Raw genomic sequence first — 72,089 nt, 5'->3', positions numbered from 1 at the left:
GAGGGAGCGAGACAAGCTATTTTTTACTTTCAAAAACCAAGAAGAAAAATACATTACAATGATATATTTTACTTTATAAAGACTGAATGCTAAGGCTACCAAGCTTGCTAGTACAAAGAGATACAACTTCAATTAGCACTGACGTGTGAAGTGAGAGGTGTCAAAGCCCTTGAGCCCAACAATGGCAGGAGAGTCGCACAGTCTACCCCAACCAAATGGAGAGGCCTTAGAAGCACCCCCCCCCCCCCCCCCCCCGCTGTTCAGAGGTCATTAAAATACAGTACCCTCTGAATGTAAAGAATGATAAGACACGAAGAGTACAAAATGAAGCTCCTTATGGGAAATCAGGAGACACTTTTTGCAGACTTTTATTAAAATGGGAACATAAGCAACCTTATGGGGGGGGGGTGTTAGCGATGGGTGGAAACTCAGGATACTAGACAACGAGGACTCTGAGTCATCTAATATAAATCTCTATAAATCTGGAACAGTATTGGTACAGGGCAACACCAAACAGTTCCAGTTGGACTTTCACCTAATCAAATAAATAGCTCAGCAGGAGATGCTCTCCCTTGAGAAAGATACCCCCACCCCGAGCGGGTCAGACCAGACCTCTTCATTAAATAACCCCACAGAGCAACCCCAAGCGGAAAGTCAACTTCCCAGCACAGAGTACTACTCCCTCATTGAAATTAAGGATAAATTCACCCAGCTGGAGGTAAGGCAGGTGGAGCTGGAACAGCAGGTGAACACACTCCAGTCAGCACAGACCCAGACACAACAACACCCCCTTAACTAGACCTGGAGAGCTGGAGGTAGAGAGAGACATATCTGCACTCTGGACTGTGGTGAGACAACATCAACAGGAGAAAGAGCTGGAGCTGGAGAAGAACAGAGCACTAGAGGAGAGGATCAGAGTGCAGGAGGAGAAGGTGAGAATGATGACAGGTGACAGAGAACAACCCATTAGGGAGCTGGTCAACACCGCAGAGAAGCCAGCAGAACAGCCCACCTCAGATCCTGGCCAAAGTCCCGACACCGCAGCAGAACAGTACACCTTAGACCCTGACCATAGCCTCGACATCACAGCCAGACAAACAAATGAAGAACCCCAAGCCCTCTGAGCACCCCCCCTGTCAGCCACCCTGATAGCCCTCATGATGACCCCACCACACCCACTGAGGACATACACAAGCCACACATTGTACTTCTTATGGACTCAAACGGGAAATACATACAAGAAAATAAACTTTTTCCCAAACTCTGGTGTCCAAACCCAGCGCGCCCTAGACCTTCTGTCTGAGGACCAATTAGGATCACCCAGCCACATAATAATACACACAGGCACAAATGACCTGAGAACACATCAGGAAAGGGTGGCCACAGCACTCAAGGGAGTGATAGAAAAAGCTTCTTCAACTTTCCCCAACGCACCAGTGTATCAACCCTGCTACCATATGACCAGGTCCACCTATACAAGGCAGCAGTGCCCACCTTCGCCCGGACCCTAAAGGATATCGCCCTCAACCGCAGACCCAACACCTCACACAGGAAAATACCCCCCCCCCTCAGATCAGGCCTATGCCCCTCCTACCCACCCCATGCCCCCCACTCCCGCAAAGAGGGCCTCAACATGAAAGTCACACATACGCCCAGGCCGTGAGCAGGCAAACAAGCCCAACCCCCACTCTTACACTAGCCCAAGCAAATGGCATGTACCAGATGCTCAGCAGGCTCTGCTCACAATTACTGGCCTGAAGCCAAACCACACGACCAACAACATTAGACACTTTATGGAACACAAAGCCTTCACTATTTCATCCTGGAATATCCAAGACCATCTGCCTTTGGCTTAAAGAGCAGGAGCCTGGACTTCACCAAAGAAATCGGAAATACAGACATTGTCATCCTACAAGAAACATGGTATAGAGGAGACGGACCCACTGGTTGCCCTCTAGGTTACAGAGAGCTGGTAGTCCCATCCACCAAACTACCAGGTGTGAAACAGGGAAGGGACTCAGGGGGTATGCTAATTTGATATAGAGCAGACCTAACTCATTCTATTAAATGAATCAAAACAGGAACATTTTACATTTAGCTAGAAAGTCAAATGGAAATTATCTCAACAGAGAAGAATGTCCTCCTGTGTGATACCTATATCTCCCCACTAGAATCCCCATACTTTAATGAAGACAGCTTCTCCATCCTGGAGGGGGAAATCAATCATTTCCAGACCCAGGGACATGTACTAGTCTGTGGCGACCTAAATGCCAGAACTGGACAAGAACCTGACACCCTCAGCACACAGGGGGACAAACACCTACCTGGAGGTGACAGAATTCCCTCCCCCATATGCCACCCTAGGCACAACTACGACAACATACCCAACAGAAACGGGTCACAACTCCTGCAGCTCTGTCGCAAACTGGGTATGTACATAGTCAATGGTAGGCTTCGAGGGGACTCCTATGGTAGGTACACCTATAGCTCATCTCTTGGCAGTAGTACTGTAGACTACTTTATCACTGACCTCAACCCATAGTCTCTCAGAGCGTTCACAGTCAGCCCACTGACACCCCTATCAGACCACAGCAAAATCACAGTCTACTTGAACAGAACAATACTCAATCATGAGGCATCAAAGCCAAAGGAACTGAATAATATTAAGAAATGCTATAGATGGAAGGAAAGTAGTGTCGAAACCTACCAAAAAACAATTAGGCAACAACAAATTCAAACCTATCTAGACAACTTCCTGGACAAAACGTTCCACTGTAATAGTGAAGGTGTAAACTTGGCAGTAGAAAACCTAAACAGTATATTTGATCTCTCAGCTTCCCTATCAAATCTAAAAATCTCTAACAGAAAACTGAAGCAAAGTAACAACAGTGACAAATGGATTGATGAAGAATGCAAAAACCTAAGAAAGAAATTGAGAAATCTATCCAACCATAAAAATAGAGACCCAGAAAACCTGAGCCTACGCCTTCACTATGGTGAATCATTAAAACAATACAGAAATACACCATGGAAAAATAAGGAAAAGCATGTCAGAAATCAGCTCAACGTAATTGAAGAATCCATAGACTATAACCACTTCTGGGAAAATTGTAAAACACTAAACAAACAACAACACGAAGAGCAATCTATCCAAAACGGAGATGTATGGGTAAACCACTTCTCCAATCTTTTTGGCCCTATAACAAAGAACAAACAGCAAAAAAATATACATGATTAAATGCAAATCTTAGAATTAACTATTAAAGACTACCAGAACCCACTGGATTCTCAATTACATTGAATGAACTACAGGACAAAATACAAACCCTCCAACCCAAAAAGGCCTGTGGTGTTGATGGTATCCTCAATGAAATGATAAAATATACAGACCACAAATTCCAATTGGCTATACTTAAACTCTTTAACATCATCCTTAGCTCTGAAATATTCCCCAATATTTGGAACCAAGGACTGATCACCCCAATCCACAAAAGTGGAGACAAATTTGACGCCAGTAACTACCGTGGGATATGCGTCAACAGCAACCATGGGAAAATACTCTGGATTATAATTAACAGCAGACTCTTACATTTCCTCAGTGAAAACAATGTACTGAGCAAATGTCAAATTGGCTTTTTACCAAATTACCGTACGACAGACCACGTATTCACCCTGCACACCCTAATTGACAAACAAACAAACCAAAACAAAGGCAGGTCTTTGTATGTGGACAACTACAAATATCTAGGTGTCTGGTTAGACTGTAAACTCAACTTCCAGACTCACATAAAGAATCTCCAATCCAAAGTTAAATCTAGAATCGGCTTCCTATTTCGCAACAAAGCCTCCTTCACTCATGCTGCCAAACATGCCCTCGTAAAACTGACTATCCTACCGATCCTTGACTTCGGCGATGTCATTTACAAAATAGCCTCCAACACTCTACTCAGCAAATTGGATGTAGTCTATCACAGTGCCATCCGTTTTGTCTCCAAAGCCCCATACACTACCCACCACTGTGACCTGTACGCTCTTGTTGGCTGGTCCTCACTACATGTTCGTCGTCAAACCCACTGGCTCCAGGCCATCTATAAATCACTGCTAGGCAAATCCCCGCCTTATCTTAGCTCATTGGTCACCATAGCAGCACCCACCCGTAGTCTGCGCTCCAGCAGGTATATCTCTCTGGTCATTCCCAAAGCCAACACCTCCTTTGGCCGCCATTCCTTCCAGTTCTCTGCTGCCAATGACTGGAACGAATTGCAAAAATCTCTGAAGCTGGAGACTCTTATCTCCCTCAATAACTTTAAGCATCAGTTGTCAGAGCACCTTACCGATCACTGCACCTGTACACAGCCCATCTGAAATTAGCCCACCCAACTACCTCATCCCTATATTGTTATTTATTTTGCTCTTTTGCACCCCAGTATCTCTATTTGCACATAATCTCTTGCACATCTAGAATTCCAGTGTTAATACTATTGTAATTATTCTGCACTATAGCCTATTTATTGCCTTACCTCCATAACTTGCTACATTTGCACACACTGTATATATATTTTCTGTTGTATTTCTGACTTTATGTTTTTTTTTACCCCATATGTAACTCTGTGTTGTTTTTATTGCACTACTTTGCTTTATCTTGGCCAGGTCGCAGTTGTAAATGAGAACCTGTTCTCAACTGGCTTACCTGGTTAAATAAAGGTGAAATAAATAAAAAAAAATAAAAAAAAAGGTCTTCTCATGCTTTGTTGATTTCAAAAAAGCTTTTGACTCAATTTTGCATGTGGGTCTGCTATACAAATTGATGGAAAGTGGGGTTGGGGGAAAAACATACGACATTATAAAATCCATGTACACAAACAACAAGTGTGCGGTTAAAATTGGCAAAAAACACACATATCTCTTTCCACAGGGCCGTGGGGTGAGACAGGGATGCAGTTTAAGCCCCACCCTCTTCAACATATATATCAACGAATTGGCGAGGGCACTAGAACAGTCTGCAGCACCCGGCCTCACCCTACTAGAATCTGAAGTCAAATGTCTATTGTTTGCTGATGATCTGGTGCTTCTGTCACCAACCAAGGAGGGCCTACAGCAGCACCTAGATCTTCTGCACAGATTCTGTCAGACCTTTGCCCTGAAAGTAAATCTCAGTAAGACAAAAATAATGGTGTTCCAAAAAAGGTCCAGTTGCCAGGACCACAAATACAAATTCCATCTAGACACCGTTGCCCTAGAGCACACAAAAAACTATACACACCTCGGCCTAAACATCAGCACCACAGGTAACTTCCACAAAGCTGTGAACGATCTGAGAGACAAGGCAAGAAGGGCCTTCTATAACATCAAAAGGAACATAACATTTGACATACCAATTAGGATCTGGCTAAAAATACTTTAATCAGTTATAGAACCCATTGCCCTTTATGGTTGTGAGGTCTGGGATCCGCTCACCAACCAAGAATTCACAAAATGGGACAAACACCAAATTGAGACTCTGCATGCAGAATTCTGCAAAAATATCCTCAGTGTACAACGAAAAACACAAAATAATGCATGCAGAGCAGAATTAGGCCGATACCCGCTAATTATCCAAATCCAGAAAAGAGCTGTTAAATTCTATAACCACTTAAAAGGAAGCGATTCCCAAACCTTCCATAACAAAGCCATCACCTACAGAGAGATTAACTTGGAGAAGAGTCCCCTAAGTAAGCTGGTCCTGGGGCTCTGTTCACAAACACAAACGGACCCCACAGAGCCCCAGGACAACAACAACACAATTAGACCCAACCAAATCATGAGAAAACTAAAAGAGAATTACTTGACACATTGGAAAGAATTAACAAAAAAACAGAGCAAACTAGAATGCTATTTGGCTCTAAACAGAGAGTACACAGTGGCAGAATACCTGACCACTGTGACTGACCCAAACTTAAGGAAAGCTTTGACTTTTACAGACTCAGTGAGCCTTGCTATTGAGAAAGGCCGCCGTAGGCAGACCTGGCTCTCAAGAGAAGACAGGCTATGTGCACACTGCCCACAAAATGAGGTGGAAACTGAGCTGCACTTCCTAACCTCATGCCAAATGTATGACCATATTAGAGACACATATTTCCCTCAGATTGCAGACATCCACAAAGAATTCGAAAACAAACCCAATTTTGATAAACTCCCTTATCTACTGGGTGAAATACCACAGTGTGCCATCACAGCAGCAAGCTTTGTGACCTGTTGCCACAAGAAAAGGGCAACCAGTGAAGAACAAACACCATTGTAAATACAACCCATATTTATGTTTATTTATTTTCCCATTTGCTATTTGCACGTTGTTACAACACTGTATATATTGTGGCGTACAGCAGGTCAGCCACCAGGGGGAGACAGACCAATATCGTGACACCACAAGAGCTGCCAGATGATGGTGGGTGCAGTACCAGAGCTGCCGGTACCTATCCTAGTGGGACTGGATTGTCCGCTGTTCACGGCCCTATGGGGGCACGAGTTGAAAAAAAAGATACGAGCCGGCCAAAGAAGAGAGCGGGGACGACCCCTCGCCTGTGCGGCCAGGACGCCACCGGTTAACCAACCCGACTCTACGGGTCCAGAGTCGGAGTCGGAGGGGGAACCGGAACCCGAATCCCCTGGGGAACCACTGGAGGAGGAGCCCAGCCTTCCCCTTCTCGATTTCGAGGGGACAATTCGGGACGGCCCAGGGGGAGGATCCGAATTTGAAAGCTGCCGCAGCCCAAGTGATAGCGGTGGATGGACAGCTACTTCCGGGGGTGAGTGACTGCCAATACCCCCATTTCCAAATTAAGAATAACCTTTTGTATCAGATGTCGCGCCAACAGGGGTAACTTCGAGAGGTATTGTTGCTGCCCCGACGGTACGTAGGAACCGTTCTTCAGCTGGCCCACACCCACCTGTTGGGGGCGCACTTGGGAATGGTGAAGACCCAGGAACGGGTCGCCGCCCGGTTCCACTGGCCCGGGATGAGGAGGGCCGTGGAAGACTACTGTCGCAGCTGCCCAGAGTGTCAACTCACTGCCCCGAAAGCACACTTCCGAAACCCTCTGGTCCCCCTGCCGATCATCGGGGTGCCCTTCGAACGCATCGCCATGGACATAGTGGAACCCTTGGTAAAGACTGCACGAGGACACAGGTACATCTTTGGTAATAGTAGACTATGCCACCCGATATCCTGAGGCCATTCCCCTACGGGGGGGGCGGTATCCAAGGGAATCGCCCTGGAGCTGTTCCACCTCTTTAGCCGGGTGGGCATCCCGAACGAGATCCTGACAGACAAAGGTACAGAGTTTATGTCCCGCGAGAGTTGTGTGCCCTCATGCAGATCAAGCAGATCCTGACCTCCGTTTTTCACCCGCAGACGGATGGGCTCGTCGAGTGCTTTAACAAAACGCTCAAACAGATGCTGCAGAAGGTCATCGAGCAGCACGGGAAGAACTGGGACCAGCTGCTGCCCCACCTAATGTTCTCAATCCGAGAAGTACCCCAATCCTCCACTGGGTTTTCCCCGTTTGAACTCCTCTACGGGAGGAGGCCACGTGGCCTACTGGACCTCGCCAAGGAGGTGTGGGAAGCCCAACCGACTCCCTTACGCAGCGTGCTAGAGCACATGGAGACGATGCGGGAGCGGATGACAGCCATATGGCCAGTCGTGAGGGAACATATGGAGAAGGCCCAACGCGCCCAAGCCCAGGTCTACAATCGGGGAGCCCAGCCCCGAGAATTCCAGGTGGGAGACAGGGTGTTGGTGTTGATCCCCACATCCGAAAGTAAGTTCCTGGCAACATGGCATGGACCATACGAGGTGGTCGAGAAACTGGGACCTGTCAACTACCGCGTACGGCAACCGGGGAGACGGAAACCTCTACAGATTTACCACGTGAACCTGTTGAAGAAGTGGCACGAGAGGACAGCCTTGGCCGTGTTATGGTCGGAACCCAGGACGCCAACGGTACCAGTGGTGGTCCCGAGCAGTGAGGACCTCGACCCGGCCCAGAAGCAAGAGCTCCGGGAGCTTGTCGATCGGAACACGGCGGTGTTCTCCGAGAAGCCGGGCCGCACGACCCTCATTGAACACCACATCCTTACCCGGCCCGGGAAAACGGTAAGAAAGAGGCCGTATCGAATTCCGGAGGCCCGACGGAAGGCCGTGAAACAAGAAGTGGAGGCTATGCTGAGGATGGGGGTCGTTGAAGAGTCAAACAGTGCATGGTGCAGCCCCATCGTGTTGGTGCCCAAACCGGACGATAGCCTCCGCTTCTGTAATAATTTCTGGGGTGTGAACGACATAAGCGTATTCAATGCCTACCCCATGCCGAGGGTGGACGAGCTAATCGACCGATTGGGAAAGGCCCGGTATATCAGCACCCTTGACCTGACCAAAGGATATTGGTAGGTACCATTGGCAGCCTCCTCCCAGGAGAAGACGGCGTTCTCGACACCAGACGGTCTGTACCAGTACCGGGTGCTCCCATTCGGTCTCTACGGAGCCCCGCCCACATTCCAGCGACTGATGAACAGAGTGCTTCGACCCCACCAGCAGTACGCAGCGGCCTATCTGGAGGAGGAGCACCTGACGCGCCTCCAGGCGGTGCTGGACGCGCTCAGACAAGCCGGGTTGACCGCAAACCCCAAGAAATGCAAGCTAGTGTTCGAGGAAGTGGAGTACCTGGGGTATTTGATCAGACGTGGGAACGTCAAGCCCCAGGAGAGGAAGGTTCACGCGGTACGTGACTGGCCCGTTCCACGCACCAAGACACAGGTCAAGTCCTTCCTGGGACTGGCAGGATACTATAGCCGGGTTTATCCCCAACTTTGCGGCTATAGCTTCCCCCCTTACAGATCTAACCAGGGCCCGCCTCCCGAAAACAGTGAAATGGACGGACGAGACAGAAGCGGCGTTCAGCCGTCTGAAGGAAGCGCTGTGCTCCCATCCGATTCTCGTAACGCCCGATTTCCAGGTGCCGATGGTGGTCCAGACGGATGCATGTGATACGGGACTAGGGACCGTTCTGTCCCAGATACACAATGGGGAGGAGCACCCTATCATGTACATCAGACGAAAGCTGATACCAAAAATACTCAATTGTTGAGAAAGAGTGTCTGGCGGTGAAGTGGGCGCTAGACACTCTCAAGTATTACCTGCTAGGTACCCACTTCACCCTGGTCACGGACCATGCTCCCCTGGTCTGGATGGCCAGGGGAAAAGACACAAACGATCGGGTCACCAGGTGGTTCTTGTCCCTTCAACGCTTCTCTTTTTCTGTTGTGCACAGGTCAGGGGCGAAGCATGGAAACGCGGATGCCCTATCGAGAAGGGAGACAGACGTTGCACTGATGACCGGGGGGGGCGTACAGCAGGTCAGCCACCAGGGGGAGACTCGTCGAGGCCAGGTAACAGATTGAGTATACATCACGAGGTGTTGGCTCCATTTGCTGGACGTGCCAGGTCTCGACGGGCTCCCCGGACAGGACTAATTGGGGCTGATTGGGAGCTGGTGAGTAATTAAGGGCGGATTGCTCACCAGCTGTGCAAGGCCCATAAAGCTGCCAGAAGGGAAGCACATGGGGGAAGTAAGGTAACCCCTGTGTAGTTGGAGACGGTATCCTGGAGAGGGTCTCATGGGGAGACCTTTTCTTTTGATTATTGTATTAATAAACATCCTTGAAACCGAGCGAATTATCCTCTGTCCGTGTCTGATCTGTGTAAACGTCTTGACCCAACCCCCTGATCTGCCACAATATACATAATACGACATTTGAAATGTCTTTATTCTTTTGGAACTTCTGAGTGTAATGTTTACTGTTAATATTTATTGTTTATTTCACTTTTGTTTACTATCTACTTCACTTGCTTTGGCAATGTTAACATACGTTTCCCATGCCAATAAAGCCCTTAAATTGAATTGAATTGAATTGAGAGAGAGAGAGAGAGAGAGAGACAGAGAGAGACAGAGAGAGAATGAGAGCTAGAGAGGGAGAGAGAGAGAGAGAGACAGAGAAAAAGAGAAAGAATCAGAGAGAGAGAGAGAGAGAGAGCGAGAGAGAAAGAAAGAGAGCGAGACAGAGAGAGAGACAGAGAGAGAGAGACAGAAAGAGAATGAGTGAAAGACAGAGAGAGAGAGAGTGAGAGAGAGAGAGAGAAAGAGAGCGAGAGAGAGAGAGAGAGAGAGAGAGAGAGAGAGAGAGAGAGAGAGAGAGAGAGGGAGCGAGACAGAGAGAGACAGAAAGAATGAGAGAGAGAGAGAGACAGAGACAGAGAGAGAGAGAGATAATGAGAGAGAGAGAGAGAGTGAGGGAGCGAGACAGAGAGAGAGACAGAGAGAGAGACAGAGACAGAGAGAGAAGCATACATAACGTCTCCTTCAGTTAGTTGATGTATCGTTTTTCCTGGTCTCCTTATTAATTGTCAGCTGTTTCAGAGCCAATGTCTCTATATCATTCAGCAGCTCAGAGTCAATCACTCTGTTTTCCACACACACACACACACACACACACACACACACACACACTTCATTCAGCAGCTCAGAGTCAATCACTCTGTTTTCCACATGCACACACACACACACACACTTCATTCAGCAGCTCAGAGTCAATCACTCTGTTTTTCCTGACCTGTCCTATTACCATATAAGTAATGTAAGGTCAATAGCACTAGTTTCTAAGAGTGTGTGTGTGTTCTGCCTCGTATCTAAGACCTGAGTGTTTATCCAGAGAAGATGATTAGTCGTACAGTAATAAACGCTGGCAGAGTGATGGGCGCACACACACACACACACAGTCTCGCCTCCAGCCATATTAGGACAAAGTGCCTTTAAAGATGCAAAGTGAAGGTTTTGTTGGGTTTGGCAGAGTGTGGATGTCAGAGAGGAGAGATTCATGGTGTTTAATATGCAGCGCAACAGATGAGTGAAAAACCAGACACACACATATCCCCACACACACACACAAACAAAAGTTATGCCCTCATTCACCGGTTGGCTGCTTGGTCGTCAGGCTCTATCGTTGCTAAGAGAGGAGCGAGTTAGGTCACAGAAGAAACTGTCTAAGGCCATTCATACATACACCTGAGACAAACACACACAGACACACACGCTGTGACACACACACAAACGTACAGTGTAGGTGAGAGACAGCAGTTAAAGTGGAATCCCATCAGAATACACTGAGCCCCAACATCATTAACACTGGATATAATACCTTAGCACTTTAACTGAGATACAGGGGGATGAGAGATAGACAGGAAGAGCAGGAGGGAGAGAGAGAGGAAGAGAAGGAGAGAGAGAGAGAGGAAGAGTAGGAGAGAGAGAGGAAGAGTAGGAGAGAGGAAGTGTAGGAGGGGGAGAGAGAGAGAGAGAGAGAGAGAGAGAGAGAGAGAGAGAGAGAGAGAGAGAGAGAGAGAGAGAGAGAGAGAGAGAGGAAGAGTAGGAGAGAGAGAGGAAGAGCAGGAGGGTGAGAGAGAGGAAGAGTAGGAGGAGAGAGAGGAAGAGTAGGAGAGAGGAAGAGTAGGAGAGAGAGAGGAAGAGTGGGAGAGAGAGAGGAAGAGTAGGAGAGAGAGAGAGGAAGAGTAGGAGAGAGAGAGGAAGAGTAGAAGAGAGAGAGAGAGGAAGAGTAGGAGAGCGAGAGAGGAAGAGTAGAAGAGAGAGAGGAAGAGTAGAAGAGAGAGAGGAAGAGTAGAATAGAGAGAGAGGAAGAGTAGGAGAGAGGAAGAGTAGGAGGGAGAGAGGAAGAGTAGAAGAGAGAGAGGGAGAGTAGGAGGGAGAGAGGAAGATGCTATCAGTTTAATTCAGAACCTCCTCCTGACTCAGTTAAGCTATGAAGACCAAACGCTCTCACAGTCTCACGTCAGAATTAGACATTCATCCATGTTTCTCAAACATACAATTTCTAAGTTGTTCCAAACGTCAAATTTCAAAGTGTTTAAGGTTAGGTTTATGCATTAACTCCAAAATCTTAAGGTTAGGCATTAATTCTGAATGGTTAAGGTTTTGGGATATGCAACCTTTGGAATCAGAGGCAGATGCTTAGGCCCATCCACCATCCCCGTCCATTACACACTAGCAAAACCCAAACCTACTTGAAGGTAACAGCGCTCACTGTTGCCCCTGGTGGCCGGTTTCCATGATGTATCCTGACATCCTCAGTCATGGATGGACGTCAAATACTGACTTGTATCATGGGTGACTTGACTGATGAATTCAATTCAATTTCAATTTCAATTTCAATTTAAGGGCTTTATTGGCATGGGAAACTTATTTTAACATTGCCGAAGCAAGTGAAGTAGATAGTAAACAAAAGTGAAATAAACAATAAATATTATATTAACAGTAAACATTACACTCAGAAGTTCCAAAAGAATAAAGACATTTCAAATGTCATATTATGTATATATACAGTGTTGTAACAATGTGCAAATAGTTAAACTACAAATGGGAAAATAAATAAACATAAATATGGGTTGAATTTACAATGGTGTTTGTTCTTCACTGGTTGCCCTTTTCTTGTGGCAAAAGGTCACAAATCTTGCTGCTGTGATGGCACACTGTGGTTTTTCACCCAGTAGATAAGGGAGTTTATCAAAATTGGGTTTGTTTTCGAATTCTTTGTGGATCTCTGTAATCTGAGGGAAATATGTGTCTCTAATATGGTCATACATTTGGCAGGAGGTTAGGAAGTGCAGCTCAGTTTCCACCTCATTTTGTGGGAAGTGTGCACATAGCCTGTCTTCTCTTGAGAGCCAGGTCTGCCTACGGCGGCCTTTCTCAATAGCAAGGCTCACTGAGTCTGTACATAGTCAAAGCTTTCCTTAAGTTTGGTTCAGTCACAGTGGTCAGGTATTCTGCCACTGTGTACTCTCTGTTTAGAGCCAAATAGCATCTAGTTTGCTCTGTTTTTTTGTTAATTCTTTCCAATGTGTCAAGTAATTCTCTTTTTGTTTTCTCATGATTTGGTTGGGTCTAATTGTGTTGTTTTTGTTGTCCTGGGGCTCTGTGGGGTATGTTTGTGTTTGTGAACAGAGCCCCAGGACCAGCTTACTTAGGGGACTCTTCTCCAAGTTCATCTCTTTGTAGGTGATGGCTTTGTTATGGAAGGTTTGGGAATCACTTCCTTTTAAGTGGTTATAGAATTTAACGGCTCTTTTCTGGCTTTTGATCGTTAGCGGGTATCGGCCTAATTCTGCTCTGCATGCATTATTTTGTGTTTTTCGTTGTACACTGAGGATATTTTTGCAGAATTCTGCATGCAGAGTCTCAATTTGGTGTTTGTCCCATTTTGTGAATTCTTGGTTGGTGAGCGGACCCCAGACCTCACAACCATAAAGGGCAATGGGTTCTATAACTGATTCAAGTATTTTTAGCCAGATCCTAATTGGTATGTCAAATGTTATTTTCCTTTTGATGGAATATAATAATAATAATATAATATGCCATTTAGCAGACGCTTTTATCCAAAGCGACTTACAGTCATGTGTGCATACATTTTTACGTATGGGTGGTCCCGGGGATCGAACCCACTACCCTGGCGTTACAAGCGCCATGCTCTACCAATTGAGCTACAGAAGGCCCTTCTTGCCTTGTCTCTCAGATCGTTCACAGCTTTGTGGAAGTTACCTGTGGTGCTGATGTTTAGGCTGAGGTATGTATAGTTTTTTGTGTGCTCTAGGGCAACGGTGTCTAGATGGAATTTGTATTTGTGGTCCTGGCAACTGGACCTTTTTTGGAACACCATTATTTTTGTCTTACTGAGATTTACTGTCAGGGCAAAGGTCTGACAGAATCTGTGCAGAAGATCTAGGTGCTGCTGTAGGCCCTCCTTGGTTGGTGACAGAAGCACCAGATCATCAGCAAACAGTAGATATTTGACTTCATATTCTAGTAGGGTGAGGCTGGGTGCTGCAGACTGTTCTAGTGCCCTCGCCAATTCGTTGATATATATGTTGAAGAGGGTTGGGCTTAAACTGCATCCCTGTCTCACACCACAGCCCTGTGGAAAGAAATGTGTGTGTTTTTTGCCAATTTTAACCGCACACTTGTTGTTTGTGTACATGGATTTTATAATGTCGTATGTTTTTCCCCCAACCCCACTTTCCATCAATTTGTATAGCAGACCCTCATGCCAAATTGAATCAAAAGCTTTTTTGAAATCAACAAAGCATGAGAAGACTTTGCCTTTGCCTTTGTTTTGGTTGGTTTGTTTGTCAATTAGGGTGTGCAGGGTGAATACGTGGTCTGTCATATGGTAATTTGGTAAAAAACCAATTTGACATTTGCTCAGTTCATTGTTTTCACTGAGGAAATGAACCAGTTCCCAAGGTTGCTGTTGACGAATATCCCACGGTAGTTACTGGGGTCAAATTTGTCTTCACTTTTGTGGATTGGGGTGATCAGTCCTTGGTTCCAAATATTGGGGAATATTTCAGAGCTAAGGATGATGTTAAAGAGTTTAAGTATAGCCAATTGGAATTTGTGGTCTGTATATTTTATCATTTCATTGAGGATACCATCAACACCACAGGCCTTTTTGGGTTGGAGGGTTTGTATTTTGTCCTGTAGTTCTTTCAATGTAATTGGAGAATCCAGTGGGTTCTGGTAGTCTTTAAAAGTTGATTCTAAGATTTGCATTTGATCATGTATATTTTTTTGCTGTTTGTTCTTTGTTTTAGGGCCAAAAAGATTGCAGAAGTGGTTTACCCATACATCTCCATTTTGGATAGATAGCTCTTCGTGTTGTTGTTTGTTTAGTGTTTTCCAATTTTCCCAGAAGTGGTTAGAGTCTATGGATTCTTCAATTACATTGAGCTGATTTCTGACATGCTATTCCTTATTTTTCCGTGGTGTATTTCTGTATTGTTTTAGAGATTCACCATAGTGAAGGCGTGGCTCAGGTTTTCTGTGTCTCTATGTTTTTGGTTGGATAGGTTTCTCAATGTCTTTCTTAGGTTTTTGCATTCTTCATCAAACCATTTGTCACTGTTGTTACTTTTCTTCAGTTTTCTGTTAGAGATCTCTAGATTTGATAGGGAAGCTGTTTAGGTTTTTCTACTGCCAAGTTTACACCTTCACTATTACTGTGGAACGTTTTGTCCAGGAAGTTGTCTAAAAGGGATTTAATTTGTTTTTGCCTAATTGTTTTTTGGTAGGTTTCGACACTACTTTCCTTCCATCTATAGCATTTATTAATATGATTAAGTTCCTTTGGCTTTGATATCTCATGATTGAGTATTGCTCTATTCAAGTAGACTGTGATTTTGCTGTGGTCTGATAGGGGTGTCAGTGGGCTGACTGTGAACGCTCTGAGAGACTCTGGGTTGAGGTCAGTGACAAAGTAATCTACAGTACTACTGCCAAGAGATGAGCTATAGGTGTACCTACCATAGGAGTCCCCTCGAAGCCTACCATTGACTATGTACATACCCAGTGTGCGACAGAGATGCAGGAGTTGTGACCCCTTTTTGTTGGATATGTTGTCGTAGTTGTGCCTAGGGGGGCATATGGGGGAGGGAATGCTGTCACCTCCAGGTAGGTGTTTGTCCCCCTGTGTGCTGAGGGTGGGACAAACACCTCTCTCTCTCTCTCCCTCCCTCCCTCCCTCCCTCCCTCCCTCCCTCCTCCAGATTGCCACTTTAGTGGTTCTCTGATTTTAGGTCTCTTCATCTTCTAGAGTCCTTTCTGCTTCTGCCAATCAGCTGGTAATACATATCTTCAGTATTACACACACACACACGGAGCAGGGACACACACACATGGTTGAGAGAGTGGCAGTACTTCATTAACCTCTGGGGTGTGGAGATAAGACAACAAGGCACATCAAAGACACACACACACACACACACACACACACACACACACACACACTGAGCAGACACACACACACTGAGCAGACACACACACACTGAGCAGACACACACACACACTGAGCAGACACACACACACTGAGCAGACACACACACACACTGAGCAGACACACACAAACTGAGCAGACACACACACACACACACACACACACACACACACACTGAGCAGACACACACACACACACTGAGCAGACACACACACACACACACACACACACACACACACACACACTGAGCAGACACACACACACACTGAGCAGACACACACACACACACACTGAGCAGACACACACACACTGAGCAGACATACCCGTCTAGTCACAGACACTTAGAGAAACACAAAGAGAGATCCTGAACTAGAAACTTGCTAGGGGTGAAATGATTTCCCACCTGTCAAGGTGTGTGTGTGTGTGTGTGTGTGTGTGTACCTACTCGCCCATGCATGCAGTGTATTTTTTACGTGTGTATGTGTGTGAGACCACATGGGCGACATGCAGGGGCTCAGAGGGGAGTAGGCTAGAGCTGTGATGACTTTTCCAGCTCCCAGTCACAAAGACACACTTATACCTTAGAACAAGACTCTTTGTACGGGGGGAGAGAGAGAGGAGAGATAGAGGGAGGGGGGAGAGAGACAGAAAGAGAGAGAGGAGAGATAAAGAGGAGAGGGGGGGGGGGGGGGGGGGAGGAGAGTAGAGAGAGGGACTCCTGAATAAAGAGGTTAAAACGCTTCAAAAAAACGATTAGAATGGTGCTGCTATGGAGAGAAACCAAGAGTGTGTGCATCTTAACTGTATAACTGTCTGTGTCTGTGTGAGTGTATTAAGTAGATATTTGAGTAAAACGTAATAATTTCAAACCTTGGTTACATTTGTATACGATCACATATACAAGTAACTGCCAAAATAAAGGAAACACTTGAGTAAATGAGGGATACAAAGTTTATAGTTCCACACAGGTGTGACTCCTGAGTTAATTAAGCAATTAACATCCCATCATGCTTAGGATCATGTATAAAAATGCTGGGAAAGGCCATTATTTTTCCTACCATGGCTATGTCCCCATAGGATGACAACGCCCCCATCCACAGGACACCAGTGGTCTCTGAATGGTTTGATGAGCATGAAAACGATGTAAACCATATGCCATGGCCGTCTCAGTCACCAGATCTCAACCCAATTCAACACTTATGGGAGATTCTGGAGCGGTGCCAGAGCCAGCGTTTTCCACCACCATCAACAAAACACCAAATTATGGAATTTATCATGGAAGAATGGAGTCGCATCCCTCCAATAGAGTTCCAGACACTTGTAGAATCTATGCCAAGGTGCAGTGAAGCTGTTCTTGCTCATGGTGACCCAACGCCATATTAAGAGACCTTATGGTGGTGTTTCCTTTATTTTGGCAGTTACCTGTATATATACATCCAAAATAGCTCCAACTGAGAATCAGTCCATAAACACACACCCCAACAAAATGGACATGAGTTAAGCTGTCCACACCGTTATAACACACATATACAATGTACAGGAGTTAAGCTGTCATCACCGTTATAGAGCTGTCATCACCGTTATAGAGCTGTCATCACCCAAACATGTATATCACACAGCCTTATACAAGCACAGCTCCTACTCACTTGGGAGGATGTATGTACACTTTTCTCTAGCTCAGTGGAGAGACACCTCTCCCCTTCAGTCCTATAGAATACACCTCTCCCCTTCAGTCCTATAGAATACACCTCTCCCCTTCAGTCCTATAGAATACACCTCTCCCCTTCAGTCCTATAGAATACACCTCTCCCCTTCAGTCCTATATAATACACCTCTCCCCTTCAGTCCTATATAATACACCTCTCCCCTTCAGTCCTATAGAATACACCTCTCCCCTTCAGTCCTATATAATACACCTCTCCCCTTCAGTCCTATATAATACACCTCTCCCCTTCAGTCCTATATAATACACCTCTCCCCTTCAGTCCTATATAATACACCTCTCCCTTTCAGTCCTATAGAATACACCTCTCCCCTTCAGTCCTATAGAATACACCTCTCCCCTTCAGTCCTATAGAATACACCTCTCCCCTTCAGTCCTATAGAATACACCTCTCCCCTTCAGTCCTATATAATACACCTCTCCCCTTCAGTCCTATATAATACACCTCTCCCCTTCAGTCCTATATAATACACATCTCCCCTTCAGTCCTATATAATACACCTCTCCCCTTCAGTCCTATATAATACACCTCTCCCTTTCAGTCCTATAGAATACACCTCTCCCCTTCAGTCCTATAGAATACACCTCTCCCCTTCAGTCCTATATAATACACCTCTCCCCTTCAGTCCTATATAATACACCTCTCCCCTTCAGTCCTATATAATACACCTCTCCCCTTCAGTCCTATATAATACAACTCTCCCCTTCAGTCCTATATAATACACCTCTCCCCTTCAGTCCTATAGAATACACCTCTCCCCTTCAGTCCTATATAATACACCTCTCCCCTTCAGTCCTATATAATACACCTCTCCCCTTCAGTCCTATAGAATACACCTCTCCCCTTCAGTCCTATATAATACACCTCTCCCCTTCAGTCCTATATAATACACCTCTCCCCTTCAGTCCTATAGAATACACCTCTCCCCTTCAGTCCTATATAATACACCTCTCCCCTTCAGTCCTATATAATACACCTCTCCCCTTCAGTCCTATATAATACACCTCTCCCCTTCAGTCCTATATAATACACCTCTCCCCTTCAGTCCTATAGAATACACCTCTCCCCTTCAGTCCTATAGAATACACCTCTCCCCTTCAGTCCTATATAATACACCTCTCCCCTTCAGTCCTATATAATACACCTCTCCCCTTCAGTCCTATATAATACACCTCTCCCCTTCAGTCCTATAGAATACACCTCTCCCCTTCAGTCCTATATAATACACCTCTCCCCTTCAGTCCTATATAATACACCTCTCCCCTTCAGTCCTATATAATACACCTCTCCCCTTCAGTCCTATATAATACACCTCTCCCCTTCAGTCCTATAGAATACACCTCTCCCCTTCAGTCCTATATAATACACCTCTCCCCTTCAGTCCTATATAATACACCTCTCCCCTTCAGTCCTATAGAATACACCTCTCCCCTTCAGTCCTATAGAATACACCTCTCCCCTTCAGTCCTATATAATACACCTCTCCCCTTCAGTCCTATATAATACACCTCTCCCCTTCAGTCCTATAGAATACACCTCTCCCCTTCAGTCCTATATAATACACCTCTCCCCTTCAGTCCTATAGAATACACCTCTCCCCTTCAGTGCTATATAATACACCTCTCCCCTTCAGTCCTATATAATACACCTCTCCCCTTCAGTCCTATATAATACACCTCTCCCCTTCAGTCCTATATAATACACCTCTCCCCTTCAGTCCTATAGAATACACCTCTCCCCTTCAGTCCTATATAATACACCTCTCCCCTTCAGTCCTATATAATACACTGCCTATACGCACACTCTCTCCACATGTGTAAACACTTCATCCAGTCTTTACAGACTGTGGACACGTGTAGAGAATTCTTTATGACACTTTAACATCTTTTAGGAATCCTCTTTAGGACCATTCACAGGTTTACAAGTTTCCATCAGAATACCTGACAATACTGTAGAAAAGGAGTATCCATGCAAACAAAACCTTTCTGGTGTAAAAATAACAAAATCATATGTATTTGATCATAAATAATGATGCCTGTTTTAGCCTCAGAACACTGTTTGTGTTTTTCTCTCATCACGAACGAATGAACGAGAGAGAGAGAGAGAGAGAGAGAGAGAGAGAGAGAGAGGGAGAGAGAGAGAGGGAGAGAGAGAGAGAGAGAGAGAGAGGCTCATAGACGATCCATTGAAACAGCCTGAAAACTGTCAAGCTCTGAAGTTGGGACCATTTTAGCGTTTTTCACAGACATGGCCTCGCGCCCCTAATCACACACATTCCCCCCAAAGGTAAAATGACTGTTTCAGAGTCACACATCTCATTGATTTCCACATAGAGAGAGAGAGAGAGAGAGAGAGAGAGAGAGAGAGAGAGAGAGAGAGAGAGAGAGAGAGAGAGAGACAGAGAGAGAGAGAGCGAAAGAGAGCGAAAGAGAGAGAGAGACAGAGAGAGAGATGGAGAAGAAAGAGCGAGAGAGAGAGAGAGAGAGAGAGAACCCCTTCCGTAACAAAATAATCAAGCTTACATTTTTCCAAACAGAATGACAGCTACACACACTAACTTTGGGGAGAATTGAATTTCACGGCCTTGTGTTAAAAACTAACAAAAGAGCAGCAACAACTTCTACTGTTAGAAGATGGATTGTAAGCATTGCTATCTGTCGTGTGTGAATGTAGCGGTTTAAAACTGTATCTTTATCTTATATGAGTCATTCTAATCTATTCTGTTATTTTCCTGTCTAGTTTCTTTTCAGTGTGGTTTTCAGACTTTCTCTCTGGGGTGCGTCCCAACGATCTCTCCTTCCTCCTGAAGTGTACACTCGTTCACTACTTTCCCACAAATCTAAAATGATTGGATTGGTGGAGGCAGGAGCTAGTGGGGGTCTCCACCATATTTCTGATACCAGTCATTTCCTTTCCAATGAGTGAAGGGTAGTGATATAGAAATGAAATATATACATGTTAAAAGTAATGAGTAAATGTTCCACCCTTAAATAGAATTGTGAAATGTTCTTATTTTAATTATGATGTACTAATTAACCAATATTGCATAATGTGATAAAGCAAAATGTTCTTCATTATAGGCTTAGACTGTTGTCTCCAGATAGTGGGTAAACAGGTTAGGTACCATTGCTAAAGAGTAACGGTTGCGGTTTCAATCATGGGGTTAGAACATAACTGTTGTGGGGAATGAGGAAGTCTAGTTTGAGAAATCAGAAAAGCTTATGAAAGAGGATGAAGAGCGAAATTGTTGTTGTTATGTTGTGATATTGTGAAACTAAGTCAGGGAGTGTCTCTCGGGACAAAGAATGTGTGTGTGTATATAATGGTGTTCCTCATTGTGAGGGGCAGAATTATCAATGAATAAAGACCTGACTATGCAGACTGGGACTCTGTCCTTTTCTTGATCCAAAAGACTTACAACCTTTTGGGAAACGTACAGAGACACTGAAATAGTTGAGTATAACCATTGAGAGTAAATCATTCTCATAACAGGTAGTGAACAAGTGCACACTTTGGAAGGAACGAGAGATCATTTGGACAGAGCCTATTTGTTTGGTAGGCTACACCCTCTGACACTAATTTAGTCCTTCATTGCAGAAGAGCCAGGGGCTGCTTTTGAAGGGTAGATGGACACACACCTTAATTAACTCAGAACACCACCTTTCTGTAACTGCCATTCATAGTGTTTGTGAGTGACAATATGAGACTAGCTACGTACCAATTATCGCTCTTTACTTCCAAAGTGTGCACTTGTTAACTTCCCTTCACTGATTTGAAAGAAAATGACAGTTAGAAATGACAGTTAGAAATGACTGGTAGAAGACACATGCCTCCATCAAATTAATGCGTTAACATTTGGGGGAAGTTGTGAACACTTGAGGAAAAATGAGATATTATTGGGATGCAGCGTGTCCCTCTCCTAGTGTCAGAGTATCAGGCCTCTACCTAGATGCCAACAGATGAACCCGGATGAGATGAGGGAAGAGACAGAGCTGGTGAGTGCTACCATCTGGTGGCCAGAGCTGGTACTGCAGTCTCTTTTACACAACACTCAAACATCACAACTCATTGTTACTCTGTCACCAAGTGATTTACAGTAGCTAATCGTCTTCAACAAACACTTCCGACAAAACATTTGTCACCAAGTGCTTCACGGTTACCATATTAATATAAAGTACCAGTCAAAAGTTTGGACACACCTACTAATTCAAGGGTTTTTCTTTATTTTGACTATTTTTTACATTGTAGAATAATAGTGAAGACATCAAAACTATAAAATAACACATATGGAATCATGTAGTAACCAAAAAAAGTTAAATAAAAATATATTTTATATTTGAGATTCTTCAAAGTAGCCACCCTCTGCCTTGATGACAGCTTTGCACACGCTTGGCATTCTCTCAACCAGCTTCATGAGGTAGTCACCTGGAATGTATTTCAATTAACAGGTGTGGCTTCTTAAAAGTTAATTTGTGGAATTTATTTCCTTCTAAATGGTTTGAGCCAATCAGTTGTGTTGTGACAAGGTAGGGTTGGTATACAGAAGATAGCCCTATTTGGTAAAAGACCAAGTCCATATTATGGCAAGAACAGCTCAAATAAGCAAAGAGAAACGACAGTCCATCATTACTTTAAGACATGGTGAGTCAAACCGGAAAGTGCAGTCGCAAAAACCATCAAGCGCTCTCATGAGGACTGCCACGGGAAAGGAAGACCCAGAGTTACAGTTGAAGTCGGAAGTTTACATATACTTAGGTTGGAGTCATTAAAACTATTTTTTCAACCACTCCACAAGTTCCTTGTTAGCAAACTATAGTTTTGGCAAGTCGGTTAGGACATCTACTTTGTGCATGACACAAGTCATCTTTCCAACAATTGTTTACAGACAGATTATTTCACTTATAATTCACTGTATCACAATTCCAGTGGGTCAGAAGTTTACATACACTAAGTTGACTGTGGCTTTAAACAGCTTGGAAAATTCCAGAAAATGATGTCATGGCTTTAGAAGCTTCTGATAGGCTAATTGACATTATTTGAGTCAATTGGAGGTGTACCTGTGGATGTATTTCAAGGCCTACCTTCGAACTCAGTGCCTCTTTGCTTGACATCATGGGAAAATCAAATGAAATCAGCCAAGACCTCAGAAAAAAAATTATAGACCTGCACAAGTCTAGTTCATCCTTGGGAGCAATTTCCAAACGCCTGAAGGTACCACATTCATCTGTACAAACAATAATACGCAAGTATAAACACCATGGGACCACGCAGCCGTCATACCGCTCAGGAAGGAGACACGTTCTGTCTCCTAGAGATGAACGTACTTTGGTGCGAAAAGTGCAAATCAATCCCAGAACAACAGCAAAGGACCTTGTGAAGATGCTGGAGGAAACAGGTAGAAAAGTATCTATATCCACAGTAAAACAAGTCCTATATCGACATAACCTGAAAGGCCGCTCAGCAAGGAAGAAGCCAATACTCCAAAACCGTCATAAAAAAGCCAGACTACGATTTGCAACTGCACATGGGGACAAAGATTGTACTTTTTGGAGAAATTTTCTCTGGTCTGATGAAACAAAAATAGAACTGTTTGGCCATATTGACCATCGTTATGTTTGGAGGAAAAAGGGGGTTGCTTGCAAGCCGAAGAACACCATCCCAACCGTAAAGCACGGGGGTGGCAGCATCATGCTGTGGGGGTGCTTTGCTGCAGGAGGGACTGGTGCACTTCACAAAATAGATGGCATCATGAGGAAGGAAACTTATGTGGATATATTGAAGCAACATCTCAAGACATCAGTCAGGAAGTTAAAGCTTGGTCGCAAATGGGTCTTCCAAATGGACAATGACCCCAAGCATACTTCCAAAGTTGCGGCAAAATGGCTTAAGGACAACAAAGTCAAGGTATTGGAGTGGCCATCACAAAGCCCTGACCTCAATCCTATAGAAAATGTGTAGGCAGAACTGAAAAAGCGTGTGGCGAGCAAGGAGGCCTACAAACCTGATTCAGTTACACCAGCTCTGTCAGGAGGAATGGGCCAAAATTCACCCAACTTATTGTGGGAAGCTTGTGGAAGGTTACCCGAAAAATTTGACCCAAGTTAAACAATTTAAAGGCAATGCTACCAAATACTAATTGAGTGTATATAAACTTCTGACCCACTGGGAATGTGATGAAAGAAATAAATAATACATTCTGACATTTCACATTCTTAAAATAAAGTGGTGATCCTAACTGACCTAAGACAGGAAATTTTTACTAGGATTAAATGTCAGGAATTGTGAAAAACTGAGTTTAAATGTATTTGGCTAAGGTGTATGTAAACTTCTGACTTCAACTGTACCTCTGCTGCAGAGGATAAGTTCGTTAAGAGTTACCAGCCAATTAACTGCACCTCATATTGCAGCCCAAATAAATGCTTCACAGAGTTCAAATAGACACATCTCAACAGCAACTGTTCAGAGAAGACTGCGTGAATCAGGCCTTCATTGTCGAATTGCTGCCAAGAAACCACTACTAAAGGACACCAATAAGAAGAATAGACTTGCTTGGGCCAAGAAACACGAGCAATGGACGTTAGACCGGTGGAAATGTGTCCTTGTCTGATGAGTCCAAATTTGAAGTTTTTGGTTCCAACCGCCATGTCTTTGTGAGACGCAGAGTAGGTGAATGGATGATCCCCGCATGAGTGGTTCCCACCGTGAAGCATGGAGGAGGTGGTGTGATGGTGCTTTTCTGGTGACACGGTTGGTCATTTACTTAGAATTCAAGGCACACTTAACCAGCATGGCTACCACAGCATTCTGCAGCGATACGCCATCCCATCTGGTTTGCGCTTAGTGGGACTATCATTTGTTTTTCAACAGGACAATGACCCAACACACCTCCAGGCTGTGTAAGGGCTATTTGACCAAGAAGGAGTGATGGAGTGCTGCATCAGATGACCTGGCCTCCACAATCAGCAGACCTCAACCCAATAGAGATGGTTTGGGATGAGTTGGACCGCAGAGTGAAGGAAAAGCAGCCAACAAGTGCTCAGCATATGTGGGAACTCCTTCAAGACTGTTGGAATAACATTCCAGGTGACTACCTCATGAAGCTGGTTGAGAGAGCGCCAAGAGTGTGCAAAGCTGTCATCAAGGCAAAGGGAGGCTACTTTGAAGAATCTCAAATATATTTCGATTTGTGTAACACTTTTTGGGTTACTACATGATTCCATGTGTTATTTCATAGTTGGTCTTCACTATTATTCTACAACGTAGAAAATAGTAAAAAAGAAAAGAAAAACCCTTGAATGAGTAGGTGTCCAAACTTTTGACTGGTACTGTGTATATATATAACGTGAGGAATTCGAAATATTGAACACCAGGGCAAAATTTACATTTTCCATCATTATTGAATTTATTGAAAGAAAAAAAATGGCGATATCAGAAATAAACAGTGCATAGATACAGGACAGTACATACAGGGAGACACATGGGAACATAGAGGGAACACAGGATCAGTTATAAGCTTTTAGTGGTTTTGGTCCGACGGTCGTCCAACTGTAGTCTGCATTCCACAGTTTATTACAGCTCATTTAATATCAGTGTGTTGAATTAGAAAGACAATCCTCCATTCTCATAAACCACAAATCAGCTCACAAATTATACCCCCAAAAAAATGACGTTTAACAATTGTCTCGAATCATAAAAGCGCATAAGAATTGATCTAAATTCTCCCACAACCATCTAAAAAGAAAACAGTCACTCTTGCCATTTATTAAAAGTGCCGTTATCTTAGAAATTCTCCCCTCAATGACGACTCAGGTATCAGCCATTTTGAACAGCACATTCATTCTCAAATCCAATATGGATCGAATCTTTCACTCATTCATTTCCTGGTCAAATAATTCACGCATCCATTTCCTGGTCAAATCATTCACTTCATAGTTTATCCACAATACTAAAACTGGGCACATTTCTGTCTCAACTATTGATCATTAACAGAATAGGAATGTGAAGTCACTAAGGCACCATGCTGATCATTAGAACAGAATAGGAATGTGACGTCACTAAGGCACCATGCTGATCATTATAACAGAATAGGAATGTGAAGTCACTAAGGCACCATGCTGATCATTATAACAGAATAGGAATGTGAAGTCACTAAGGCACCATGCTGATCATTATAACAGAATAGGAATGTGAAGTCACTAAGGCACCATGCTGATCATTATAACAGAATAGGAATGTGAAGTCACTAAGGCACCATGCTGATCATTAGAACAGAATAGGAATGTGAAGTCACTAAGGCACCATGCTGATCATTAGAACAGAATAGGAATGTGAAGTCACTAAGGCACCATGCTGATCATTAGAACAGAATAGGAATGTGAAGTCACTAAGGCACCATGCTGATCATTAGAACAGAATAGGAATGTGACGTCACTAAGGCACCATGCTGATCATTAGAACAGAATAGGAATGTGAAGTCACTAAGGCACCATGCTGATCATTATAACAGAATAGGAATGTGAAGTCACTAAGGCACCATGCTGATCATTATAACAGAATAGGAATGTGAAGTCACTAAGGCACCATGCTGATCATTATAACAGAATAGGAATGTGAAGTCACTAAGGCACCATGCTGATCATTAGAACAGAATAGGAATGTGAAGTCACTAAGGCACCATGCTGATCATTAGAACAGAATAGGAATGTGAAGTCACTAAGGCACCATGCTGATCATTATAACAGAATAGGAATGTGAAGTCACTAAGGCACCATGCTGATCATTAGAACAGAATAGGAATGTGAAGTCACTAAGGCACCATGCTGATCATTAGAACAGAATAGGAATGTGAAGTCACTAAGGCACCATGCTGATCATTAGAACAGAATAGGAATGTGAAGTCACTAAGGCACCATGCTGATCATTAGAACAGAATAGGAATGTGAAGTCACTAAGGCACCATGCTGATCATTAGAACAGAATAGGAATGTGATCATTAACAGAATAGTAATGTGATCATTAACAGAATAGTAATGTGATGTGGTAAAAGCAAGTCTCTTATACTGAATAAAAACCCTTCAGCTGAAGGGTCAGCATTTATACACATTAACTTTGATCAATGCAAAACGCTGCTTAATAAAAGCTCATAAGACACTCATCACTGATCTGGAGTCAGGACATAACATTATAAAACATGAACTAGGGGGCGCTTACAGAGCTAACATCTGATCTGGAGTCAGAAGATAACATAAACCATCACATGGATAGACGAAGCTATAGAGAAACATGATGATTACTATGTCATAAGAAGAGAGTTGGCCGACCCCTCTTCAACAAAACACTATTTCTCTCTATAGCTTATAAACATGGGCGAGGGCACACACACACACGGTTGAGTGAGTGATGTAAGCCATTAGCAGTGAGTCATTATTAGACAGCGAGGCCATAGTTCCTTTGATATCTTCTAAACCCTACATAATCCCCATCCTACAGATTAACTAACCACAAGCGCACACACACACACATTAGACAGACAGACACAGTGTGGATGTGCTGTGTGTAGTGTTGTAATGCGTGTCAGCTTGACACCGGGAGGACAGTGTGGGTACATGGATGAGAATGATGGGTCACAAGTCAGGAGTGTATTATAGACACATGAATCAGAGAGTTAACAGACTTCAATACATCAACTATCACCAACAGTAATAATGAATCAGGGAGTTAACAGACTTCGATACATCAACTATCACCAACAGTAATAATGAATCAGGGAGTTAACAGACTTCGATACATCAACTATAACCAACAGTAATAATGAATCAGAGAGTTAACAGACTTCAATACATCAACTATCAAACCGTAATAACCACATCTAAAGCAGTGTAACAGTGTGTCCCAGAGTCCGTCCCCATGGAATCATCCCTCCTTCTTGTTCCAACCAAACAACTTGAAGCCAGACTTCTTCTTCTTCTCTTTCTTTGTGTCTGAGAGAGAGAGAGACAGAGACAGAGAGACAGAGACAGAGACAGAGACAGAGAGAGAGAGAGAGAGAGAGAGAGAGAGAGAGAATAAAATGGGAAGATGGACAGAGGGCAGAACAATTGGTAGAGGGAAAAGAGAGGTTACAATATGACCATTGACAAACAAAAGAAGAGAGAGAGGGTTAGACAGTATCTCCCATAGGCTACATGTGACAGAGGGTTAGACAGTATCTCCCATAGGCTACATGTGACAGAGGGTTAGACAGTATCTCCCATAGGCTACATGTGACAGAGGGTTAGACAGTATCTCACATAGGCTACATGTGACAGAGGGTTAGACAGTATCTCCCACAGGCTACATGTGACAGAGGGTTAGACAGTATCTCCCATAGGCTACATGTAACAGAGGGTTAGACAGTATCTCCCACAGGCTACATGTGACAGAGGGTTAGACAGTATCTCCCACAGGCTACATGTGACAGAGGGTTAGACAGTATCTCCCACAGGCTACATGTGACAGAGGGTTAGACAGTATCTCCCACAGGCTACATGTGACAGAGGGTTAGACAGTATCTCCCATAGGCTACATGTGACAGAGGGTTAGACAGTGTCTCCCATAGGCTACATGTGACAGAGGGTTAGACAGTATCTCCCATAGGCTACATGTGACAGAGGGTTAGACAGTATCTCCCATAGGCTACATGTGACAGAGGGTTAGACAGTATCTCCCACAGGCTACATGTGACAGAGGGTTAGACAGTATCTCCCACAGGCTACATGTGACAGAGGGTTAGACAGTATCTCCCACAGGCTACATGTGACAGAGGGTTAGACAGTATCTCCCACAGGCTACATGTGACAGAGGGTTAGACAGTATCTCCCACAGGCTACATGTGACAGAGGGTTAGACAGTATCTCCCACAGGCTACATGTGACAGAGGGTTAGACAGTATCTCCCACAGGCTACATGTGACAGAGGGTTAGGGAGTAAGGACATTATTAGAGGGATCATTCACACAGTTAAAGAGAGAGAGCGCTTCCTGATTCGGCCTCCTTTTAGATTTGGTTCATTAAGAAATGACTCAATTCAAAACGCCAGTTGGTTTCTGGGTGAGGTTTGAGTGTCTTGTGTGTGTGTGTGTTCGCCAAATTATTTAGCCAATTAGCTTCAGCTGGCTGGTGTGCAACCGTGGCAAAGTTGGTTTGACTTTGGATAGCCTATCTCCGGCGCTAGTTAGGGACCGTCAATAAATTACACACTGTAAATGAGACAATATTTACATGTTGCACACCTTTTAGTTCTCATTAAATGTTTTCAATATTTGTATATGAAATTCTACAATTGATAGTTGGTTTGAGGTTTAAGTCATTGAAATGTGGAGCTATTGGAATGTTCTGTGTTATCCCATGTGCATTCTGCAATTTACTGAAGATTCCATAGGGATATTCAAAAGTCAACATACATTTACCACAGGCATCACAATCGGGTTGCGAACAGCTGCACTCCGAATTGATGATTACTTGTGTGCTGCCAGCTGTGTGCAGGATTGAAACACACCCAACCTTCATTTATGCTGTGACGCAGTCACGACCTCAAGTCTCACAAAACTCAGTTTCGGACGAGACTGACGTTATCACCAAAATTATCCTATTTACACTTTGTAGTCAGTTTTGACAGTAGAATAAATGCTTGACTCATATCGACGCCACATAGGGCTGCTTTTTAAAGGAGAAGTTGGTTTCCGGGGGCAGATGCTCTTTAAAAAGAAAAGATTGTCTGAGAACGAGACCAGTTAAAACGCTACAACAGAGCGCAAGCCAAGGTGAGAAAGCATTGGGTTTGATCATGCAGAATGATTTGCATTCAATTAGAAGAGGACTCATTATTTCTCAACTAAAGGCACAGATACTGTTTCTACAGAACCCCCCACACATCAGAATAATAATGCAGCATTAACTTGATGAATACATTAAGTCTAAATAGGCAGCCTCTGGCCTCTGGTCGATTTAGAAAAGCTCTCCAAGCTGATCAGACCTGATTACAACATTACCAAGGCCGCGTTCCAAACGGCACCCTATTCCCTATATAGTGCCCTATGAGCCCTGGTCAAAAGTAGTGCACTACATAGGGAATGGGGTGCCATTTGGGACGCTGCCCAACATCAGCGACCATCCGAAAGTTCAACAAACTTTATTTTCTCAATTTCTAGCTCAACACTCAGCATCATGAATTACAGATGATACTGACTTCTGACTGACTCTCAGTTTAGGGTCAATTGAACCTGCTACATTAACCAGATACATTACTACACATTAGGCATTTCAGTTTCAGTTAGAGAAAAGGCCTAATATGTTGGGGGTTTTCTAATTGAAAGGGGGTGTAAATTGTTAGATGCTTTTCCATTAGTAGCTATTAGATTAAATGAGATGCATAATTTCCCCATGAAAACACACATTTGGACTATTTAAATAAATACAAACTGAAAAACAGTTGTAGCCTCTTCAATTAGACGAACGTTTGAAAGCGAAAGGACTTAAATGACTAAGTTGAGTCAGAGGCAGCTGAAGGGTGACACCTCATGTACTGTAGAATCTCTGTGAAATGTCAAGCTGTGTGTAATGAGAGTAGCACTGATCCAAGAACAGCTCTGAGTTCTCCCCTGCTAGTTCTGACCTAGGGTTATAGAAGGGAAACTGATCCTAGATCTGTCGTGTAGGAACTGACCTAGGGTCTGATAAGGGTTATAGAAGGGAAACTGATCCTAGATCTGTCGTGTAGGAACTGACCTAGGGGTCTGATAAGGGTTATAGAAGGGAAACTGATCCTAGATCTGTCGTGTAGGAACTGACCTAGGGGTCTGATAAGGGTTATAGAAGGGAAACTGATCCTAGATCTGTCGTGTAGGAACTGACCTAGGGGTCTGATAAGGGTTATAGAAGGGAAACTGATCCTAGATCTGTCGTGTAGGAACTGACCTAGGGTCTGATAAGGGTTATAGAAGGGAAACTGATCCTAGATCTGTCGTGTAGGAACTGACCTAGGGTCTGATAAGGGTTATAGAAGGGAAACTGATCCTAGATCTGTCGTGTAGGGACTGACCTAGGGTCTGATAAGGGTTATAGAAGGGAAACTGATCCTAGATCTGTCGTGTAGGAACTGACCTAGGGGTCTGATAAGGGTTATAGAAGGGAAACTGATCCTAGATCTGTCGTGTAGGAACTGACCTAGGGGTCTGATAAGGGTTATAGAAGGGAAACTGATCCTAGATCTGTCGTGTAGGAACTGACCTAGGGGTCTGATAAGGGTTATAGAAGGGAAACTGATCCTAGATCTGTCGTGTAGGAACTGACCTAGGGGTCTGATAAGGGTTATAGAAGGGAAACTGATCCTAGATCTGTCGTGTAGGAACTGACCTAGGGTCTGATAAGGGTTATAGAAGGGAAACTGATCCTAGATCTGTCGTGTAGGAACTGACCTAGGGTCTGATAAGGGTTATAGAAGGGAAACTGATCCTAGATCTGTCGTGTAGGAACTGACCTAGGGTCTGATAAGGGTTATAGAAGGGAAACTGATCCTAGATCTGTCGTGTAGGAACTGACCTAGGGTCTGATAAGGGTTATAGAAGGGAAACTGATCCTAGATCTGTCGTGTAGGAACTGACCTAGGGTCTGATAAGGGTTATAGAAGGGAAACTGATCCTAGATCTGTCGTGTAGGAACTGACCTAGGGTCTGATAAGGGTTATAGAAGGGAAACTGATCCTAGATCTGTCGTGTAGGAACTGACCTAGGGTCTGATAAGGGTTATAGAAGGGAAACTGATCCTAGATCTGTCGTGTAGGAACTGACCTAGGGTCTGATAAGGGTTATAGAAGGGAAACTGATCCTAGATCTGTCGTGTAGGGACTGACCTAGGGTCTGATAAGGGTTATAGAAGGGAAACTGATCCTAGATCTGTCGTGTAGGAACTGACCTAGGGTCTGATAAGGGTTATAGAAGGGAAACTGATCCTAGATCTGTCGTGTAGGAACTGACCTAGGGTCTTCATCATCTTATTGAGCTGCTCATCTTCCTCATCCTCCCTGAAAAGAGACCAGACAGAGAGGAACACAGCATGATTAGTCTATCACACACACTTTACAACACACACATTAAAACACACTACAACACACACACCATGACATCAACAAAGACAACACACAATCCCAGAGAGCCATTCCCATTAAGACACTTCCCCCCCCCCCCCTCTCTCACACCTACCTGAGTCTGTCATCGTCCAGTCCGTCTATGATGGCGTTCCTGTCATTGACGATCTCCACTAGCTTGGCCATCAACTCCTCTTCTCTACGACGATCCCACAACGTCTTCAGCCGCTCTGCACACATCATGTTACTGACTACTAATACATTCTGGATCAATCAGTGAAAACCAACACACAAACAACTTTTGCACTGTCCCCAACACACACCCCACCCTCTCTCTCTCCTCACCAGGTTTGACCCCAACACACCCCACCCCCTCTCTCTCTCCTCACCAGGTTTGACCCCAACACACCCCACCCCCTCTCTCTCTCCTCACCAGGTTTGTCCCCAACACACACCCCACCCTCTCTCTCTCCTCTCACAAGGTTTGTCCCCAACACACCCCACCCTCTCCTCACCAGGTTTGTCCCCAACACACCCCACCCTCTCCTCACCAGGTTTGTCCCCAACACACCCCACCCTCTCCTCACCAGGTTTGTCCCCAACACACCGCACCCTCTCTCTCTCCTCACCAGGTTTGACCCCAACACACCCCACCCTCTCTCTCTCCTCACCAGGTTTGACCCCAACACACCCTCTCCTCACCAGGTTTGACCCCAACACACCCTCTCCTCACCAGGTTTGACCCCAACACACCCCACCCTCTCTCTCTCCTCACCAGGTTTGTCCCCAACACACCCCACCCTCTCCTCACCAGGTTTGTCCCCAACACACCCCACACTCTCCTCACCAGGTTTGACCCCACCCCACCCCACCCTCTCTCTCTCCTCACCAGGTTTGACCCCACCCCACCCTCTCCTCACCAGGTTTGTCCCCAACACACCCCACACTCTCCTCACCAGGTTTGACCCCACCCCACCCCACCCCCTCTCTCTCCTCACCAGGTTTGACCCCACCCCACCCCACCCTCTCTCTCTCCTCACCAGGTTTGACCCCACCCCACCCCACCCTCTCTCTCTCCTCACCAGGTTTGACCCCAACACACCCCACCCTCTCTCTCTCCTCACCAGGTTTGACCCCACCCCACCCCACCCTCTCTCTCCTCACCAGGTTTGACCCCACCCCACCCCACCCTCTCTCTCTCCTCACCAGGTTTGTCCCCACCCCACCCTCTCTCTCCTCACCAGGTTTGTCCCCACCCCACCCTCTCTCTCCTCACCAGGTTTGTCCCCACCCCACCCTCTCTCTCTCCTCACCAGGTTTGACCCCACCCCACCCCACCCTCTCCTCACCAGGTTTGACCCCACCCCACCCCACCCTCTCTCTCTCTCCTCACCAGGTTTGACCCCACCCCACCCCACCCTCCTCACCAGGTTTGACCCCACCCCACCCCACCCTCCTCACCAGGTTTGACCCCACCCCACCCCACCCTCTCTCTCCTCACCAGGTTTGACCCCACCCCACCCCACCCTCTCTCTCCTCACCAGGTTTGACCCCACCCCACCCTCTCTCTCTCCTCACCAGGTTTGACCCCACCCCACCCTCTCTCTCTCCTCACCAGGTTTGACCCCACCCCACCCCACCCTCCTCACCAGGTTTGACCCCACCCCACCCCACCCTCCTCACCAGGTTTGACCCCACCCCACCCCACCCTCTCTCTCTCCTCACCAGGTTTGTCCCCACCCCACCCCACCCCACCCTCTCCCTCTCCTCACCAGGTTTGTCCATGAGTCTCCTCAGCTCCTGCTCTACACTGGGCTGCTGTTCCTCTAAGTCCTGTGTCTTCGCTCTGCGCACACACACACACACACACAGACACACAGACACAGACACAGACAGACACACACACACAGACACAGACACACACACACACGTTAGAGGACTAGGAAATATCTGTTGTGTGTATTTTATGTGGGTGGGGGTGTGTGTGTGTGTGTGTGGTGCGGTGTGTGTGTATGAGAGCGACTCACATATAGACCAGTTCAGACTCTCTCCTCATGGACACCTGTTTGTTTCTGATGAGGTTGAACCATTCCACCATCAGGTCATCCATCACCACGTCCTCTTCTCCCTCTGAAACACACACACACACACACACACACGATTAACAACACAGTGGAATTTAAAAGCAGACTTCAAGATATCAAAGGTCATGAAACACTAGAGAAATATTAAGACACCATTTCCACCTCTCATCTCCTCTCCTCTCCTCCCTCCCTCCCTCCATCCAGCCACCAGTGCTCTCTTTATGTCCTTGTACTGCCCCTCAATCCCACAGAGACAGGAAGCTATCAGAGACTTTATTAGAGCCAGAAGTGGTGGAAATTCACCAGTCTCTTTTTGGGTCACATCCCCTCAGGTGATACCGACCCCAATCTAAACCTCATTTGGGGTACCCTCTTCCCTCTCTCCTCTTCCTCCTCACTCTCAATCTCCCCCTCTCTGCTCCCCCTCTCTGCTCCCTCTCTGCCCCCTCACTCTACCACCTCTCCCCTCCTCACTCTACCTCTCCTCCTCTCCTCTCCTCCTCCCCCTCTCTACCTCTCCTCCTCCCCCCTCCATCTCTCCCTCTGTGTGTCTCTTACTCTCTTCACAGGCCCGTAGTTGTTTCTCCAGGTCCACTCCTTTCCTCTCCAGCTCATTAACACTGTCCTCTATCTCCTGAAGCTCTCTCAGGATCTCTTCCTTCGGGATGTAGTCCGGTTTACCCTGCACACACACACACATTAATATAACCACACACACGTATTAACATCCCTCATCCCATCACCATCTATTTCATGTGTTAAACCTACTGGTTTAGGTGTCTTGGTGTCAGTCTTGGTGCCGTTAGCGGTCGTTGAGCTCTTTCCAGTCAAAAAGCCTGGAAGAGGAGAGGAAACACAGGAGAAGAGTGTGTTTTATTGGGAACTGGGGAAGTGTATGTCTGTCTGTCTATTTGTCTGTGTCTTACCCCATGTACCAGGGCCGGTGTTCAGCGGGCTGGGTGAGGAGGCTTGTGGAGGGATGGAGGGGGCCAGAGTAGACCCAGTAGGGCCTGAAGCCTGGGGGTTTCCTGATCCACCTGCCCAGGGCCGAGAGGGGGTTTCAGCCTTCTTAATGTCAGTGTGGAGGGGAGAGGATTCTTTAGGACCTGCAGGCCTGGCGAGAGAGATGAGGAGAAAGAGAGAGAGGGGAGGAGGAGGAGAGAGAGGGGAGAGAGAGAGGAGGGGAGGAGAAAGAGCAAGGGGAGGAGGAGAGAGTGGAAGAACAGATGTAATCTGACCTCTGACCTCTCATTTTCTCACAGAAAATATATTTCACCTCACCTTCTGTACATTCTGAGGGTCTGTGGGTCAGTAGGACTGAGGAGGAGGAAGAGGAGGAAGAATGGTCATCTGGGGGCAGGGGGATGGGACTCTGAGCACTAATTTCATGTTGCACTAGGGGACGGCTTTAGCCCGACACACCGCAGGTCTGATGTGGGCGAGGAGGGAGGGGAGGGTCTTTGATCTCCGGTGGCCCATGAAAACAGAGCGGCTTGGAGCGGCATGTACAAACCGCCTGCAGAACGAATGAACGGATGAATACACGAGTACAGGTAATAGGGCCAAGTGATTGTTCTCGGAGTGTGGTGACCTACGGTGGCTGGGACCTCACCCAGGTGACTCTTCTACGGCGGCTGGGACCTCACCCAGGTGACTCTTCTACGGTGGCAGGGACCTCACCCAGGTGACTCTTCTACGGTGGCAGGGACCTCACCCAGGTGACTCTTCTACGGTGGCTGGGACCTCACCCAGGTGACTTTTCTACGGTGGCTGGGACCTCACCCAGGTGACTCTTCTACAGTGGATGTGACCTCACACCCAGGTGACCAGACCTCCCAGTATACTAGTGGACCAGGGACAACACAAGTGGAAGTGGGATAGAACCAAGGTGGAATAGAAGCAATGTGGAACAGAATAGGAGTAGGGTAGAGTAGAATAGAGTTCTACAGTGTACAGTGGGGGAAAAAAGTAGTCAGCCACCAATTGTGTAAGTTCTCCCACTTAAAAAGATGAGAGGCCTGTAATTTTCATCATAGGTACATGTCAACTATGACAGACAAATTGAGAAAAAATTTTTATTTGCAAATGATGGTGGAAAATAAGTATTTGGTTCTCACAGACCTGTAACTTCTTCTTTAAGAGGCTCCTCTGTCCTCCACTCGTTACCTGTATTAATGGCACCTGTTTGAACTTGTTATCAGTATAAAAGACACCTGTCCACAACCTCAAACAGTCACACTCCAAACTCCACTATGGCCAAGACCAAAGAGCTGTCAAAGGACACCAGAAACAAAATTGTAGACCTGTACCAGGCTGGGAAGACTGAATCTGCAATAGGTAAGCAGCTTCGTTTGAAGAAATCAACTGTGGGAGCAATTATTAGGAAATGGAAGACATACAAGACCACTGATAATCTCCCTCGATCTGGGGCTCCACGCAAGATCTCACCCCGTGGGGTCAAAATGATCACAAGAACGGTGAGCAAAAATCCCAGAACCACACGGGGGGACCTAGTGAATGACCTGCAGAGAGCTGGGACCAAAGTAACAAAGCCTACCATCAGTAACACACTACGCCGCCAGGGACTCAAATACTGCAGTGCCAGACGTGTCCCCCTGCTTAAGCCAGTACATGTACAGGCCCGTCTGAAGTTTGCTAGAGTGCATTTGGATGATCCAGAAGAGGATTGGGAGAATGTCATATGGTCAGATGAAACCAAAATATAACTTTTTGGTAAAAACTCAACTCGTCGTGTTTGGAGGACAAAGAATGCTGAGTTGCATCAAAAGAACACCATACCTACTGTGAAGCATGGATGTGGAAACATCATGCTTTAGGGCTGTTTTTCTGCAAAGGGACCAGGACGACTGATCCGTGTAAAGGAAAGAATGAATGGGGCCATGTATCGTGAGATTTTGAGTGAAAACCTTCCATCAGCAAGGGCATTGAAGATGAAACGTGGCTGGGTCTTTCAGCATGACAATGATCCCAAACACACCGCCCGGGCAACGAAGGATTGGCTTCGTAAGAAGCATTTCAAGGTCCTGGAGTGGCCTAGCCAGTCTCCAGATCTCAACCCCATAGAAAATCTTTGGAGGGAGTTGAAAGTCTGTTGCCCAGCGACAGCCCCAAAACATCACTGCTCTAGAGGAGATCTGCATGGAGGAATGGGCCAAAATACCAGCAACAGTGTGTGAAAACCTTGAAGACTTACAGAAAACATTTGACCTGTGTCATTGCCAACAAAGGGTATATAACAAAGTATTGAGAAACTTTTGTTATTGACCAAATACTTATTTTCCACCATAATTTGCAAATAAATTCATTAAAAATCCTACAATGTGATTTTCTGGATTTTTTTTCTCATTTTGTCTGTCATAGTTTACGTGTACCTATGATTAAAATTACAGGCCTCTCATCTTTTTAAGTGGGAGAACTTGCACAATTGGTGGCTGACTAAATACTTTTCCCCCACTGTATATGAGAGTTCTGTAGAGTAGCGTTCTACAGAGTATTTTAGAGTTCTGTAGAGTAGAATAGAGTTCTACAGAGTACTTTAGAGTTCTGTAGAGTTATACAGAGTATTTTTAGAGTTCTGTAGAGTATTTTAGAGTTCTGTAGAGTAGAGTTCTACAGAGTAGAGTTCTACAGAGTATTTTAGAGTAATGTAGAGTAGAATTCTACAGAGTATTTTAGAGTTCTGTAGAGTAGAGTTCTACAGAGTATTTTAGAGTTCAGTAACAAGAGAATGAGCAGCAGGTGGAATAGAGCACAACAGAAACACAAAGTGGAATAGAGACAAGTGGAGCGAAACCAAAGTAGATGTGAATATAGAGTTGAGTAGAACAGAGTAGAATATAGTGCAGAACATAGAGTAGAGCAGAGTAGAATATAGAGTAGAATATATAGTAGAATGTAGAGTAGAGTGTAGAGTATAACATAGAGTAGAATATAGAGTAGAGTAGAATATAGAGTAGAATATAACAGAGTAGAATATAGTGCAGAACCTAGAGTAGGGTAGAATGTAGAGTATAACATAGTAGAATATAGTGCAGAACATAGGTTAGAGTAGAATGTAGAGCAGAATATAGAGTATAACATAGAGTAGAATATATAGAGTAGAGTAGAATATAGAGTAGAATATAATATAGAGTAGAATAGAACGTAGAGTAGAATATAGAGTAGAGTCGAATAGAATATAGAATAGAATATAGAATAGAGTAAAATATAGAGTAGAGTAGAATAGAGTAGAGTCGAATATAATATAGAATAGAATATAGAATAGAGTAAAATATAGAGTAGAGTAGAATAGAGTAGAGTCGAATATAATATAGAATAGAATATAGAATAGAGTAAAATATAGAGTAGAGTAGAATAGAGTAGAGTCGAATATAATATAGAATAGAATATAGAATAGAGTAAAATATAGAGTAGAGTAGAATAGAGTAGAGTCGAATATAATATAGAATAGAATATAGAATAGAGTAAAATATAGAGTAGAGTAGAATAGAGTAGAGTCGAATATAATATAGAATAGAATATAGAATAGAGTAAAATATAGAGTAGAACAGAGTAGAGTCGAATATAATATAGAATAGAATATAGAATAGAGTAAAATATAGAGTAGAATAGAGTAGAGTCGAATATAATATAGAATAGAATATAGAATAGAGTAAAATATAGAGTAGAGTAGAACAGAGTAGAGTCGAATATAATATAGAATAGAATATAGAATAGAGTAAAATATAGAGTAGAGTAGAATAGAGTAGAGTCGAATATAATATAGAATAGAATATAGAATAGAGTAAAATATAGAGTAGAGTAGAACAGAGTAGAGTCGAATATAATATAGAATAGAATATAGAATAGAGTAAAATATAGAGTAGAGTAGAACAGAGTAGAGTAGAATAGAATATAGAGTAAAATATAGAGTAGAGTAGAACAGAGTATACTTACTTGGAGGCAGGTTTGAGGCTGGACCTCCAGTCAGCAGGAGAGCTGCTGTTGTCTGCTGCTGCTAAAGAGAGAGACAAGACATTATAATATACAGCCCCCAAAAACATTACATCAACCATAATAGCCACAAATAATGAACACTGAAATCTGGGAAATGTGGATAACCAACTAGACAGACAGGGCAAATGGTGCTCACCCAGAGAGTTGTTGGGAGGAGTAGCTCTGGGTGCCATATCTAGGGTTTTGTTCCACAGGCCTGTTCTGCTGGCTGGGGTCGGGGTCGGGGTGGGGGTGGGGGTCGGGGTGGGGGTGTTGGGGGTCGGTGTGGGGCTGGAGGTGTGTGTGTTGGGGGTGAGGGGGGCGAGGAGAGAGGGGTCTGCTTTTAGCTTAACTCTGCCCCCCACCTCCTTTTTAGGAGTCTCTTTCTTAGGTGTTTCAGCAGGGGCAGGTCTGAGAGAGGGAGATCTGTGGGAGACAGAGAGAGGCCTTTCAACATCGTACACACTCAAAAAGTATTTCCTCAATTCCTCACATCTTAACTCCTTGCTTCCTCCTCATACACACATTGGAATAGAAGGTCCCTCCCCTCTGATGAAAAGGAGACGAGGTAAGAGGATGCAAGGAAAGATGAATTGAGGAAGGGCCACTGACACAAACTGTATAATTGAAGTGCTATTCCCCTATTTCACCAGCAGAGGTCGGGTTCTATACGGTCTATTAAAACGTTTCCCAAACAAAAGTGGTGTACGTTTTGGTTTTTGCCCTAACACCAGTGCTTAATTTGAGCCGGATTCAGTACCTCTCACAGCATGATTTATTAATTATTTCACTGTTCGCACTGTAGACATTCTAATTAAACTTATCATCATTAAATCAAGTTGCCTCCTCATTATTCCAAGGCTATATACAGGGGGAACCGGTACAGAGTCAATGTGCTGGGGTAAAGGTTAGTCCAGGTCATTTGTAAAGTGACTACGTATAGATGATAAACAGCTGGGATAACAAAAAGATGGTCTGTACAACATGTAACAAGATGGTCTGTAAAACATGTAAAAAGATGGGGAGCTTGGGTCTAGAAATAACTGGAGGGATTAATAATAATAATAAGCCATTTAGCAGACGCTTTTATCCAAAGCGACTTACAGTCATGCGTGCATACATTTTTGTGTATGGGTGGTCCCGGGGATCGAACCCACTACCCTGGCGTTACAAGCGCCATGCTCTATCAGCTGAGCTAAAGAGGACCACCCATACTTAAACTAGTAAAAGAGTGGGTGGAATGTACAGTAACATCCTCTGCCTCAGACGTACAAAGAGTACATTGAACGTTGCCCGAACCAAGGCGCATTTGGTGGCAGCAAGCCTTGTAGACAAGGCTAAAGAGAACACCCAGGTTACAGTTAACACTCCAAATGAAAAAACAGACAGCTAGAGAGTTCCGAACAGCCTTAGAATGAGGCTAAACGTCACAGCCACGATCACGGCTTTGAGCAACAAGTTGACTCTCAGGAGTTAAATGGACTTGACATGGGGAGATTCGTTGTGGGAGGTTTTGGAAACTAAGGTAGGATTCTTAGATTTTATTTTTTTTACAAACTTGTTCTGTACTGGGACATTAATCTGAATATGTGCGTCATATTATCACACAGGCAGGAGGCCTATATATTCTCATGTGTGTGTTCTGCTGTAGCCTACATTGATTTATTTTATTTGAAGTTATATTCCGATATTGTCATATTTGTTCTACTGCTATATTGAGGTCTTGAAAATTATATGAAATTCGGGTCTGCATATGCATATCGCCGGTATTCTGCAGTGACGTCTAAAAATGTTGCTGTACACTGATGTCTAGAAAATTAGGCTATAAGAAATTCGGACTTGTAAGCCCCGCAGCTATACTCAAGTACGTGGCCAAACTGCAGTGACGTCTAAAATCCTTTGAATTAATCAGCACCTTGTGTTTGATACTTTTTTTCACAATGTGTTTCTGGTACCTCAAAGCCCCCCGGATAACCCCCCCCCCCGCTTTCGCACTCACTATGTGTTCCGGGAAAATGATTATTTGAATCAGCTGTGTAGTTCTAGAGCAAAAACCTAAAAACGTGTACCCCTTGAGGTCCTGAGGACAGAGTTTGGGAAACCCTGCTCTAATATTATTCAGTTATGTGAATGTCTGAGATTTCTCACCTGTTCTCAGTCTTCTTCAGTTCTATAGGGTGCCAGGGAGGACTAGAAGCACCAGCTGTTGTTGTTGTAGTAGTATTGTTGTTGGTTAGTTTCTTAGTGATGACAGCAGCAGCCCGGGTCTTGGTACTATGGTCTTCTTTAGATGGAGAAGCTTTCACATCATCATCCATCTTGAAGACAACTCTACCTTTACCCTGAACCACATCCCTGTCTCCACCTGTACCCCCACCTACAACCACATCCCCTCCCTTAACCCCTATCCCACCGCCACCCAAACTCACTACCACACTCACGCCCTGACCAACACCCACTACTGTCCCCTGCGTGCCCGCGTTCGGGACTCTATTTGTGGGTAGACCCTGTGCCTGTCCCAGAGTCTGGGTCTTTCCCTGGTTCTCCTGCCCAGTGGTGGTGTTGTTCCCAGGCCAGAAGAACTGGAGCCGGGCCTGCTGGGTCTTGGATGCTGTGGGAGTGGTGGTGGCAGCTGTAGTGTTGAAGCTCCGCGGAGCTGCGGTGGGTCCAGAGGCTGCAGGGCTCACTATGCCCAGGGAGGAAAGCCCCGGGCTGGGCCGCGAGGAGGAGAGCCCCGGGCTGGGCCGCGAGGAGGAGAGCCCCGGGCTGGGCCGCGAGGAGGAGAGCCCCGGGCTGGGCCCCGAGGTGGCGGCAGAGGGGCTGGTGGTTTTGGATCCGTCTGATTTGGAGCTCAGCCAGCTAGGGCCTAATTTGGAGGGGGTATTGGTGGGTGTCGGAGCAGGGGTGGATTTAGGGGGAGCTGTGTATTTGGGGCCGGGGATATTCCTGGAGAGGTCTGAGAGAGGGGTGGTCTTGACAGTGGGAGGGGGGTGAGGGGTGTATTTGGGCAGGTCTCGGAGGGGGGTGTGTGTTGGCGGCGTCCCCTCGGGGTGGTGGTGGGAGGTACAGATGAAGGAGCCAGGTGTTGCTCCAGGTTTACAGTTACCAGACAGTAGGGTGGTGGAACACTCACTACACCTGGAGAACAGAGATGACATAGAACACCAACTATATATGGAGAACACACAAGACCAGTGGTAGCTGAAACAAAAACACTAACAATGTTCTGTGTCTGTCTGGACGTCTGTCAACCAACCAAATCTATGTCCACGTCTGTCTGTGTATAAACTGATACATGTTACAGTACTGAACGCAGTGTAAAGCACAGGTGTCTTACTAGGTACATCTCCATATAGTGAACCATTTCAATAGGTGACTGGTATAACAATACATGGTAGAGTAATTAACATGGTAAAGTCTTACTTGGCACAGTTCCTGTGATACAGCCTCCCATCCACTAGGTGTCTCTGGACCAGGTGAACATGTTTATTACACACGGAACACTTACTGGTCAGAGTCCCTGTCTTATTGGAGCGCTCCGACAACACATCCTTCTGGGGATGTGGGGTTAGTGATGGGGGGGGGGGGGGGGGGGGGCGAGAAAGACAGAATAGCATTCTGTTAGTTACAACAGGAGTATTTAACCTAGGGTCTGCAGCCTGACGGTACTACAGGGGGTCCGTGAAAAATAATAATATATATATATATTATTATTATTATTTTATTTATTTTTTAAAACAATGATCATTTTTATTTCAATGTTTTTATTACTATCGCTAGCAACAGAAAACGAATGTTGAATTACAAACCTACATTTATAAATTTTGATTACCATTCACCTGATGGTAAGACAAAATGTTTTTGTTAACATATTATGGTGATCCCCGGGCAAGAAAAGGTTGAAGAGCCCTGAGTTAGAACAATAGAACCAAATCAAAGTTCTATTGGTCACGTGCACACGGTACAGTGAAATGCCTGCTTGCTAATAACTCTTCAACAATGCACTACAATATCAATATCCATCAAGAATCAAATACCCAATACAAAAGTTTAAAAAACTAAACAAGGAGTAATAAAAAGTTGAAGGAAATAAAACAAATAAACTAGTATGAGACGTATGTACATAATAGAATATACAGTATGAGGGCCTCTCGAGTGGTGCAGCGGTCACTATAGCCTGGGGTCCGATCCCAGGCTGTCACAACCGGCCGTGACCGGGAGTCCCATAGGGCGTCGTCCAGGTTAGGGAAGGGTTTGGCCGGTGGAGCTTTACTTGGCTCATCACGCTCTAGCGACCCTCTACCCTGCAGCCCTGTTGATATGGATGGGGGCATGCTCCCCCTGCTGTTTCCTGTAGTCCATGATCAGCTCATTGGTCTTCCTGATGTTGAGGGAGAGGTTGTTATCCTGGCACCACACTGCCAGGTCTCTGACCTCCTCCCTGTTGGCTGTCTCGTCGCCGATCAGGCCTACCACCGCCGTGTCGTCAGCAAACGTAATGTTGTTGGAGTGGTGCGTGGCTACGCAGTCCTGGGTGAACAGAGAGTACGGGAGCTGAGCACACACCTCTGGGGGGCCCCCGTGTTGAGAGTCAGCTTGGCGGAGGAGTTGTTGCCTACCCTCACCAACTAGGGTCCGCCCGTCAGGAAGTCCAGAATCCAGTTGCAGAGGGAGGTGTTCAGTCCCAAAATGCATCATACCGGCTGTATTTCTTTATTGTGAAAGTTATACATCTTGAAAACTTGATCGCTGACATGCAGACATGTTGGGACTATATCAACAATTGGCTAATGAAATAAATTCCAAAAGATCGTTTTTGGATGGAGTTATGACAAGCTTGGAGGGACTATTGTGCTGAAAGCTGAGGTCAACGAACAGCACTCACACATTCCTCTTGTCCAGGTGGGATACAGGGACAACTGTGGACATCTTGATGCATGTGGGGATTACTAACTGGGAGAGGTTGAATGTCCGTGAACACTCCAGCCAGCTGGTCTGCGCATGCTCTGAGGACGTGACCAGGGATACCGTCAGGGCCGGCTGCTTTGCGAGTATTCACGCGCTTAAAAGTCTTACTCATGTCGGCCACAGAGAACGAGAGCCCTCATAGGAGGATCAATGTTGTTTTCCTCAACACGAGTATAGAAAGGGTTTGTACTCGTTTGGGAGAGCGGCATCGGTGTTAGAAAGCCTCACAGAAGAGTGTATGCGTGTGTAGAGCAGGGTTCTCCAACCCTGTTCCTGGAGAGCTAACCTCATGCAGGTTCACTCCAACCCTGTTCCTGGAGAGCTACCCTCCTGTAGGTTTTAACGTCAACGCTGTTCCCGCAGAGCTACCCTCCTGTAGGTTTTAACACCAACCCTGTTCCCGGGGAGCTACCGTCCTGTAGGTTTTCACGCCAACCCTGTTCCTGGAGAGCTACCCTCCGGTAGGTTTTCGCTCCAACCCTAATCTAGCAGCTGATTCTAATAATTAGCTTGTTGATAAGATGGATCAGGTTAGTTACAACTGGGGCTGGAGTGAAAACCTACAGGAGGGCATCTCTCCCTGGAGAAGAGGATGTAAAGGAGATCCTTACCTGTGCTGGCCTGTCTGGTCTGGGTGAGGCTTTGGGTGAGGAGGAGGGGGGAGGGCGGTTCTCAGTAGTGGATTTAGAGGGGTTAGAGGCGGGGAAGACCTTCGAGACAACTGCTTGGTTCTTTTTCCCAGAAGGCCCCTGTTCTGTGGACGCCTCCGCTGGACGCTTTATCCCCGCCATGCCGCCAACTACACACACACACACACTAACTGATCACAAAGTTCATTCCAGTGTGTGTGTGCCCGTATCATGTGGGCATCACGTGTATATCTGCTTGCACATGTCTCCTCACTATGTCTGTGTGTATGTGTACTCACTAGGTGATTTCCCATGGAAGTAGTTGTAGTATTGAGAGACGTATGTCAGTATACTGAGCCTGTCTGGTATCTTTAGGGCCACCATGTCCTCAGCATCTAACAGAGCTGGGATCCCCAACTCATCCTCCGCTACCCGGAACGCCTGGGAACACACACACATATATATAGAAGGTTGGAACGCCTGGGAACACACAGTATATAGAAGGTTGGAACACACAGATATATAGAAGGTTGGAACACACAGACATATAGAAGGTTGGAACACACAGACATATAGAAGGTTGGAACACACAGACATATAGAAGGTTGGAACACACAGACATATAGAAGGTTGGAACACACAGACATATAGAAGGTTAGAACACACAGACATATAGAAGGTTGGAACACACAGACATATAGAAGGTTAGAACGCCTGGGAACACACAGAAGAAGAAGGCACGACAACGCCTCTTCCCCCTCAGCAGGCTGAAAAGATTTGGCATGGGCCCTCAGAACCTCAAAAAGTTATACAGCTGCACCACTGAGAACATCTTGACTGGCTGCCTTGTGGTTGAAGGAATTGTCTGTAGAGCGCCGAGACAGGATTGTGTCGAGGCACAGATCTGGGGAAGGGTACCAAAACAATTTATGCAGCAAGGTCCCCAAGAACAGTGGCCTCCATCATTCTTAAATAGAAGAAGTTTCGAACCACCAAGACTCTTCCTAAAGCTGCCAAGCGTCACGTCTGGAGGAAACCTGGCACCATCCCTACGGTGAAGCTTGGTGGTGGCAGCATCATGCTGTGGGGATGTTTTTCAGTGGCAGGGACTGGGAGACTAGTCAGGATCGAGGGAAAGATGAACAGAGCAATGTACAGAGAGATCCTTTATGAAAATCTACTCCACAGCGCTCAGGACCTCAGACTGGGGCGAAGGTTCACCTTCCAACAGGACAACGACCCTAAGCACACAGCCAAGACAATGCAGGAGTGGCTTCGGGACAAGTCTCTGAATGTCCTTGAGTTGCCCAGGCAGAGTCCGGACTTGAACATCTTCTGGAGAGACCTGAAAATAGCTGTGCAGCGACGCTCCCCATCCAACCCGACAGAGCTTGAGAGGATCTGCAGAGAAGAATGGGAGAAACTCCCAAAATACAGGCATGCCAAGCTTGTAGCATCATACTAGGAGGGGCGGTATACCAGTATGAACGTGAATACCGGTATGACGTTGTGCCATGATATGGATTTTGCCATATCATGATAAATTAATGTATGAATTAAGGCTTTTTTGTTTCTTTCAAAATGTCTCTGTCGAGTGATACAGCCTAGCGGGCTAGTTCAAATGGTTTATTATACTAAAAACAAAGAAAAAAAACTAGAAGCATGGATGTTACACGCAATCTGCCTGCCAATCAAAGTCAACAAACAAACATGCTCAACTGCAGAGTAAGCAAACATTTAGTGAAGTAAACTCCTTTCGGTAGCAAAAGTGTCCGAAAATCAAGCCTTGGGGATGACTGAAGACAAGGAAAATAACGCTAAAGGTTGATTTTCAGAATGACGAAGAATTGGTTTGAAAAAAAAAGAGGGCCTCCTCTGTCGTTTGGAACTGGTTTGGTTTTAAGATATCCGACCTCGACCAACAAACAGTACTGTGTAAGTTGTGTCGACGCATTGTGCTAGCCAAAGGCAAACAGTACTGTGTAAGTTGTGTCGACGCATTGTGCTAGCCAAAGGCAACCAGTACTGTGTAAGTTGTGTCGACGCATTGTGCTAGCCAAAGGCAAACAGTACTGTGTAAGTTGTGTCGACGCATTGTGCTAGCCAAAGGCAACCAGTACTGTGTAAGTTGTGTCGACGCATTGTGCTAGCCAAAGGCAAACAGTACTGTGTAAGTTGTGTCGACGCATTGTGCTAGCCAAAGGCAAACAGTACTGTGTAAGTTGTGTCGACGCATTGTGCTAGCCAAAGGCAAACAGTACTGTGTAAGTTGTGTCGACGCATTGTGCTAGCCAAAGGCAAACAGTACTGTGTAAGTTGTGTCGACGCATTGTGCTAGCCAAAGGCAAACAGTACTGTGTAAGTTGTGTCGACGCATTGTGCTAGCCAAAGGCAAACAGTACTGTGTAAGTTGTGTCGACGCATTGTGCTAGCCAAAGGTAAACAGTACTGTGTAAGTTGTGTCGACGCATTGTGCTAGCCAAAGGCAACCAGTACTGTGCAAGTTGTGTCGACGCATTGTGCTAGCCAAAGGCAAACAGTACTGTGTAAGTTGTGTCGACGCATTGTGCTAGCCAAAGGCAAACAGTACTGTGTAAGTTGTGTCGACGCATTGTGCTAGCCAAAGGCAAACAGTACTGTGTAAGTTGTGTCGACGCATTGTGCTAGCCAAAGGCAAACAGTACTGTGTAAGTTGTGTCGACGCATTGTGCTAGCCAAAGGCAAACAGTACTGTGTAAGTTGTGTCGACGCATTGTGCTAGCCAAAGGCAAACAGTACTGTGTAAGTTGTGTCGACGCATTGTGCTAGCCAAAGGCAAACAGTACTGTGTAAGTTGTGTCGACGCATTGTGCTAGCCAAAGGCAAACAGTACTGTGTAAGTTGTGTCGACGCATTGTGCTAGCCAAAGGCAAACAGTACTGTGTAAGTTGTGTCGACGCATTGTGCTAGCCAAAGGCAAACAGTACTGTGTAAGTTGTGTCGACGCATTGTGCTAGCCAAAGGCAAACAGTACTGTGTAAGTTGTGTCGACGCATTGTGCTAGCCAAAGGCAAACAGTACTGTGCAAGTTGTGTCGACGTATTGTGCTAGCCAAAGGCAAACAGTACTGTGTAAGTTGTGTCGCCGCATTGTGCTAGCCAAAGGCAAACAGTACTGTGTAAGTTGTGTCGACGCATTGTGCTAGCCAAAGGCAAACAGTACTGTGTAAGTTGTGTCGCCGCATTGTGCTAGCCAAAGGCAAACAGTACTGTGTAAGTTGTGTCGACGCATTGTGCTAGCCAAAGGCAACCAGTACTGTGTAAGTTGTGTCGACGCATTGTGCTAGCCAAAGGCAAACAGTACTGTGTAAGTTGTGTCGACGCATTGTGCTAGCCAAAGGCAACCAGTACTGTGTAAGTTGTGTCGACGCATTGTGCTAGCCAAAGGCAAACAGTACTGTGTAAGTTGTGTCGACGCATTGTGCTAGCCAAAGGCAACCAGTACTGTGTAAGTTGTGTCGACGCATTGTGCTAGCCAAAGGCAAACAGTACTGTGTAAGTTGTGTCGACGCATTGTGCTAGCCAAAGGCAACCAGTACTGTGTAAGTTGTGTCGCCGCATTGTGCCAAAGGTGGAAACACCAGCAATCTTTTTCACCACCTGAAAACCCTGCATGTGCGCGAATATGAAGATTCTACCAGAATGCGCGCAACAAACCCCCGGAGCAGCGGAGCAAGTCCCAAGACATCTTCACGGCAGTCCCGCACTCAGCTGTCACTCAAGGCATCATTCGTTAGTGTTACTCCATATGACAAGAAGAGCAAGAAGTGGAATGAGATAACGAGTGCAATTACGTATCACATAGCGAAAAGACATGGAACCAATTCAAACAAGAGCCGTAAATACTTTCAGCAAAACATGTCTGTCAGAACTCTACACAGAATGTCGGGACAGAGTTGCCAACGAAATCCGCAACGCTGCATTCTTCTCTACCACTGCCGACTTATGGTCAAGACGGACCACAGAGCCATACATTAGCCTCACGATTCATTACATTGACGACAACTGGAAGCTGCAAAGCAAATGCCTTCAGACCTCTTATTTCCCAGACGACCACAATAATTGCAGCTGGGCTGAGGGAGGCACTTTCATCCTGGGGCTTGAAAGAGTCGCGTCAAGTATGTATGACTACCGACAGCGGATCGAACATGGTCAAAGCATTGGAGCAGAACAAATGGACAAGACTAGGGTGTTTCAGACACAGGCTACACATTGTAAGTTTCAACGTCCAAAACGCGTAGAAAAATAACGTAACTTAAGAACAACAACTTCAAATGCAGAAGAACTTATTAACTGTAACTGACCTCGAATAATGCAAAAGAAAATAAGTTCATGTTCATTTTTAAACCACACAATACTAATGTTTTAACTAAGGAAGAGTTCAGAAATCAATATTTGGTGGAATAACCCTGATTTTCAATTTTACATTTACATTTTAGTCATTTAGCAGACGCTCTTATGCAGAGCGACTTACAGGAGCAATTAGGGTTAAGTGCCTTGCTCAAGTGCACATTTACGTCATTTAGCAGACGCTCTTATCCAGAGCGACTTACAAATTGGTGCATTCACCCTATAGCCAGTGGGATAACCACTTTCCAATTGTTTTATTTTTTTTTTGGGGGGGGGGGGGGGGGTGGTAGAAGGATTACTTTATCCTATCCCAGGTATTCCTTAAAGAGGTGGGGTTTCAAATGTCTCCGGAAGGTGGTGAGTGACTCCGCTGTCCTGGCGTCGTGAGGGAGCTTGTTCCACCATTGGGGTGCCAGAGCAGCGAACAGTTTTGACTGGGCTGAGCGGGAACTATGCTTCCGCAGAGGAAGGGGAGCCAGCAGGCCAGAGGTGGATGAACGCAATGCCCTCGTTTGGGTGTAGGGACTGATCAGAGCCTGAAGGTACGGAGGTGCCGTTCCCCTCACTGCTCCATAGGCAAGCACCATGGTCTTGTAACGGATGCGAGCTTCAACTGGAAGCCAGTGGAGTGTGCGGAGGAGGGGGGTGACGTGAGAGAACTTGGGAAGGTTGAACACCAGACGGGCTGCGGCATTCTGGATGAGTTGTAGGGGTTTAATGGCACGGGCAGGGAGCCCAGCCAACAGCGAGTTGCAGTAATCCAGACGGGAGATGACAAGTGCCTGGATTAGGACCTGTGCCGCTTCCTGTGTAAGGCAGGGTCGTACTCTCCGAATGTTGTAGAGCATGAACCTGCAGGATCGGGTCACCGCCTTGATGTTAGCGGAGAACGACAGGGTGTTGTCCAGGGTCACACCAAGGCTCTTCGCACTCTGGGAGGAGGACACAACGGAGTTGTCAACCGTGATGGCGAGATCATGGAACGGGCAGTCCTTCCCCGGGAGGAAGAGCAGCTCCGTCTTGCCAGGGTTCAGCTTGAGGTGGTGATCCGTCATCCATACTGATATGTCTGCCAGACATGCAGAGATGCGATTCGCCACCTGGTTATCAGAAGGGGGAAAGGAGAAGATTAGTTGTGTATCGTCAGCGTAGCAATGATAGGAGAGGCCATGTGAGGATATGACAGAGCCAAGTGACTTGGTGTATAGGGAGAAAAGGAGAGGGCCTAGAACTGAGCCCTGGGGGACACCAGTGGTGAGAGCACGTGGTGCGGAGACAGCTTCTCGCCACGCCACTTGGTAGGAGCGACCGGTCAGGTAGGACGCAATCCAGGAGTGAGCCGCGCCGGAGATGCCCAGCTCGGAGAGGGTGGAGAGGAGGATCTGATGGTTCACAGTATCAAAGGCAGCAGACAGGTCTAGAAGGACAAGAGCAGAGGAGAGAGAGTTAGCTTTAGCAGTGCGGAGAGCCTCCGTGACACAGAGAAGAGCAGTCTCAGTTGAATGACCAGGATTCAATCACAGCTTTCATGCGTCTTTCACATTGATGTTGGGTGACTTTATGCCACTCCTGGCGCAGAAATTCAAGCAGCTTGGCTTTGTTTGATGGCTTGTGACCATCCATCTTCCTCTTGATCACATTCCAGAAGTTTTCAATGGGGTTCAAGTCTGGAGATTGGGCTGGCCATGACAGGGTCTTGATCTGGTGGTCCTCCATCCACACCTTGATTGACCTTGGCTGTGTGGCATGGCGCATTGTCCTGCTGGAAAAAACAATCCTCAGAGTTGGGGAACAATGTCAGAGCAAAAGGAAGCAAGTTTTCTTCCAGGACAACCTTGTACGTGGCTTGATTCATGCGTCCTTCACAAAGACAAATCTGCCCGATTCCAGCCTTGCTGAAGCACCCCCAGATCATCACGATCCTCCACCAAATGTCACAGTGGGTGCGAGACACTGTGGCTTGTAGGCCTCTCCAGGTCTCCGTCTAACCATTAGACGACCAGGTGTTGGGCAAAGCTGAAAATTGGACTCATCAGAGAAGATGACCTTACTCCAGTCCTCTACGGTCCAATCCTTATGGTCTTTTGCAAACCTCAGCCTGGCTCTTCTTTGCTTCTCATTGATGAAGGGCTTTTTTCTAGCTTTGCACGACTTCAGCCCTGCCCCTAGGAGCCTGTTTCGAACCGTCCTCGCTGTGCACTTCACCCCAGCTGCCGTTTGCCATTCTTTTTGTAGGTCACTTGATGTCATCCTACGGTTGTTGAGTGACATTCGAATGAGTTGGCATTCATCCCGGTCAGTAGAGAGTCGTTTTCGCCCTCTGCCAGTCTGTAGCTTTGTTGTCCCCAATGTCTGCTGCTTGACCTTGTTCTTATGAACCGCCGTCTTTTAAATTTTAAGGATGGAAGCAACCTGACGCTCACTGTATCCCTCTGCCAGTAAAGCCAGAATTGAACCCTTCTTGTCCTCACTCAAAACGTTCCTTTTCAACTCTTTTGGCATGGTCAATAGTTATTTTTTGATTAATATTACTTTTGAGGTACTATTAGCACTGTTTTTGCCATCCAGCTGGTCCTATTGCAAGAGGATAGTGATGACCACAGCAGTGTTTTTTATACTTTTCCTCGTTAAATAAGATTTGGTTCAGGTGATCACCTAATCAGTACCTAATTCAGTAGAATGAGGTGTGCCTGTGTTGGAATTCAACGGACACTGGATGGAATCGCTGTCATACATGTAGAGATGCTGATTTAAGAAAAATTCGCTGTGGTCTCTTAATTTTTTCCACAGCTGTATATACAGCTATGCAAATCTATAATATTACATGGATTACATTGCTTTTGTTTATAATTGATACATTAGCCTAGGGTTTCAATATCCTCTTTCAATAATAAATAGCCTACTCAATAAATGATCCCGTTTTCTAAAGCAACATAGCTCTCTTAATCACAACAGTTGTGTGTAAATCTATAGATGGATTAAATGTGTAATCATGTCCAGTGTCCATGCTGTAAGTTGTTGTAATTACAGCAGATGCAAATGTTATTTTTATTGAATAATTCTGATTCATATGTAATTCCCTTTTTCACCTTTTTATTTTTCAGAGAGGAGTGTCCAAAACGAACCTCGGGTTTCCCGGGCCATAGGAGTGTGCAGGAAAGTGGTCAGCACATTTTCCTATAGTTGGAAGAAGCAGAAGGCCCTGACAAGTGCACAGGATAAACTGAGCCTGCCCCTCCACAAGCTCATCACGGAAACCCCGACAAGGTGGGGATCTCGACTGCAGATGATGGAAAGAGTCCTGGAGCAGGAAAAGGCCATCACACAAGTCCTGGCAGCAGACAAAAAAAACATGTCACCTTGCACCCTCCTGGCAAGACATTGAGGTATTTGAATCTATCATGGCAGCACTTCAGCCCCTCCAGGATTTCACAGATGCCCTGTCAGGAGAGACATACGTGAGTGTGTCCCATCTGAAGCCGGTCCTCCATTTGTTCAAGACGGAGGTTCTGAAATCAAATGAGGGCGAAGCCAAACTGACCCGAGAGATTAATTACCTGAATGACAAATACACCGACCCTGAAACAGATGAGCTGCTCACCATGGCTACCTTTCTGGACCCAAGGTTCAAGACCACCTACATGACCACTGAGAAGCTGGTGGAGTTGAAGGTGAGAGCTGCCTCCGAGACTGAAGCCCTCCTGGTAGGGAACACAGCAGTGGGAGATTTCTCTCTTGAAGAGGTCCAGAGTGAGAGAGAGAAAGAAGCTGCCACTGCTCCACAATCAGAAAATAAGTCCAAGAAGCGCTTCTTTAAGAAAACCAGTAGTTCACCAGCCTTTAGAACCCAGAGACAGGTCATCGAGCAAGAACTGGACAGCTACACTGATGATGGCAGCAGACAGTGAGGCTGATCCTTTGTAGTGGTGGCGAGTTCACGCATCCAACTTCCCACAATTGAGTTGTCTGATAAATAAATACTTATGCATCCCTGCCACAAGTTCACCCTCTGAGCATTTAGCACTGGGGGGCAATGTGGTCACATGCCACAGGGCAACTTTGAAGCCAGAAATGCAGAGTAGGTGAACGGATGATCTCAGCATGTGTGGTTCCCACCGTGAAGCACGGAGGAGGAGGTGTGGTGGTGCTTTGCTGCACACTTAACCAGCATGGTTACCACAGCATTCTGCAGCGATACGCCATCCCATCTGGTTTGCGCTTAGTGGGACTATCATTTGTTTTTCAACAGGACAATGACCCAAAACACACCTCCAGGCTGTGTAAGGGCTATTTGACCAAGAAGGAGAGTGATGGAGTGCTGCATCAGATGACCTGGCCTCCACAACCACCCGACCTCAACCCAATTGAGATGGTTTGGGATGAGTTGGACCGCAGAGTGAAGGAAAAGCAGCCAACAAGTGCTCAGCATATGTGGGAACGTCTTCAAGACTGTTGGAAAAGCATTCCAGGTGAAGCTGGTTGAGAGAATGCCAAGAGTGTGCAAAGCTGTCATCAAGGAAAAGGCTGGCTACTTTGAAGAATCTCAAATATAAAATATTTTGATTTGTTTAACACTTTTTTGGTTACTACATGATTCCATGTGTGTTATTTCATAGTTTTGATGTCTTCACTATTATTCTACAATGTAGAAAATAGTCAAAAATAAAGAAAAAACCCTGGAATGAGTAGTTGTGTCCAAACTTTTGACTGGTACTGTAGAAGTACAGTAACATTCTAGCCTCTGAATTGTTCTGACATAGAACCAGCGAACAGCTAAATGTTTTTGACTTTGTCATAATTCTATTTGAGGCTCCACGTGTTGTCATGGAAAATATTAATGTCACTTGCAACAACCAATGAGAAACTCATAAATCCAGCTGCCTATTCAAAGTTGAGGTTGCTGAAAGGCCCAGTCTATCTGGCAATGACAAGGAGTGGAACGTTAGCTAAAGAGACTGGCACTCAGACTACCGTACACACAGCTCTGTGTCACGCAGGCCAGTTATTAATGATTGACGTAGTTGCCATAGTTACATGTCCTCTGAAAACATAACAGGGCCATATCAACAGTCTGGGAAATTAGAGGGAATTTCACCCGTTAGGCTCCATTTCACACTTTACATTTTCACTTTTGTATCGGAATGATCCTGATCCTGTCCCCCCCCCCCCCCCCCCCCGGGACGGCTTTCCTCAGGGCAAGGAGAGAGAAGGGAGAGTTAGCCTTGAGATTTCAACAGTCAAAGTGTGTCATGGCTGGCCTGCCTTCAGGAGTGAAAGTTGGATCATAGTTATGTAAACAGTTTTTTATAGCTGTAGTGATGAACTGATAACATTCAGCTGGTTTCAGACACATACATGTTGCCTCTAGTTGGTTATCAAATCATGTTGTCATGGGTTACAGCTCAAATGCCATCCTATTCCCTAAATAGTGCACTACTTTTCACCAGGGTCCATAGGGCTTGGGTCAAAAGTAGTGGACTTTATAGGGAACAGGGCCCTACTTGGAACGCACTCATGGAGTAGCTCTTCTGTCCTTCCTTTCTGTTTTCATGGAGTTGGTGTTCCTGGAAATGGTGTGGATGAGGGGAGCATGTCCATGTCCTGCTGCAGGCAGAGACACACACACACACACACACACACACACACACACACACACTTTGACGGTTGAAACCCCCTAGATTTCCATTCATTCTCCCTGTCATGAGGAAAGCCAGGAACATTTCTGATACGAAAGTAAGGAATCTAACAGGAGAAATCCCCAACAACTCCCCAGACTGTTGATGGTCCTGCTATGCTTTCTGTTCTGAATCATTGCTGTGATCTGTCCTGTCTTTACATGTCTGTCTCTTTCTGTCCTGAATCATTGCTGTGATCTGTCCTGTCTTTACATGTCTGTCTCTTTCTGTCCTGAATCATTGCTGTGATCTGTCCTGTCCTGTCTTTACATGTCTGTCTCTTTCTGTCCTGAATCATTGATGTGATCTAGCCTGTCCTATCCGGTCTTGACTGTTTATTTCTTCTCATACTTTTCTGATCTGGCCCACAAATGCGGCTTTAGAACTAGGCCGGCCAGCTATTTCAGTTGCTTGGGCTGCATTCACACACAGTCCATTCCACACACTAAGACCTAAATAGCAGGTACTCTAAACAAGGAGTTAAAACACACACATTCTGCCATGCAAATTCAGCAGTTAGTGGACTTGTCAAACACAGAAATAGGAACAAAGACATCTCTCACACATAACACACAGTCACTTTACCAGCTATTCCAGTAATGTGTTGTGTGGGAGTGTTGGAATGAGACAAACTCATTGTCTCAGAGTCTCTGCCACTACAGACAAATCCCTGAGTCAGCAGATCTACATATCGACAGTGTGTTTGTAGCATGGCTCTAGCAATCTTAAAAAACAATATCTAAAATCACATGTTATTTGTCACATGCTTTGTAAACAACAGGTGTAGACTAACAGTGAAATGCTTACTGACGGGCCTGTCCCAACAATGCAGAGAGAAAGAACATAGAGAAGTAGAATAAAAAGTAAATCACACGTAATAATAAATACACAATGAGTAACGATAACTTGGCTATCTACACGGGGTACCAGTACCGAGTCCATGTGCAGGGGTACGAGGTAATAACTTGGCTATATACACGGGGTACCAGTACCGAGTCCATGTGCAGGGGTACGAGGTAATAACTTGGCTATATACACGGGGTACCAGTACCGAGTCCATGTGCAGGGGTACGAGGTAACGGAGGTAGATATGTACGTATAACTAGGAGTAAAGTGACATAATAAACAGTAGCAGCAGTGTATGTGATGAGTCAAGAGTTAGTGCAAAAAGGGTCAATGTAGTTAACCAATAGCTATCTGGACTAACTACAGTGCATTCGGAAAGTATTCAGACACCTTGACTTTTTCCACATTTTGTTATGTTACAGCCTTATTCTAAAATGGATGACATTGTTTTTTTCCCCCTCCTCAATCTACACACAATAAGCCATAATGACAAAACAAAAACAGGTTTTTATAAATTTTTGCAAATGTATTAAAAATATAAAAACTGATATTACATTTACATATGGTACCAGTCAAAAGTTTGGTGACACCTACTCATTCAAGGGTTTTTCATTATTTTTACTATTTTCTACATTGTAGAATAATAGTGAAGACATCAAAACTATGAAATAACACATATGGAATCATGTAGTAACCAAAAAAAGTGTTAAACAAATAAAAATATATTTTATATTTCAGATTCTTCAAAGTAGCCACCCTTTGCCTTGATGACAGCTTTGCACACTCTTGGCTTTCTCTCAACCAGCTTCATGAGGTAGTCACCTGGAATGTGTTTCAATTAACAGGTGTGCCTTGTTAAAGTAAATTTCTGGAATTGCTTTCCTTAATGCATTTGAGCCAATCAGTTGCGTTGTGACAAGGTAGGGGTGGTATACAGAAGATAGCCCTATTTGGTAAAAGACCAAGTCCATATTATGGGAAGAACAGCTGAAATAAGCAAAGAGAAACGACAGTCCATCATTACTTTTAAGACATGAAGGTCAGTCAATACGGAAAATTAAGAACTTTGAAAGTTTATTCAAGTGCAGTCGCAAAAACCATCAAGTGCTATGATGAAACTGGCTCTCATGAGGACCGCCACAGGAAAGGAAGACCCAGAGTTACCTCTGCTGCAGAGGATAAACTCATTAGAGTTAACTGCACCTCAGATTGCAGCCCAAATAAATGCTTCACAGAGTTCAAGTAACAGACATCTCAACATCAACTGTTCACAGAGGAGACTGCGTGAATCAGGCCTTCATGGTCAAATTGCTGCAAAGAAACCACTACTAAAGGACACCAATAAGAAGAAGAGACTTGCTTGGGCCAAGAAACACAAGCAATTGACAATAGACCGGTGGAAATCTGTCGTTTGGTCTGATGAGTCCAAATTTGAGATTTTTGGTTCCAACCACCGTGTCTTTGTGACGCAGAATAGGTGAACGGATGATCTCAGCATGTGTGGTTCCCACCGTGAAGCATGGAGGAGGAGGTGTGATGGTGCTTTGCTGGTGACAATGATTTATTTAGAATTCAAGGCACACTTAACCAGCATGGCTACCACAGCATTCTGCAGCGATACACCATCCCATCTGGTTTGCGCTTAGTGGGACTATCATTTGTTTTTCAACAGGACAACGACCCAAAACACACCTCCAGGCTGTGTAAGGGCTTTTTGACCAAGAAGGAGAGTGATGGAGTGCTGCATCTGATGACCTGGCCTCCACAATCACCCAACCACAACCCAATTGAGATGGTTTGGGATGAGTTGGACCGCAGAGTGAAGGAAAAGCAGCCAACAAGTGCTCAGCATATGTGGGAACTCCTTCAAGACTGTTGGAAAAGCATTCCAGGTGAAGCTGGTTGAGAGAATGCCAAGAGTGCGCAACGCTGTCATCAAGGCAAAGGGTGGCTACTTTGAAGAATCTCAAATATATTTTCATTTGATTAACACTTTTTTGGTTACTACATGATTCCATGTGTGTTATTTAATAGTTTTGATTTCTTCACTATTATTCTACAATGTAGAAAATAGTAAAAATAAAGAAAAACCCCTGAATCAGTAGGTGTGTCCAAACTTTTGACTGGTACTGTATGTCAGAATAATTCAGAGGCTAGAATGTTACTGTAGTTCTATATCAGAATAATTCAGAGGCTAGAACGTTACTGTAGTTCTATATCAGAATAATTCAGAGGCTAGAACGTTACTGTAGTTCTATATCAGAATAATTCAGAGGCTAGAATGTTACTGTAGTTCTACATCAGAATAATTCAGAGGCTAGAATGTTACTGTAGTTCTATATCAGAATAATTCAGAGGCTAGAATGTTACTGTAGTTCTACATCAGAATAATTCAGAGGCTAGAATGTTACTGTAGTTCTATATCAGAACAATTCAGAGGCTAGAATGTTACTGTAGTTCTACATCAGAATAATTCAGAGGCTAGAATGTTACTGTAGTTCTATATCAGAACAATTCAGAGGCTAGAACGTTACTGTAGTTCTATATCAGAATAATTCAGAGGCTAGAATGTTACTGTAGTTCTATATCAGAAGTATGGTGCTAGAGTGTTAGAGTGTTATAGCTAGGCCTATTTAATGAATTGGTGCTAAAATGGAGGCCAGTTTTCTGGAGTGTATGGTCTGGAGTGACAGTCAGTTGACTGTATAATCTATAGTAGTCTACGGTGTGGAGTAGTGAGACTCGGCTGGCTGTATAATCTATAGTAGTCTACGGTGTGGAGTAGTGAGACTCAGCTGGCTGTATAATCTATAGTAGTCTATGGTGTGGAGTAGTGAGACTCAGCTGGCTGTATAATCTATAGTAGTCTATGGTGTGGAGTAGTGAGACTCAGCTGGCTGTATAATCTATAGTAGTCTATGGTGTGGAGTAGTGAGACTCAGCTGGCTGTATAATCTATAGTAGTCTATGGTGTGGAGTAGTGAGACTCAGCTGGCTGTATAATCTATAGTAGTCTATGGTGTGGAGTAGTGAGACTCGGCTGGCTGTATAATCTATAGTAGTCTATGGTGTGGAGTAGTGAGACTCAGTTGGCTGTATAATCTATAGTAGTCTACGGTGTGGAGTAGTGAGACTCAGCTGGCTGTATAATCTATAGTAGTCTACGGTGTGGAGTAGTGAGACTCGGCTGGCTGTATAATCTATAGTAGTCTATGGTGTGGAGTAGTGAGACTCAGCTGGCTGTATAATCTATAGTAGTCTACGGTGTGGAGTAGTGAGACTCAGCTGGCTGTATAATCTATAGTAGTCTACGGTGTGGAGTAGTGAGACTCGGCTGGCTGTATAATCTATAGTAGTCTATGGTGTAGAGTAGTGAGACTCAGCTGGCTGTATAATCTATAGTAGTCTACGGTGTGGAGTAGTGAGACTCAGCTGGCTGTATAATCTATAGTAGTCTACGGTGTGGAGTAGTGAGACTCGGCTGGCTGTATAATCTATAGTAGTCTATGGTGTGGAGTAGTGAGACTCAGCTGGCTGTATAATCTATAGTAGTCTACGGTGTGGAGTAGTGAGACTCAGCTGGCTGTATAATCTATAGTAGTCTACGGTGTGGAGTAGTGAGACTCGGCTGGCTGTATAATCTATAGTAGTCTACGGTGTGGAGTAGTGAGACTCGGCTGGCTGTATAATCTATAGTAGTCTATGGTGTGGAGTAGTGAGACAGCTGGCTGTATAATCTATAGTAGTCTACGGTGTGGAGTGGTGAGACTCGGCTGGCTGTATAATCTATAGTAGTCTATGGTGTGGAGTAGTGAGACTCAGCTGGCTGTATAATCTATAGTAGTCTATGGTGTGGAGTAGTGAGACTCAGCTGGCTGTATAATCTATAGTACTCTACGGTGTGGAGTGGTGAGACTCGGCTGGCTGTATAATCTATAGTAGTCTACGGTGTGGAGTAGTGAGACTCGGCTGGCTGTATAATCTATAGTAGTCTACGGTGTGGAGTAGTGAGACTCTGCTGGCTGTATAATCTATAGTAGTCTACGGTGTGGAGTGGTGAGACTCGGCTGGCTGTATAATCTATAGTAGTCTATGGTGTGGAGTAGTGAGACTCAGCTGGCTGTATAATCTATAGTAGTCTATGGTGTGGAGTAGTGAGACTCAGCTGGCTGTATAATCTATAGTAGTCTACGGTGTGGAGTAGTGAGACTCGGCTGGCTGTATAATCTATAGTAGTCTACGGTGTGGAGTAGTGAGACTCGGCTGGCTGTATAATCTATAGTAGTCTATGGTGTGGAATGGTGAGACTCAGCTGGCTGTATAATCTATAGTAGTCTACGGTGTGGAGTAGTGAGACTCGGCTGGCTGTATAATCTATAGTAGTCTACGGTGTGGAGTAGCGAGACTCGGCTGGCTGTATAATCTATAGTAGTCTATGGTGTGGAGTGGTGAGACTCAGCTGGCTGTATAATCTATAGTAGTCTACGGTGTGGAGTGGTGAGACTCAGCTGGCTGTATAATCTATAGTAGTCTATGGTGTGGAGTAGTGAGACTCGGCTGGCTGTATAATCTATAGTAGTCTACGGTGTGGAGTGGTGAGACTCAGCTGGCTGTATAATCTATAGTAGTCTATGGTGTGGAGTAGTGAGACTCAGCTGGCTGTATAATCTATAGTAGTCTATGGTGTGGAGTAGTGAGACTCAGCTGGCTGTATAATCTATAGTAGTCTACGGTGTGGAGTGGTGAGACTCAGCTGGCTGTATAATCTATAGTAGTCTACGGTGTGGAGTGGTGAGACTCAGCTGGCTGTATAATCTATAGTAGTCTATGGTGTGGAGTAGTGAGACTCGGCTGGCTGTATAATCTATAGTAGTCTATGGTGTGGAGTAGTGAGACTCAGCTGGCTGTATAATCTATAGTAGTCTATGGTGTGGAGTAGTGAGACTCAGCTGGCTGTATAATCTATAGTAGTCTATGGTGTGGAGTAGTGAGACTCAGCTGGCTGTATAATCTATAGTAGTCTACGGTGTGGAGTGGTGAGACTCGGCTGGCTGTATAATCTATAGTAGTCTATGGTGTGGAGTAGTGAGACTCAGCTGGCTGTATAATCTATAGTAGTCTACGGTGTGGAGTAGTGAGACTCAGCTGGCTGTATAATCTATAGTAGTCTACGGTGTGGAGTAGTGAGACTCAGCTGGCTGTATAATCTATAGTAGTCTATGGTGTGGAGTAATGAGACTCGGCTGGCTGTATAATCTATAGTAGTCTACGGTGTGGAGTGGTGAGACTCAGCTGGCTGTATAATCTATAGTAGTCTACGGTGTGGAGTAGTGAGACTCGGCTGGGCTGTATAATCTATAGTAGTCTACGGTGTGGAGTGGTGAGACTCAGCTGGCTGTATAATCTATAGTAGTCTATGGTGTGGAGTAGTGAGACTCAGCTGGCTGTATAATCTATAGTAGTCTATGGTGTGGAGTAGTGAGACTCAGCTGGCTGTATAATCTATAGTAGTCTACGGTGTGGAGTGGTGAGACTCAGCTGGCTGTATAATCTATAGTAGTCTACGGTGTGGAGTAGTGAGACTCGGCTGGGCTGTATAATCTATAGTAGTCTACGGTGTGGAGTAGTGAGACAGCTGGCTGTATAATCTATAGTAGTCTACGGTGTGGAGTAGTGAGACTCAGCTGGCTGTATAATCTATAGTAGTCTACGGTGTGGAGTAGTGAGACAGCTGGCTGTATAATCTATAGTAGTCTACGGTGTGGAGTAGTGAGACTCGGCTGGCTGTATAATCTATAGTAGTCTACGGTGTGGAGTGGTGAGACTCGGCTGGCCTAAAGGTCAGCAGCTCAGTTAAACAGAAGGCCACCACTGATAGAGACAGATAGTTCTGTAGTGTAGTCTAATCACTAGCACACACAGGATAGACATGACCTTTCAATACATTAGTTCTGTAGTGTATTCTAGATGCTGGGATGCTCTGCCTAAGTTCCCCCACACACACACAGTGTATATCTGTAGATCAGTCAAATCTCATCAGTGAGATAGCCTAGCCTTTTGTCAAATCTTTCTTTAAAGACACAGTAGATTATAGGTTTACAGTAAACAGTTGATGTGTGTGTGTGTGTGTGTGTGTGTGTGTGTGTGTGTGTGTGTGTAACAGTAACTTGCCAGGTGGTTGTTGTCATAAACATTCTCCTTCATCAGGGAATCAAAGTCACTGAGGAGGAGGAGAAGAAGCACAGATTAGGTTGGATGACATGACACATCAATCACACCACTGACACAAGCTACCTGCCATTATTCCCTGGATCTCAACCTAGTCACACGTTTACACCGACTCCTTTGCAGGAGCATTCAAAAACGTATTCACTAGAGCTTGAAGCAATCATAAAGATGGCATCAATGATGTCACTCCATCTTATGACCAGCTTCCCTTTGCTATTATTAAATATCAAAAATGCAACTCTCTCAGAATGGAAGGCATGTGTCAGTCACACACACGTTTTCCACTGAATTCTAAATATATATATATATTTGGGGACTTTAGACTGAGTTCACCTTTGAGTGAAACATGTGGAAAAGACGCATTGTCTTTCAAACAGTAGACTGCCTAGGCTACTGATTATCTCAAATAGTCATGTTATGTTTAGACTGTTACCCTGTCATCAACTGTTTACTGTAAACCTATAATTTGCGGTGTCTTTATAGAAATATTTTTTTGAAAAGAGTAGGCTAGATCACTGATGAAATTTGACTGATATACAGATATTGTTATAGTCAGAAATCTTGTCAAATTCAGTTTTTAATTTTGGGATTAGTTTATAAATCGGAAGGAAGCACAAATGTTTACTGCCACGTTGAGTTGGCAAGAGCTGTAGGGTTTTCATTCCCATGTTGTTTGGCTACTGATCCTTACAGGGAACTACCTACAGGCAATGAAAGGAAACGTTAACATAATAGAACTTTCGTGTTGCATACAAGGGCTACTTTGTTGCAGTAAATACAGGTTACGCTGTGTCACCATTCGAACTAAGACAAAAATCAAGACTCCTTCCTTGTTGAACTGCGTTTTGTCGAGTTTAACTTCATTGAATTTTGCAATTCTCGAAGTAGTTCTATCGATACTGCCCTCTACTTACATGAGGTCGGGTCTGTTTCGGTGAATGAGGGCGCAGAAAGCCATCCCGTCCCTGAAAGAAGTTGTCATATTGGTGATAGTGACATCTCTGTAGCCCTGGACCTGGATCTTACACCACTGTTGCAGCGCTTTCACCGCAGACATCCTAGTTCTCTCCCGACACCCCGAACCGAGTGCAAGCGATTAGACGCGAACCAAGTTCATGAACTGAAGACAACTCAATTAGTTGAGTTTTCACAACTTTAATAAATAGACCAGTGACTGAAATCCGCCTTCCGTTAAAAAAAAAAAAAAAAAAGTAATCAAACTTCTGACGAATGACTGGGCAAACAACATTTTAAAAAAAATAAAAAAGAGTCGTCCACGTGATTTTGTTCAACGATTTATATATACACTAGATAACTGCTAGGGGCGCTGTGTTGAAGTCACCGTGCGTCCATCTTGGCACTCCCCCACCGTTGTAAAACATATTTTGGAAGCTATAGAAATGCATTAATTAATGTCTACATTCGTTAACGCCACATGTATTATATTACAGACACCATATGGCATACTTTATATTATGTGACCTAAACATAAAAATAAAAAAAAATAAAAACATTTTCCTTAAAGTATAATTTTGGGGAGATTACTAATGTTACTGTCCCCACTACAACAACAACATACCTTAAATACATGTATTTTTGTCCTTGAAACATTTGATTGAAATACTGTAGAATTCCGTTCATTCCTATGGAGGACTGCTCCTGCTGGGGAGAGCCAATATGGCCGACCGGTGGCTTCAAACTCTCTCAATGCCCAATACATAGCAATAACAATCTAGGGTTTATATACATCATTGGTTCTGTTTGGCAATCAAATCAAACTGATTTGACACCTGAAAAGGTTTCGGTCGTGACGTAGTGTGGGCGGGGTCAATGGGTACTTTCCAGAAAAGGGTGTAATCGCAGACCACAATTAAAGGCGTTTTCTGATATCGGAGTTTCTTGATATCAATGTACACCCATTGATGCTTGTCATTGGTCCGTGGCTGTTCCTTTCGCGGGATAGAGAGAGAGAGAGAGAGAAAGAAAGAAAACATTGCTCTATTCATGAATTTACAATTATAGTATGATTTTGTTGCAAGAACAAGGCAAATATCAGTTGCAAGAGCGTTGTCTACGTGGTTCTTTTTGGTGATTAAATCAACTGATTTGACACCTGAAATGGTTTCAGGGGGAGAAAGAAAGAAAGCATTGCTCTATTCATGAATGTACAATTACAGTATGATTTTGTTGCAAGAACAAGGCAAATATCAGTACTGAATTTGACATCAGAACCCTCTGACTTTCCTTTGAAGGGCCAGTAGCTGTGTCTCATCTTGGCCTCGATAAAGGAGGCAGAAGCAGAACCCTCTGACTTTCCTTTGAAGGGCCAGTAGCTGTGTCTCATCTTGGCCTCGATAAAGGAGGCAGAAGCAGACAACAGCTGACTCACAGTAGAGGGCGTGGCTTTATGTAACACAGTCTACGCAACGGATCTGCAACGAGGTTTGTTTGCGTAGCTCTCTACGTACTTTTGTGCTGCTGCATTTTTTTGGGAACACGACACAGTCGGAGCTCCGTAGAAATCACTGTGGAGAGCCCTTAAAGACACCAGGTGGTCCTGGTCTGCTCTTCCTGAACCTACCTGTCCTGTCATGCCAGGATAGAGGGAGTGTGTGAGTGAGTGTGTGTGTGTGTGTGTGTGTGTGTGTGTGTGTGTGAGTGAGTGAGTGAGTGTGTGTGTGTGTGTGTGTGTACCCACCCTGCCAAGTTACCTGACACCTTCCCACTACCGTATTGAGAACCTGTTTCCAGGTAAATGTGGGAGGAACTACTACAGTACTATTACCTAGACACTGATCTAAGATCAGTTTAGTTTTTGTCCCATTAATGTTTCAGGTTAGGAGTAGGGAAGGGTAAGCTGATCCTAGATCTGTCGTTAGGCTAGTATCTAATGTTTCAGGTTAGGAGTAGGGAAGGGTAAGCTGATCCTAGATCTGTCGTTAGGTTAGTATCTAATGTTTCAGGTTAGGAGTAGGGAAGGGTAAGCTGATCCTAGATCTGTCGTTAGGTTAGTATCTAATGTTTCAGGTTAGGAGTAGGGAAGGGTAAGCTGATCCTAGATCTGTGGTTAAGGACGATCTACCTTGAGCGGTCAATACAGGTGAAGGGAGGACCTTTGGAACTGTTATCACAGGAGGCACAGATTGAACATGCATAAATGCAGAGCATGTACAGCCAGATTGAACATGCATAAATGCAGAGCATGTACAGCCAGATTGAACATGCATAAATGCAGAGCATGTACAGCCAGATTGAACATGCATAAATGCAGAGCATGTACAGCCAGATTGAACATGCATAAATGCAGAGCATGTACAGCCAGATTGGACATGCATAAATGCAGAGCATGTACAGCCAGATTGGACATGCATAAATGCAGAGCATGTACAGCCAGATTGAACATGCATAAATGCAGAGCATGTACAGCCAGATTGAACATGCATAAATGCAGAGCATGTACAGCCAGATTGGACATGCATAAATGCAGAGCATGTACAGCCAGATTGGACATGCATAAATGCAGAGCATGTACAGCCAGATTGAACATGCATAAATGCAGAGCATGTACAGCCAGATTGAACATGCATAAATGCAGAGCATGTACAGCCAGATTGAACATGCATAAATGCAGAGCATGTACAGCCAGATTGGACATGCATAAATGCAGAGCATGTACAGCCAGATTGGACATGCATAAATGCAGAGCATGTACAGCCAGATTGAACATGCATAAATGCAGAGCATGTACAGCCAGATTGAACATGCATAAATGCAGAGCATGTACAGCCAGATTGGACATGCATAAATGCAGAGCATGTACAGCCAGATTGGACATGCATAAATGCAGAGCATGTACAGCCAGATTGAACATGCATAAATGCAGAGCATGTACAGCCAGATTGAACATGCATAAATGCAGAGCATGTACAGCCAGATTGAACATGCATAAATGCAGAGCATGTACAGCCAGATTGAACATGCATAAATGCAGAGCATGTACAGCCAGATTGGACATGCATAAATGCAGAGCATGTACAGCCAGATTGGACATGCATAAATGCAGAGCATGTACAGCCAGATTGAACATGCATAAATGCAGAGCATGTACAGCCAGATTGGACATGCATAAATGCAGAGCATGTACAGCCAGATTGGACATGCATAAATGCAGAGCATGTACAGCCAGATTGAACATGCATAAATGCAGAGCATGTACAGCCAGATTGGACATGCATAAATGCAGAGCATGTACAGCCAGATTGGACATGCATAAATGCAGAGCATGTACAGCCAGATTGAACATGCATAAATGCAGAGCATGTACAGCCAGATTGGACATGCATAAATGCAGAGCATGTACAGCCAGATTGAACATGCATAAATGCAGAGCATGTACAGCCAGATTGAACATGCATAAATGCAGAGCATGTACAGCCAGATTGAACATGCATAAATGCAGAGCATGTACAGCCAGATTGAACATGCATAAATGCAGAGCATGTACAGCCAGATTGAACATGCATAAATGCAGAGCATGTACAGCCAGATTGAACATGCATAAATGCAGAGCATGTACAGCCAGATTGAACATGCATAAATGCAGAGCATGTACAGCCAGATTGAACATGCATAAATGCAGAGCATGTACAGCCAGATTGGACATCCATACATGGATAAGAGAGCCTCCCTACTGTGTGATGGTCAAACGGTGTTGCCACTTCAACAGGCTTAGTTGTGTTTACTCCAGACTGGACATATTACCTCAATTACCTGGACTAGCCGGTGCCCCCGCACATTGACTCTGTACCGGTACCCCCCTGTATATAGCCTCCCTACTGTTATTTTATTTTTACTGCTAATCTTTAATTATTTGTTATTTTTTACTTACCTTCTTTTTTTTTTACTTAGCACTTTGTTTCTTAAAACTGCATTGTTGGTTAAGGGCTTGTAAGTAAGCATTTCACAGGCTTGGCAGGACAGTGTGTATTAAAGGCAGGAGTAGCTATGTTCTAGTGCATTCTCTCTGTCTAACCTCTGGCCATTTAGACAGAGGAGTAGCTATGTTCTAGTGCATTCTCTCTGTCTAACCTCTGGCCATTTAGACAGAGGAGTAGCTATGTTCTAGTGCATTCTCTCTGTCTAACCTCTGGCCACTTCGACAGAGGAGTAGCTATGTTCTAGTTCATTCTCTCTGTCTAACCTCTGGCCACTTAGACAGAGGAGTAGCTATGTTCTAGTGCATTCTCTCTGTCTAACCTCTGGCCACTTAGACAGAGGAGTAGCTATGTTCTAGTGCATTCTCTCTGTCTAACCTCTGGCCACTTAGACAGAGCAACCGACTGAGGAATAAACAGAGTCCAAGGGTTCCTGTTAGAGCGCTGGCAGTGTCCACACACACAGAGAGAAAATATCAACATCCCTGCCAGCCATCCCCCCAAACAAAACTACTGCACAGTCTGCCCCCTACCCTCACACACACACACACGCACGCACGCACGCACGCACGCACGCACGCACGCACGCACGCACGCACGCACGCACGCACGCACGCACGCACGCACGCACACACGCACGCACACACACACACACACACACACACAGACCCCCTGCCCCCCTCTCTCCTCTTAATCCCAAAATCCAGACAGGAAATGCTTTGAGTCAGCGGACCATAATTCATCTGACATTGGCTCTCCTAAACAACACAACCACCACACTCTTTCCTTCTAGCTCTCCTCTCTTCCCTTCTCTCCACACTTCTTTTCTTCCCCCTGTTTCCTGATATATGTACGCACCGGAAAGACTCATCTGGAAACAGTTAGCCCCTCACCCTGTGTGTGTGTGTGTGTGTGTTTGCCCAGAGCCAATGAAAACACTGTCTGAGAGCTAAGTTTATCAGTAATGGGGACTGACCCAACACACAGTGGATCTACATTTTACATTTACATTTTAGTCATTTAGCAGACGCTCTTATCCAGAGCGACTTACAGTTAGTGAGTGCATACATTTTCATACTACAAATGTTTTTACGGTTTTCCATAAAGAATCAATAATGTTGAACATAAATAAGCACAGAGCTCAACAGACCAATCATTCTGGATCCATGATTGACATAAAATAAACCATTATCAAGTCAGTGCTTTTCATTTTGAGGAATATTGGCTGAAATAACAGAAAAAGCCCTTTAGTATACAAATTGAAACCAACCTCCACAATGCATTGTGGATGACCACTGATCTACATTATGTCTAAGTTGTGATGAAGGGAAACACTTTTTAAAATACAAAATGTGCAGTGACTTCACTTCTCTACTCTAGTGAATATGAATACTGTAGGTCCAAGTGGACCATAGGAATATAATTGTATTTGTGTTAAGTGATCATTGTGTGTACCTACTACTCAGTGGTCACGTTTCATGCTCAGTGTCAGTTCACTGCGTTTTCTGTGCAAGTATTGCAGGGATAGATGTAACAAAGCGGATCAACATGAACTTTCATGTTTAAGTTGCATATCAAATAACTAAGCCTCTAGCACACAGACAGGTCTCAATCTGAATTCTGTCTGAATTCTTCCCATTCAGATGCCTTGGTTCAGTGTGCCTTCTCACATCACACAGTACCATATTAGATTTGTCAAACCGCACAAAGAACAAAAAGGTTCAAATGAACAAGAGACTCAGTTGGTCTAGTATCACTGCTCAAAATCAAGGAAGGGATCAGATTCACACATCTAATCTCGTATGTGGATTAAGGAATAGTAAGTGCTGGTGATCCTGTCTGGACTAATAGTGGCAACACAAGGAGGAAGGACTCTTTGGACATGGCATGAGGCAACCACATGCAACGCACGATACTGCTAACATGTCTCAAGTATATAGAAGTATTATAGAGGTGTACATGAATGAGAAACACTGCTTTAGTAAGAAAATAAAACATTCCTGTGTGGCGTGAAGCATTTCTCAGGTATGCTGTAGTAGTGTCTTGAGTCGTTACTGTTGAATGAATGGTTGGTTTTGAACCATAATACAGCAGTTAGGATTTTCAAGATGTCCTCGTCTGCCAGTGCAGTTCAGTCATGTCCGTGTTGTGATTACTAGTCACTCTTACTATTGTCCTTGGGTCTAGGGCTAAGTACGAGAGCTACTCTTATCGATGTAGGGGTCTCTTCAAGTTCCAAGACATTGATATATAGAAAGCTCTATGTACTAATGCTAGCCTATCACATACTAACTCAAGCTCATCCGTCCGGTTCTGCTTTTACATAAAAAAGGATTCGACTTGTTTGGCACTCACACCGCCAGGTTTTTGGGTCTCAAGCCAGCTACTCTAATAATCTGAGCCATCCCAAATGAGTAGGTAGGTATCCAAGGTTTGCCAAGCCTTAAACCAGACAAAACGCTGCACTCATCATTGTGAAACATAGCGACATCAGTTTGGATGCTAGGCATAATAACAGAGTCTGTATGAGGCTCTGTAGTAATGGCTAGGTCTTTTCTGCTTGAGTATGTCAAAAGAAGTAGAATGTATGGCTCACTGAGCAGCTATGCAAGTTTGCCCCACAAAACATCAGCTCTTTCGTTGTGCTTTTCGCTGTAAAGAATGGGGCTATTCAGTTCAATTACATTAGGAGCATTAGGAGGTTTGTGTATGTGTCCTATATAAACGGTTCACACCACATTTACCCCTCTCACTGCATCTCACATAGCAGGTAGCGCCCTCTTCTGATAGGAAGCTGTAATGTATCTCTGGAATGGCTCTCCATTAATTTGCAGCCTAGTAAAGGCCCAAGCAGGCTATACAGCGGTAGCAGATGTGAGTTAGGCCTAGCTAGTGAAAGTAGCCACCGTGCAGTGACATCCCCAGACGGTCACAACTCCATAGCTATCCTCAGTAATAGATCCTAGTAACACATCCTTCTGCCCATTCACCACATAGGCCCAGGATGTAAAGAGTGTCTTGGTGATGCTTCTGTCTACTGCGATAACAGGGAACAGAATCAGTTATTTGCTTTCTCTTTTGAAGGTAGTTACAGATTAATGGGAGAGAGAGACACTGGGAGATATCACTAGAGCAGGCATGTGTTTGCACAAGGGAAAGAGAGAGACACTGGGAGATATCACTAGAGCAGACATGTTTGCTCAAGGAAAAAGAGAGAGAGACAAAAGGTGTGCACATGTGTGAGAGACAGCGAGAAAGTGAGAGTGTGTGAGAGAGTTTTGTACTTCAACTATTTGCACATTGTTACAACACTGTTACAACACTGTACATAGCAATAATATTACATTTGAAATGTCTCTATTCCTTTGAAACTTTTGTGACTAATGTTTACTGTTCATTTCTTGTTTATTTCACTTTGTTCATGATCTATTTCACTTGCTTTTAGAATGTAAACATATGTTTCCCATGCCAATAAAGCCCTTTAAATTGAAATTGAGAGAAAACATCTGTATGTAAGATGATTCACTACTACTCATATTTACTCAGTGCCAAATCACAGCATGATGCAGAGAAGCAGTATTGTCAGGAAATAGAAACATGAATAGTTCCTTATTAGGATCTCTCTCTCTCTCTCTCTCTCTCTCTCTCTCTGCTTTATTTGCATGGGAAACATATGTTTACATTGCCAAAGTCTTGAAACAATGTGCAAATAGTTAAAGTATAAAAGGGAAAATAAATCAACAGAAATATGGGTTGTATTTACAATGGTGTTTGTTCTTCACTGGTTGCCCTTTTCTTGTGCCAACAGGTCACAAATATTGCTGCTGTGATGGCACACTGTGGTATTTCATCCAATAGATATGGGAGTTTATCCAAATGTGATTTGTTTTTGAATTCTTTGTGGGTCTGTGTAATCTGAGGGAAATATGTGTCTCTATGGTCATACATTTGGCAGGAGGTTAGGAAGTGCAGCTCAGTTTCCACCTAGTTTTGTGGGCAGTGTGCACATAGCCTTTCTCTTGAGAGCCAGGTCTGCCTACGGCGGCCTCTCTCAATAGCAAGGCTATGCTCACTGAGTCTGTACATAGTCAAAGCTTTGGGTCAGTCACAGTGGTCAGGTATTCTACCACTGTGTACTATCTGTTTAGTGCCAAATAGCATTCTAGTTCGCAAAATTTTTTTGTTAATTCTTTCCAATGTGTCAAGTAATTCTCTTTTTGTTTTCTCATGATTTTGTTGGGTCTAATTGTGTTGCTGTCCTGGGGCTCTGTGGGGTCTGTTTGTGAACAGAGCCCCAGGACCAGCTTGCTTAGGGGACTCTTCTCCAGGTTCATCTCTCTGTAGGTGATGGCTTTGTTATGGAAGGTTTGGGAATCGCTTCCTTTTAGGTGGTTGAAGATTTTAACAGCTCTTTTCTGGTGCTCTGTATGTGTTACTTGGTGTTTTTCATGGAACACTGAGGATATTTTTTCAGAATTCTGCATGCAGAGTCTCAATTTGGTGTTTGTCCCATTTTGTGAATTCTTGGTTGGTGAGCGGACCCCAGACCTCACAACCATAAAGGGCAATGGGTTGTATAACTGATTCAAGTATTTTTTGCCAGATCCTAATTGGTATGTCGAATTTTATGTTCCTTTTGATGGCATAGAAGGCCCTTCTTACCTTGTCTCTCAGATCGTTCACAGCTTTGTGGAAGTTACCTGTGGCGCTGATGTTTAGGCCGAGAAATGTATAGTTTTTTGTGTGCTCTAGGGCAACGGTGTCTAGATGGAATTTGTATTTGTGGTCCTGGCAACTGGACCTTTTTTTGGAACACCATTATTTTTCTCTTTCTCTCTCTCTCCTTCTGTCTTGCTCTCTTTCTCCTCTCTCTGGGATTAAGTGTGACTGTGTGGTGGGATTTATTTTATTTCACCTTTATTTAACCAGGTAAACCAGTTGAGAACAAGTTCTCAGTTACAACTGCGACCTGGCCAAGATAAAGCAAAGCAGTGCGATAAAAACAACAACAACACAGAGTTACATATGGGGTAAAACAAAACATAAAGTCAAAAATACAATAGAAAATCTATATACAGTGTGTGAAAACGTAGTAAGTTATGGAGGTAAGGCAATAAATAGGCCATAGTGCAACATAATTACAATTTAGTATTAACACTGGAGTGATAGATGTGCAGAAGATGATGTGCAAATAGAGATACTGGGGTGCAAACGACCAAAATAAATAACAATATGGGGATGAGGTAGTTGGGTGGGGGATAGGGGTGCAAAGGTGTGTGATTAGGTTGATTTATTAGAGTTCAACACTTAACTCAGTCATCCTGGGCCCCGCTATCATAATAATAAGAGGGGGGGGGGGGGGGGGGGGGGGAGAGGGGGGGGGTGGGAGGCGAGCGGGGGAGAGAGGCGAGAGGGGAAGAGAGAGGGGGGAGAGAGGGGGGAGGCGGGAGGGGAGGGGAGGGGAGAAGAAGAAGCGATAGCAGGACACCCCTGATGAGACTACATGACAGAGGAGAGGAGAGGAGAGGAGAGGAGAGGAGAGGAGAGGAGAGGAGAGGAGAGGAGAGGAGAGGAGAGGAGAGGAGAGGAGAGGAGAGGAGAGGAGAGGAGAGGAGAGAAAGCAGGAC

General features: G+C 44.7%; 1 protein-coding gene across 1 annotated transcript; it reads right to left on the bottom strand.

Annotated features, from left to right (window-relative positions):
- Nucleotides 1-24,967: 24,967 nt before the first annotated feature.
- LOC311115149 (MICAL-like protein 2) lies at nucleotides 24,968-62,780 on the bottom strand. Its single transcript, XM_084190354.1, has 16 exons — nucleotides 62,443-62,780; nucleotides 61,472-61,520; nucleotides 44,691-44,832; nucleotides 44,374-44,561; nucleotides 42,218-42,348; nucleotides 40,943-41,932; nucleotides 38,952-39,220; nucleotides 38,756-38,816; nucleotides 34,726-34,913; nucleotides 34,568-34,635; nucleotides 34,358-34,481; nucleotides 33,743-33,845; nucleotides 33,488-33,561; nucleotides 31,831-31,945; nucleotides 31,606-31,652; nucleotides 24,968-27,574 (listed from the first exon to the last, which is right to left on the bottom strand). The coding sequence occupies exons 1-16, from the start codon at nucleotides 62,583-62,585 to the stop codon at nucleotides 27,507-27,509; spliced, it is 2,760 nt and encodes a 919-aa protein (XP_084046480.1). The 5' UTR covers nucleotides 62,586-62,780; the 3' UTR covers nucleotides 24,968-27,506.
- Nucleotides 62,781-72,089: the final 9,309 nt, after the last annotated feature.

The sequence above is a fragment of the Coregonus lavaretus genome, assembly GCF_964263955.1.
Source record: "Coregonus lavaretus genome assembly, contig: HAP1_SCAFFOLD_200, whole genome shotgun sequence".
NCBI lineage: Eukaryota > Metazoa > Chordata > Actinopteri > Salmoniformes > Salmonidae > Coregonus > Coregonus lavaretus.
Note: the sequence above shows the minus strand (reverse complement) of the source record. Positions and strands in the feature narration are given on the sequence as shown.

Excerpts from the sequence above, each read along its gene's own strand:
- LOC311115149 (XM_084190354.1), bottom strand. The coding sequence starts at position 62,585 with ATGTCTGCGGTGAAAGCGCTGCAACAGTGGTGTAAGATCCAGGTCCAG. Across the intron at positions 44,833-61,471 it reads TTTATGACAACAACCACCTG|GCGTTCCGGGTAGCGGAGGA; the intron begins GCAAGTTACTGT and ends GTGTGTTCCCAG. Across the intron at positions 34,914-38,755 it reads AGCCTCAAACCTGCCTCCAA|GCCTGCAGGTCCTAAAGAAT; the intron begins GTAAGTATACTC and ends CTCTCTCGCCAG.